At 33.9% G+C, this 72089-nt stretch overlaps 1 protein-coding gene across 2 annotated transcripts; it reads right to left on the bottom strand.

Annotated features, from left to right (window-relative positions):
• Window positions 1–17283: 17283 nt before the first annotated feature.
• Window positions 17284–45129, bottom strand: LOC133336758 (proton channel OtopLc). Of its 2 annotated transcripts, XM_061545041.1 has the most exons (7): window positions 44903–45129; window positions 44262–44824; window positions 35921–36038; window positions 25379–25475; window positions 25110–25310; window positions 21130–21290; window positions 17284–18571 (listed from the first exon to the last, which is right to left on the bottom strand). In XM_061545041.1, the coding sequence occupies exons 1-7, from the start codon at window positions 45065–45067 to the stop codon at window positions 17426–17428; spliced, it is 2451 nt and encodes an 816-aa protein (XP_061401025.1). In that variant the 5' UTR covers window positions 45068–45129; the 3' UTR covers window positions 17284–17425. The 2 variants fall into 2 exon arrangements, with proteins under 2 accessions (XP_061401025.1, XP_061401024.1); XM_061545040.1 differs by having other exon boundaries at window positions 44262–45129.
• Window positions 45130–72089: the final 26960 nt, after the last annotated feature.

The following is a 72089-nucleotide window of genomic DNA, read 5'->3' as shown; positions in this document are numbered from 1 at the left end:
ATATCTAAATCTGAACCGATTTTCAGGAAACTTAACACACATCATTCTAGACCTAATTCATTACGCTGTGCCAAATTGAGACCCATTTACCTTAAATCGGACGAAAATATATATTGAAGCTATATCTAGATCTCAATCGATTTTCTCGAAACTTGGCACACATCATTCTGGACATAATTCAGTACTCTACATAACATTTCATACAAATCGAATGATATATAGGGACTTTGGTGCACCATTTACCATTTTACGCCCCCCTGCGTACGTCCCTGATGGGAGATATATCTAAATCTGAACCGATTTTCTCGAAACTTGGCACACATCATTTTGGACCTAATTCTGAACTCTGTGTCTAATTTCGTGTAAATCGAATGATATATAGGGACTTTGGTGCACCATTTACTTTAAATCGGACGAAACTATACATGGGAGCTATATCTAAATCTGAACAGATATTCACGAAACTTGGCACACATCATTCTGGACCTAATTCAATACGTTATGCCGAATTTCGTGCAAATCGAATGTTATATAGGGACTGTGGTGCACCATTTACCTTAAATCGGACGAAACTATATATGGGAGCTATATCTAATTCTGAACCGATTTTCTCGAAACTTTGTATACATCATTTTGGACCCAATTCTGTACTCCGTGCCAAATTTGGTGCAAATCGAAAGATATATAGGGACATTGGTGTCCCATTTACCTTAAATCGGACGGAAATATATATGGGAGCTATATCTAAATCTGAACCGATTTTTCCCAATTTCAATAGGGTTCGTCCTTGGGCCAAATAAGTGACCTATGGCAAATTTCATCCAAATCGGATCATAAATGCGACCTGTACTTTGTTCACAAAAATACATGGACGGACGGACATGCGTAAATCGACTTAAAAAGTGATTCTGTTCATATTCTTAAAAGGAACCATGTGTCTATCTCGTTTCCTTTTGCCTGTTACAAACATATGCACAAATACATAATGCCCTGTACCACAGTGTGGTGAAGGATATAAAAAATTGCATTAATACTTAGTAATGCCGAAATTTTCCTGAACTTTAAATAAGGGCCAGATATAGCTAACAATAGCTACTTAATAGTATCAATATAACATCCAACCAGTTTAAATATCTTCTTGAAAATATATTTATTTATTGAGATCATAACCTAACCTACCATAAATTATCAACTCCATTAAAGGGCCTCACATAACTTCAAAGGCCTATCTCAATACCATTTTGTCACAATACACATTCAATCGTTTCCTATTTTTTGCCCCGCACAAACAACTTCTCAATACATTTTACGTCAAAACAATTTAGAGTAATTGCAAATGCGCAAGCGTTGTAAAAAATATACAAAAAATTTTAAGGAAAGGGCAATAACCTCTTCTTCAGGTAGTGACTTTAAAAAAAATAAACAATTGTTTATGTGCAAAAAATAAAAATATGAAATTTACAATATTTATACCATTACTATCAATTGCAATTTCCAAAATCTTCTAACGGGTTGGCAGTAGGTCCTAAACTTTGTTAGCGTTTTATGTTGTAAACAAAAATGCATTTTCTGCTCACGCGAAAAAATGGGTGTGAGCAGCCGCTGCTGCAGAACTATGTGCGAAAAACTGCGTCTCGTTGAGCATAGCAAAAATCAATAAAATGCGTCGTAGCCAACATAAAAATAAATAGTCGCTATGTTGTGGTCTCTCCTTAACTTCGTATTTGACTTTGGCAATAGAAAAGGTACACCGCATATGTCCATCGATGTTGAAGTTATATGAAAGCAACAGTCTTGAAAGCTTTTTTCGCATTAAGCTTTTAAAGGTATAACATAAAACAATAAACTGTTGAACAAAGATAACCATCTATGTTTGTTTTTGTGACCCCCTTCCTCAAATCGAGAAGGGGAAATTGCTCACTTTAGCTGTCTCTTTTTGGCTTGGCATCCACAAAAAGCTCTTGAAGCTTAGGGGGAGCTGTATAAAGCTTTTGAAAAGGGGTTTTGTAATTTTTTACATCGCTCTCTGTCTCTAATGACGACTCTCACGCCCCTATTGGCACCTATTACCCGAAGAGTATGTACAGCATCCCTAAAGTTATTTTAGCATAGCCTAAGCTTTCCCTTGTGGAAATTTAGATTTTATCCAATTTTTTTCAGAGCAACGACAACAGTTCTTGGCGCGCAGGCTATTGCCACACAAATGTGTATGCTTTGCTTCCTCTTTGTATTTTTTTTTTTATTATTCAGTATTCTTGGGTTGGTCCCATTAGTCTCCTTAACAAGTTGCAAAGGTACAAATATTTTATTTTTATGGCCACCATTATCATCACTATTCGCAACATTAGTAGTAGTGGTGGTGGAGGTGGCAGCTACACTGCAGGGTCCATAATCATCGTTCACCCATCATTATTATCAGCACAGCACCTTACCACTTCAACACCCATTTGCAGAAGCAATGTGTAAGCGGGTGTGGGTGTGTATGTGTGGGGCTACAGGAAGAAAATATACTCTACCTGTGCTTTTCGAGTTCCCCTGACACGATTGTGTCGCTCTCCGCACTACTACTCTAAATAATTTATGCAAGGATTTCTTCTTAGCTTTTTTTCTTTCATTATTCTCAGATTGTTTTTAGTTCAAGTAGTTTTTTGTTGTTGTCGTCGTTGTCCTTGTTGTTGGTACTGCTAACAAAGCCACTGCTTTGGATACTACTATGGCGATTTAACCCATTTCTTTTTTCTTGCTATTGTCTAACTCTTCGTTTCGGTTTTCTTCGTAGTCGTTGTAGTCATTCTTTGCTGCATAGTTGGAGTAGTTTTTTGTGAGGTTTTTTACTCCATTTTCTGGGTTTCTATTTTAATTGTGTAGCCTTTTGGAAGTTTTCGTTTTTTTTCGCTAGCCCTTAGTGTCCTTTTTGGTTAGTGGCCGAACTTTATTTTCATGTGACCACAATTGACAAATGTTGTTAAGAGTTTTACATTGCTTAAGGGACAAATGACCCTCTATGCTTTTTGTCCACACCGAAGATAAATAGAACAATTTTTCTTCATAGTGAAGACAGTTTAGAGTTAGTTAAAAAATGTGTATATTAGGATGGATCCAATGTTTGTTTGTTTATTTTTTAAGATTACTATTTAAATAGGTAACGGATGATAAATTCCAGGAAATATTAGAAAAATTAATTTGGAGTGAAAAGAAGTAAAAAAGTCGTTAAATTCGACCGGCCGAACTTTTAATAACTTCTACAATGAAGTGAACATTCTAAAACCTAAATACGATCGACACTATTATATGGGGGCTATGTTACGGTAAACTGCTGCTAGGAGTACAGGACTTACCAGCAGAAAATGCCAATTGAGAGGAATATACCGAAAGTGATACGTGACCTTTTTATGTGGACTATGGACATATATTCCAAATGTTCTGCAACGAAGTTGTTTATCCACCATGGTCCCGCAATGCCTAATTACATTCCCTTCGTGAATGAAGTGACTTCTGTTAAAAAATGCACCTTCACAAACCTATATATGGGACCCAAAATAAGGAAATTTGGAAGATACCGTCATATGTGGCTACACTAAACAGTGTACCTATATTTTTTCTAGTTGTTGTTGGTGTAGCAGCCCTATTGCTTTTACACAATGGGCTGAGGTGACGGACGTTGGCCGAGTAAGACTCGTATTGGGGTATAACATAACGTGGGTCTCTATTTTCCATTTTTAATACCAACTAACTAAATCTTTTGAAATCGAAATAGGTATCGCAATATTTAAGATATAATTTTGAAATTTTAAACTTACATTCTAGGTGTCGTAGGATGCAAATGGTATATAATACCCATACAACGTTACCTTTCCATTATTGGCATTTTGTTTATTTTAGCCTTAGCATTTTCTAATCGATATGGTTGTACATTGACGTACCAAGTCTATGGAGGTTCACATGTATCTAGACCATATTTATAAAGACCACGTATCATTGTCAGAGTTTTGAAGGTTTTGGTTGTATTTTTTGTTCTTGAAGGAGGAACAACATATTCTCCCGATACATTTTCGACATTCCAGGATATCGGAGGTTTTTTCATATTTTTGCATAGACCATAGAAAAGGACCAGTATTTTTAAGGATTTAACCGCATCAAAATGGCTGTAATTTGACAGTTCGGATTCTATGCAGAAAATCACCAATGTAAGCCTATGTTTTGACAAAGCCAACATATAAAGTCACTTAAATGACTTGAAAAAATCTACGCCTCGGATATGCCTTCAGAAAAATCCACGCCTCAAATAGGTCTTTAGATAAACTACGTTTCAGATAGGCCTTTGGAAAAATCAACGCTTTAGGAAGGCCTTCGGAAAAATCTACACTTTAGGAAGGCCTTCGGAAAAATCTACGCTTTAGGAAGGCCTTCGGAAAAATCAAGGCCTTAGGAAGGCCTTTAGAATCTACGCCTCAAATAGGTCTTTAAAAAATCTATCTATGCATTTAGATAGGTTTTAAGAAAAATCTATGCCTGAGATAGGGCTTTAGAAATATCTGCGCCTCAGATAATCATTTAGAAAAATCTACGCCTCTGATATGCGACTATATACCCTTCACCACTTTGGGTATATCCAACAGATGGAATCCATGAAATTAAACAGGTCAATCTGCAACATATACTAAATTTTTAGTCAGATCAACTCTATATCTGAGACAATGGGACAAAATTATGTAAATAAATTTAAAGCAAATTATCGAAATCTAAACCGATTTCATCGAAACTTGCCACATGTTATGTTACACTTATTTCAGTTTTTTTTGCATTCGTCATTTACTTATAAATCCAAATTTCGTGCAAATGGAAGGATATATAGGGGCTTTGGTGCACCATTTACATTATTTAATCGGGGGAAAATATATATGGGAGCTATATCTAAATCTGAACTGATTTTCACGAAATTTAAAACATATCTTTCTTGTCTTAATTCAGTACGCTATGCCAAATTTCGTGTAAATCGAAGGATATATAGGGACTTTGGTACACTATTTACCTAAAATCGGACGAAAATATATATGGGAGCTATATCTAAATCTGAACCGATTTTTACGAAATTTAACACACATCGTTCTAGGCTTAATTCACTACGCTGTGCCAAATTTCGTGCAAATCGAAGGATATAAAGAGACTTTGGTGCACTATTTACCAAAAACCGGACGAAAATTTATAGGGGAGCTATATCTAAATCTGAACCGATTTTCACGAAATTTAAAACATATCTTTCTAGTCTTAATTCATTACGCTATGCCAAATTTCGTGCAAATAGAAGGATATATAGGGACTTTGCTACACTATTTACCTAAAATCGGACGAAAATATATATGGGAGCAATATCTAAATCTGAACCGATTTTCAAGAAATTTAACACACATCGTTCTAGGCTTAATTCACTACGCTGTGCCAAATTTCGTGCAAATCGAAGGATATATAGGGACTTTGGTGCACTATTTACCCAAAATCGGACGAAAATATATATGGGAGGTATATGTAAATCTGAACCGATTTTCACGAAATTTAACACACATCGTTCTAGGCTTAATTCAGTACGCTGTGCCAAATTTCGTGCAAATCGAAGGATATATGGACTTTGGTGCACTATTTACCAAAAACCGGACCAAAATTTATATAGGAGCTATATCTAAATCTGAACCGATTTTTCCCAATTTCAATAGGGTTCGTCCTTGGGCCACATAAGTGAACTGTGGCAAATTTCAGCAAGATCGGATTACAAATGCGACCTGTACTTTGTTAACAAAAATGCATGGGCGGACGGACGGACGGTCGGACAGACGGACATGTATAAATCGACATAAAAAGTGATTCTATGCATATTCTCAAAAGGAACCATATGTCTATCTCGTTTTCTTTTGCCTGTTACAAACATATGCACAAAGACATAATACCCTGTACCACAGTGTGTTGAAGGGTATAATAATACCATCCAAAACCTAAGTACCAGGTTTTGAAAATAATTTTCATTTTTAAATCCTTACCTGTATTGATTCAATAAAATACACATGTATATATTTTCATATATTTCATCTTTATTTTTTCTTTCAATAATTTAATATTTTCCCAATTTAAATATTGTTTTTAACATTCTTGTTTTGTTTTTCTTTTTTGGATTCAAATGCATTGCCATACGACATAATGATGAACTACTAAATGGATTAATATTTTGTTTTCTTTTGTCAGATTTTTCTCTAGATCTGATCTGATGTATATATGATTCTAGATTACGATTATATGTCAACTAGAATACATGATTTTTGTTTTCTTTATTAGTAGTGTGATAGTATTTATTTTCGTTATTTTCCATTTATTTCTATATTTTTGGGGTTTCTTCTTTTTAAATAAGTTTTAAAAAATTAATTTAAATTTGAGTTATATTTTGATTTCATAATAATAATAAAATGGTTAATTATTAAAAATACTAATAAAATTTTTATGTTTATTTTTATATAGTAAATTATCTTATAAATACACTTAGAAAATACGACATTAGAATGAGTGTTAGACAAAATATGGTGGGTCTGGGACATGTGTGTGTGTGTTTTTTTTTTATTACAAAGCCATATTATGTCTTTGTAGTGTAATATAGTTAGTAATAAATATGTATATGAATTAAAATATCTACTCAAAAAAATTACACAATATTTAATTACATATTTAGTTTTAATAAAAATAATTTTATTATTTTTTTGTTTTGATTACATTACAACTGGAGGAGTAGCTCAATTATTTTACACAATCTAACAGAATAAATTATTTGTATAATTTATATTTATTTATAATAAATAATTAATACTACTACAAAAAGTAGGCAAACTATTTATTTTTTGGAAAACATAAATTATTAACTTATTATTCATAAATTGCTAATAACATCATAAGTAACTATTTATGTATTTGAAAATATTTCTTTTATTTGAGCAATAACTTAAATTTAATAATGCATTTACTTTTTTTTTTGGTAAACATTCAAAATGTATCACATAAAGTTAATAAAACACATACACACATATATGTAATTATAAAAAAAATTTATTAATTTACATATTAGTTTTAATTTAATACAAATTTATAATTTAATCAATAAGTTTCGAGGCATGAGTTTATTCACTTACATAAAATAATTTGAAAATAAAGTAAATAATAATCTATTGAACAAACAGGCTAAGGATATTCATATATGAACAAGAAAAATAGCAAGATAACACCAATCAAATCAATATAAATATGGGTCAACAGTAATAGGGAAACTTATTGTATTTTAAATATCGACAGAATAAAAAATCATCGATTCTGATAGTTGAACGTGCTATAACAATTTCGAATATACACGAATATATCCATTTGTACCCAAACGATTACTTATTGCTGAATTGCTAAAACGAGTACGATTTTTGATCAAAAAGCATGCGAGGCCGAAAGTTCGTATTTATATTTATACGGGCCAGAAGGTACCCTATTACTAAAAAATATATATGGGAGATATATGTAAATCCTAACCGATGTCAATAAAACTTGTCAGACGTTAAGGTATCCTAACTACCGTACGTTGTGCAACATTTTCTGCCAATCGGCAGTATATATATATATATATATATATATAAGTATGAACTGATTTTTACGAATTTCAATAGGTTTCGTCCTTGGGGCAAATAAATGATCTGTGCTAAATTGCATATCATTCAGATAATTAATGTGATCTGCACCTTTTAACATGAAGGACATCAGATGGTGATTCTATACATATTCTCAAAAGAAACCTTGGGTCTATCTCGTTCCATTTTGACTGTTACAAACATATTAACATAATACCCTGTACAACAGTGTGGTGAAGGGTATAAAAATGATTTCAAAATCACGCATTAGATGGTCATTGCAAAAAAATATTTAATAGATTCACGTCTAAAATAGTTGTTGAAAAAACTATCCACATCTTGGATAGTCGTTAAAAATATTATTTAAGAAATCCAGGCCTTTGATATTCGTTGAAAAAAACAAATATTTGCCAAATCGTTTGTCAGTTGGTGAAAATCCAGCACGATCCACATATAAAAAAAAACACACATAACTTCATGTGAATATATAGACCCCAATACAAATGACCTTCCACATCCATCCTCTTGCATTAGTAGATTTTATTTATTCTCCGCATAACATTTCGTTACGTTCTTGTCATAATTGTAGGACAGATAAATATATCTAATATGAAACTAATGAAGTATCTGATTCGATTCAAAATTTGTCCCTCTTAATATTTTTATGGATTTGGGTCACGATATTGGTAACTATCGATTTCCATTTTCTGGAACCTCCACAACAATTTGTCAACATTTGTATACCCTACGCAACTATGCTGTCAGGGTATTATAGCTTTGTGCAACCCCAAGAGTTTGTAACGCCGCGAAATATTGGTCCTTTACCCTATGCAGATCGTCATATCTCGGCTAGCTGAGCCGATCTAGTCATGTGTGTCCGTCCGTCCGTCTGTCCATTATAATTTGAAAACGCGATACAGGCCCTATTGTTTTTAGTACAGATCGATTTATATTTAGGGAATGACATGGACCAAAAACATTATTTTTTTCTGATTTTCTGGTTGCTCCAAAGGTCGCATTTATAACCCGAACATCGCGAACTTTTACATCGGTAAGGGGATCGGGCTAAATAATAAGCGTGCCTGTTTTGGTAAATATCGGTCAATATTTAACGGATAAAATGGACCCTGAAAAATTACAAAATTTGTATTCTATGGCGTATATATTTACCACTGAAGGACATAAACCCGATATGTTGATAGTATATCCATTGACCATTAAATTAATACCAATTATATTAACGTATGTACTCGGATGTGGGAGTTGCGCTTAAATATTTACCACACTAGAGAGCGGAAAAGTAGCCCTGATTGCTTTGAACTTCTCGTTGAGGGTTCAGTTATGGTCAAGGACAACACCTATATTTTTTGGTGATGATCAGATAATAATTTTGGCACCTCACACAGGTAGGTCGGTCGTCGAAAATGTCGGAGAAATGATCAAAGTTCGCCGGCATGATAGCAGTCGTAACGTCGCCCAGGAGCTAAAAATGGACCATATTACCGCTTTTAACCCCTTGTGGACCAATGTTGCCCACAGGCAACAAAATGTTTTAGAGCTTATATTTATTATGTAGCTTGTAGATATATATTCTTTGGAATTCATACGTCAAGGCCTGATTATGGACAACACATATCAGAACAAAAATCTTAAAAATTCAATTTTTTTGGTAAAGTTATGAGCTTTTCAATATAGAGAAGAGAGCAAAAATGTGTACAGTACTATTTTGTGTATACAGTCCAAAATATTTAAATCGCTTCGTATTCGAAATGTACGAATTCTGCCATCAGAATTATTTTTTATTCTTGTAAAACAGAATATAGAGAATAATTTAAAAATAAATCCGTCGATTTAGCATTTGGTTTTCTTGATATAGGACTTTTATTTTTCAGAAAGAATGTACTGTATCTTCCGAATGCAAGGATATAGCGATGTCAAATTTCGTTCATATCCTATTTAGGATAGTTGCATTACATCTGTGAATAGAAAATTGTTCTATGATTACGGAAAAATCCGGGGCACAAAGGGTTAAACCATTTACAATTGACCAGAACCCTAGGCCACTCACTTACAGTGACTAGCCAGAAACTTCGGGAGCTTGGTTGGGAAGTTTCAATGCATCCGCCATACAGTCCGAACTTGGCATAAAACGACTATCATATTTTTCTTGCATTGCAAAAATTGTTTAACGATGACAAATTGGTATCTCGGGAGGATTGTAAAAATCGACTACTAGAGTTTTTTTTCGCAAATAGAGAGCAGGACTTCTATGAGAGAGGCATTATGAAGTTACCTTTAAAATGGCAACAAATCATACAACAAAATGGTGCATATTTGGCCTAAATCGGACATTCCGAAGCATGATAAATAAAGTCCTATAGCTCATATAAAAATCTACAACTCAGATAGTCATGAAAAAATATTTTTAAAAATATACGCCTCAGATAGTCGTGAAAAATTTTTATAAATTAAAAAACGTGCCTATGATGGTCGTAGTAAAAAAAAATTATTTTATAGATCCATACCTAAAACACCTAAAACCACAACTTCAAAATTAAAAAAAAAAACATTACTTCATGTGAATTTATAGACCCCTTAACAAATTTCAGTATACCTCCCATAAACGCCGTCATGCAATTTTTAAAAATTTAATTGCAAGTCAGATATAATGTAGAGGACAAAAAAATATATTTAACAAACATTTATCAAAGGAATTCAATTTGAAACCAAAGTTTAAAATAGTTGGAATTATTTACGGAAAATAGTGTACAATAGAATTATGAAAATCCATATATTATAAACTTTAATGAACAATAATTATGATGTAAAGTACAATGTATTTAAATACATATGTTAATACTGTCATTTATTTTTGTCAATAAAAATAACAATGATTATATTCCGATAATCGTTCAAACAATAGTGTTTTATTATCTCATCTTCCACATGTTTCTGTGATTTTTTTTTTTAATTATTTCAAATTTAATTATTTAAGGGTTGTTACTTGCTTAAATATTTTACTTATTTTCAATTTCTGATGTTATAAATTTTGATTTTTTTTGTCTAAATTTCATTGCAAAATTTCTATATGAAATGGTAGTGACAATTTATATTTGGTTTTTCGTTATGGTTGTTTTGCAATGAGTACACAAATCAGTCTCTATACAAATATTGTTATTATTTGGTAGTAATTTGTATCTATGACATCAAATTTATGTATTTGGCCATAAACAATATTCCCTTCAATTTCTACGTCTATAATGATTTGTGATGAGCTAATGCTTAAATACGTTGTCATTGCTGTTGTTTTATTGTTTTTATTTATTTATTTTTTTTTTTTGTTAAGTACTTGTTAATTTGTTTGTATGTATATCTAATGTCGTTATCCGAAAATATGAAATTTTTAAAAACTGTTTTTTATCTGTTTTTGCTTAATTTTAATTTTTCACATTTTATGTTTCTTTTATTATTTTAATTTTGTGGTGGGTCATGATAATGATTTGTTGTTGTGGTTTGTTCGCTTCAGTATAAATCGGTAGTTTTAATTGTAGAATGTTGGTGACATTGAAGTAAAAAATGTGATATTTGTGAATAAAATATGATTTGTTCATATTAAGAAAATATTGTGAAAACAGAATATTCAATATTTAAAATTAAAGAAAATGGATTGATGACTTTGTTACGAAAAGAGGCAACTAAAAATATGCAAACGGAAAACCAAACAGGAAATTTTAACTGAATTTTGATTTATTGAGATTTTTTCCAACCCCCCAAAAAATAACGAAATTTGGGAGGTATTTTATATGAGGCTACTTTAAAATGTGGACCAATATCGATTTTCTCCAATATATTATCGATAACTCTAAACTAATGCTAACTCAATTAAAAATATGTCCAAAATAATAATAATAATAATATTCGGAGGTATCGTTATAGAGGCTATATTAAAACGAGAATCGATATAACCCATTTTCAATACAAAACATTATAGGAGTATAAGCAATGTATGTGTAAATTTGCAAAGCTCTATCTTAAATATTAGGATGGGGAAAAAGAAATCCATCATGCAGGTCGTCGAAAATTTCGATAAAATCGAAGAAATGATCGAAGTTGGCCGGCATGTTAGCAGTCGTAACATCGCCCAGGAGCTAAAAATCTACCATAAAACTGTTTTAAACAATTAACACAAAGCTGGCTTCAAAAAGAAGTTCGATTTTTTGGTGCAACACCAATTTACAGAAAAAATAGTATGGATCGAATTTCCATCTGCGAAGCCTTAGCAAACGATATGAGATAGACCCATTTCTTAAACGGATGGTAAATGAAGATGATAAATGGATCACATACGATAACCCTGTGAGATAACGAGTGTGTCAAAACAGCGGTGAAGCACCTCAAACGGTGGTCAAGCCAGGACTGAAGGCCAGGTAGGTTCTGTTATGCATTTGATGGGACTGGAAGGGGATTATTTATTATGAGTTGCTCCCATATGGCCAAACGGTAAATTCTGATCTGTCACCAACTGGACCGTTTGAAGATAACAATTGAACAGAATTGGCCAACAGGAGAGGAGGTGTCGTGTTCCACCAGGACAACAAGAGCACACACATCTACAGTAACTCGCCAGAAACTTCGGGAGTTTATTTGGGAAGTTTTAATGCAATCCGACATGCAGTCCGGACATGGCACTAAGCGATTATCATCTTTTTCTTGCAAAATTTCTATAAAGATAAAAAATTGATATCTAGGGAGGATTGTGAAAATCGACTACTAGAGTTTTTTTTGTAAATAGAGAGCAGGACTTCTATGAGAGAGGCATTTTGAAGTTACCTTTAAAATGGCAACAAATCATAGCATGTCCCAAATCGGACATTCGGAAGCATTTTAAATAAAGTCCTATAGTTCATATAAAAATAATGGATTTTTACCCAACCTATTATTTCGAGCTCTGCCGTTATTTCAACAAACATACAGATATGGGAAAAATCGACAAAGAATTTTATTATTTTGAGAAATATACTTATCTCCGGGGTATACTTCGAGGTGTTGCTAACGCCATATAATAATTTTGCAAATTTCTTCTCACAAATACCTAACTCGCCGAATAGAATTTCAAATTAGACAACTAACTCGTCAAAATAGAATTTTCAATTATAATCAAAATTACAAAATATTTAACAAAATAAAATTTTGAAAAATTATAATGGACATATGATTTGCGAAAATATATATTGATATATATGACTCTTCAATAACATGGTCCTTCTGTGTTGTATGAATGGTAGTATCATCGTATTTCTTAAGATTGAGTTCCAAAAAAAAAAAAAATAATAATAATGTATGTATTGTTTTATTTTTGTGTATAATTTATTTTATTTATTCAAAATGGAATTCCTTAATATTATATTTGTGTTTTACAAAAAAATTTGTATCAATTGCTTTTAAATGCTTTACTGGTTTACAACACTATAAAAAAAAAAACAGTTTCATATTTTATATTATTTTTTGGGTATGCACCTACAAATAGCATTTTTTCGTTTATAAAGAACAACACATTACTAATAGATTTCTGATTCATATTCTACATTTCATATATTTTGTTTCCATATTAATTTAATTTTTATTTTTCCTTCATATTCTCAATACATTTCCAATACTTTGAGTGTTACGTTAACTATATTTTTGAGTACAAAGATTCCGTTATTAATTTTTTTTTGTTTGTTTTTCTTCACAAATAATTTGAACATTTTTTCGTTTAGTAGTGAGATTTTAATCTGTGTGTGTTTTGGATTTTTGCAAAATGTTTTTATAACGATAATGGTAACAAAAGAACTTACATGTAAAAATGGATAAAAAATTTCTATGATATCAAAATATTCGATGAATCGTATCGAAGTCATAAATAGGAAATAAAACCATTAAGACTTTCACACTTCATAATACAAAAATTGACAACCATATTAACATACAGTCGACATTCCGTATAATGAGTATTCACTCGAATTCGGGATATAACGAGTGAGCAAAATATTAGCATTCCAAATACAAAACATAATAAGGACATTTTACCAACGAGTAAAAAACGAAACCGAAGGTTTCGGTGCTGGCACATCCTCCTGTAGAGATGAAGAAGGAAACCTGGTGACAGATACAGACAGCGTGTTGAGGATCTCGATGGAGCATTTTACAAAGTTTCCGGAACAAAATAGTAATGGAGAACAAGATAACCCAGAACCAATTAGAGATGACGGTATCAATTGTATATCACCTAGCCAAGATGAGGTCAGTATAGCAATTAGTCGGTGCTGATGGATCACCACTCGACCGGTGGTCAGACGTTGATCAGGAGCATGCACCAACTGATTAGTACAATTTGGATAGAGGAATGCTTTACTAATGATTAGAACCTCAGCATCCTGTGCCCCGTGCACAAAAAAGGAGATAAGACGATATGTGCCAACTATAGAGGAATTAGTCTCCTTCTCATCGCATATACAGTGTTATCAAGCATGCTGTGTGAACGAAGCCAGTTGTCAATGATATTCTTGCGCCATACTAATGCGGCTTCATGCCTGGCAAATACACCATTGACCAGATTTTCACTCAGCGCCAAATCCTGGAAAAGACCCTCGAAAAATACAAAAGCCACATTCGACAACCCAATTCGCTCAGAGGTGTTTAAAGTTCATGCAAAATTAATATGAATATGCAGGATAACTTTACTTGGCACAAGGTCAGCATTTAAAGTCGGAAAAGACCTCTCGGTTCCCTTCAATGCAAATCAAGGATTCAGGAAAGGTGACAGTTTGACGTGCGACATTTTTAAAATCCTGCTGGAAAAGGAAAAGGCAAAGGTGAACAGAGATGGCACTCTGTACACCAAACAGGATATGTTACTCGCCGACGACATTGATATAATGGGTCGAATATTGCGAGCGGTAACAGCCACCTTTGAACGAATTGAGAAGGAGTCTGCCAAAGTGGGTCTGGCAGTAAACGGCTAGAAGACCAAGCTGATTGTATCAACGTGCAAGATGTCCAATAGACTCTGACAAACTGTGGAACTTCAAAATTACAGCTTCGAGGTAGTCAAAGATTTTATATATCTTGATACCGCCATAAATAACAGATGTCTGAGTAAGCAATTCAAAAACATGGCCTGATCAAACTCACACTCTACACTACTTATATATGGATGTGTTATATGGATATAAAACTTGGCAGATTATGCAGTTCTTGGAGTGTTTGAGAGAAAAATTCTCTGAAAGATCTACGGCCCGATCTGTGTCGGCGGTGAATATCGGCGTCGAAAGAACCATGAGTTGTACCATCTATTCTCGGACATAGTCCGACATATCGAGCTGCTTCGACTACGGTGGCTAGGTCATGTTGTCTGTTTTAAGCTCGGCTTATGGAATAAATGTTCTGTCACAAGCCAGCCAAGTAAGTATCATACGAGGGCCTAGGGAAAATTGTCACGACAAGAGAGCATCGAAGAACACACATCTTTATATGACGATTAAACACCGTCCTATTGCACTGTGGACAACTGGTTCAGTGAATTCGATCATCTGATGTTCTCCCAAAAGGTAAATACCAAAAGGAACCATTGTACCGCAATACATTGATGTCGTCATATTCCGTTCAAGTTGACAATCGTTAAACAGACTCAAAAAGAGAAGTTCTTCGAAGACAACCCGCATCCAACGCAACTTTTTCGTGGGAAAATTATTTCGAATTAAATGGTAGCCTGTTTCTACGGCAATACAGATGAATAATTTGTATATTTGAAGTATTCAGAGAAATTCAATAAATTAACAAGAGAAGACGAATCATTGTGCAACATGACAATACGACCAAGGTAGAATTGATGGGTCATCTGTCGTACTGCCCTGACATAAGACCCAATAACTTATTTTTTATTCCCGCACATTGAATTGTAGTTAAAGACTTTCGACACCAGAACTTTCCGCCATGGCAAAGCTAGGCCACACACATCTACAGTGATTCGCCAGAAACATCGAGAGCTTGGTTGGGATGTTTGGCTGGTGCATTTACGCCATACAGTCCGGACTTGGCACCAAACGATTTTAATTTTTTTATTGCATTGCGAATTTTCTTTAACAAAAAAAAAAATTGGTATTGTGAAAACTAACTTCATAATGCCTCTTCTATAAGAGAGGCATTATGAAGTTACCTTTAAAATGGCAACAAATCATACAACAAAACGGTGCATGTCCAATGTTCCCAAAATATGTGTACGACAACATTAAAATAATTGATAGGGACCTTTCAAGCGGCCAGAACTCTCAACAGAACATTGAGATCTAATGGTGCCAAAACGGAATGGGCCCGTGAATGATCCGGTATTCGATGTAATATACGTAATGTTCGATTTTCAAAATTAAATAATGTTAAAATTTCATGTTTTTTTCCAATAGCAGGACATTAATTCACATTACATATACGTTTAAAAAATGAATATAGTAGAATAAAATAACAAGTTTGAGAAGTTTAGACAAAATGTCTAAAAACATTCAACTTAACTCCATGTGTCAAGTATTGAAAAATAAATAAAAAATACATACCAATAGTTTCTAAAAAATAACTCGAATATGCAAAAATAGTTAAATGAAACTAAATAAAAATTTCAAATTAAATAATGTCTTTTGTTTTATTTAAAAGTCAATTTAAAATTAATAAATTACATTAGAATACCATTTAAATAAATCTTTGCAATGTCTTCAATAAATAGAAAAACAATTATCTCAATTTTTTCTTACAAAAATTTTTGATTGCTTTGTTCACATTAATAGTTATAAATAATTAAATAAAATTTACAAACATATATATTTAGTTTTATTTTAATATTAATAATATATACAATAATATCAATTAATTTGGTTTTTTTAATTTTATCTTTTCAGTTTTTTTAAAATAATTATTGCCTAAACAAGATGAGTTTCATGAAGAAGGAGCTGGTGATGATTTTGACTTGATTTGATTTCTTACAAAAAAGAGAGCAACAAAATTGGTCAGTATTTATTTTTTTGTTTCCTTTCTCATAGTTTTTTTGTGTTTGTTGTGTGTATATTTGTTTGTAGATAGATATATATTTGTTTTATATTTCCTTTTTTTCGATTATTCCTTATGCCTACAAAGAAGATCAAAAGAATCCACCTTCGAAGTCATAACATCGGTGTTGTTGCCTTGTTCGTTTTCGTTTTGTTGTTGTGTGGTTTGTTTCTGCTTTTCTGCCTTTGTCTTTTGTTTCGAGCTTAAACAAAACTGAGTTCCTTTTGGGAATTGGCATCAATGTACTCCAGTTGCATATAAACTCATTGACCATTGATTATATAAACTGGACAAAATGCACGACCATTACCACCGCCTCCACCACCGGCACTTGATTTTCTCGATGATTGCTGCTGTTGTTTGGTTTCTACCACAGTTTCGTTATCGGTGGTCTCCAGATCCTCTTCCTCGGTGGCCTCAGTACCAGTACCCAGACCTTCCAGCACCACAGTTGTTGTTTCCGAACCATTACCACATTTCTCTGCCGGAGGTGCTGATGGTTCACAATTACCCACAGCATGGCCATTGGTGGTGGTACCATTAGCACCACCGCTACCACTGCCGCCACTACCACCATTACTGTCCGCCTCTTCAATGGTCTCTACGATCGTTGTCGAACAATAGCAATACGATAAGTTGGTCTTAAGTTCTTCACAAAATTGTTGTTGTTGCGCAATGCTAGCAATGCGCTCACGGGCTAATTCTCACATATACGTCGGTTTTAGTTTATATGCCCGCTTCCAGATTTCACACAAACACACGGTGGAATGGAAACGATAGAATATCGCCAGCGGCATGGAGACATGCGTAATAATGGTCCATGCCCATAGACCATAGAAATTCAGCTGTATAGGATGTGATTCGGCTCGTGACTTTTCCAGCGTGGATATGGCCCACATGGCCAAATTAACAACCAACATAAAGGTAACAATTTCCCTTCCGGGTTTTTTGCGAATGTGTTCCGGTGTGACAGCCTGTCGTCGACTAGCATCCAAGATGAACATCGTTTGGCAGGCGGTCTGAACAATGGAGGCCAAGGCGTTGAGTGGCACCAACCAATCATCACTGCGTAGCGAAAAGTGTCCTGCAATCACTGTGAAAATGTTATATAAAAATGATCCCGTCTGCGCGCCAACCAACAAAATATCATCCAAAGAGAAGCTACGATAGGCATCATACTGCAAATGCCTTATTTGAATCATTCCCACCAGGGTGGCTATTGTCGCTGTACCATAAATAAACAACTCACAAATTGTCACTTCCATAACAGCCAAGGCGACAAAATCCGGTCGTGAGATCAATACGAAAAATAGGATCAACGATATAATGGTCAATACCAATATCAAAATTCCCACAAACAGGCCTTTATGTGCCCTGGCACAATCCACTGAATAATGGTGAGGCGATCGCTTTATTGGTGAACTTATCATATCGGGACGTTGTGGTTTTGGTATTTGCGGTCTCGAAATACTCTTCCACATAACATATAGGATAGCGGCACATATCAACGAATATTCAATGGTACAGGGGAACAGGAATGGTGAGGCATCTTGCACTAATGTTCCCAATATATTTGTACGACGACATTCAAATATTTGATAGGGTCCTTTCAAGCCACGTGGAACTCTTAGCAAAACATTAGGATCTGATGGTGCCAAAACGGAATGTGCCCTTGAATGGCCCGGTATTCGATGTGATATACGTAATGTTCGATTTTCGGGATTATAAAATGTTAAAATTTCATGTTTTGTCTCCTGTATCAGGACATTCAACCACACGGCCAAATTGGTGCCAATCATATGCATTAGTCCGAAGCGGGCTATGATTTTGTAACGATACACTTTGATTTGCTGTAAAAATGTAAGAGAAAATAAAAATTAGAATACATTTTTGGAACAGTAAAAAAATTATCAAAACAGGGTATTCATATTGGGACAGCAATCTATATAAGACCTATATAAGTCCTTCTATCTATTTTTCTTTTCTTCATATATTCTCTTCTGAGTAGACCCCAGGGAGGTCTTTTATCCTCAGAAGACCTTCTAGACGATTTTTTGTCTATAGAAGTGATGTAAAAGACCTCCGTTAAAAGACCTATAAGATGTGCGATATCAGTAGAATGCCTTCCTTCTAGAGAAACCTTTTAAAACTACTGCCTCTAGAAGACCTGTTGAAACCCTCCTGTCTACAGAACACATGTTGAAAATCTTCTGTTTATAAAAGGGCTATAAAAGATCTCCTTAATTTTCGGTTTATAGAATATCTGGGGGGACACCTAATTTATCAGGCGATTTGTAGGATAATTTATGGCTTCAGGAGATTTGTGGTATAGAAATTTATTATGTCTGGAAGGCTTTTAAAAGATCCAAAACATCTAAAAGGCCTGTAGAAGATATTTTATCCATATGATAAGGTTTTTGGCTATGGAATACATGTTGAATGTCTTCAGGTTATAGAAGTCATGTAGAAGATTTTCTGTCGATATACGACCCTTGTAAGATGTTACCGAAGATTTTATTTTAGTTCCTCCTGCCTATAGACATTCTTTAAAAAGTTATACGGCCTTTCCGTCTACAAAAGTTATTCCAATGGTATTTGGCGTATAGAAGTATTTTGACTAAAAAATGTCTTCTACCTAAGGATAACCCATATAAGGTCTTCTATCGTAAGAAGGTATTGTTATCAACGTCATTAAAAGTTCTTCTAGTCCTAGCTCTGAAACTCCCTTATATAATTAGTACTTCAATTTTCACGTCTCTGAGAGTCCTTCAAAATGCACGTCTTTAGCTCTAAGAGTCCTTCAATAAGAAGTCCTTCAAAATTCACGTCAATAAAAAGTGCCTTCAAATCCAAATCCAGTCCTTCTAAGTGTAGTCCTTAAAAATCCACGCATATAGCTCTGAGAGTTTTTTAAAATAAAATTCCACGCCCGTAGCTCTGACAGACCTTCAAAGTGTAGTCCTTAAAAATCCACGCCTATTGCTCTGAGAGTCCTTCAAAGTGTAGTCCTTAAAATTCCAAGTCTATAACTCTGAGAGTCCTTAAAAATGTAATTCTTAAAAATCCAGGTCTATAGCCCTAAGAATCCTTCAAAGTGTAGTCCTCAAAAATCCACGGCTATAGTGAGGCTTCTGAGAGTCCTTCAAAATGTTGCCCTAAAAATTCCACGCATATTGCTCTGAGAATCCTTCAAAAATCCACTCCTATTGCTCTGAGAGTCCTTCAAAGTGTAGCATATAAGTGTAGCATATAATTCTAAAAGTCCCTCAAAGATAGCTCTTTAAAATCCGCTCATGTAGTTCTGAGAGTCCTTCAAAGTATAGTTCTTTAAAATCCACGCCTGTAGCTCTAAGAGTCCTTCAAAATGTAATTCGAAAAATCCATGTCTTTGGCTCTGAGAGTATTTTAAAGTATATTTCATAAAAATCCACGACTATGGCTCTGAAAGTTAATCAAAGTGTAGTCATTAAACATTCAAACCTATGGCTCTAAGAGTCCTGCAAAGTGTAGTCCAAAAAATACACGCCTATGTTCTGGTCCTTTAGTAATTGGTCTTTAACAGTCTACGTCTATGACTTGATAATCATACAAAGTTTTGCCCTTAAAAATCCATGCCTATAGCTCTGAAAGTCTTTCAAAAATCCACCCCATTGACCTGATAGTCCTTCAGTAATTAGTCTTTAAAAGTCTACGCCTATGACTTCAGAGTTCTTCAATAATTAGTCCTTAAAAATCCTCTATAGTCCTTCAATAGTGAATTAATTATAATTAGTCCTCAAAACCACGCGAATATAATTAGTCCTTAACAATCCGCGCAATACATTGTCCTTAACAAACCATGCCTATTTATGATGATAGTCCTTCAAAAAATAGTGCTTAAGATATCACGCTTATAGTTGATGATAGTCCTTCGAAAAATATGCCCTTTAGAAATCTGGCCTATATTTGATTATAGTCCTTTAAATATTTGTCCTTAAGAAACCACACCTAGTCCTTCCATATTAGTCCTTAAGAAACTGCGCGTATATTTGATGATAGTCCTTCACAAATTATTCCCTAAGAAACCGCACATATATACGATGATAGTCCTTCACAAATTAGTCCATAAGAAACCACGCCTATATTTGATGATAGTCTTTTATAAAATAGTAATCAAAACTACGTCTAGGGCTTTGATTGCCCTTGAAAATTATCATTTCTATGTCTATGGCTTAGGTTGTCCTTGAAAACTAGTCCTTGCAAATCTACGGCTATAACTTTGATTATCCTTGAAAAATAGCCCTTTAAAATCAACACTTATAGTCTTGATATTCCTTAAAAAATTCCAAAATTAGGCCTTCAAAAATTACAACTTTGTTTTCTATAGACACCCTGCAAACAACTGAAATATTTGTATACCAATACTTACCTCATTATTCAAAAATATAAAATACATTTGAATAAAAATGAATGCCATCCTTGTAGCTGGTGTCAAAGCCAACAAAACATTGTGACACTTCGTGTCCGGATTTAATTCAAAATATTGACCAAATTCTAGACCAGAATATATCATGCTACCAATACCAAAGGCTGTAAAGAGAAAGCAAAAAACACACAACATAAACAAATAAAAATGGATGAGTAAATATTTTCTTTAAAAAATAAGAAACAACAACTAACATTAAAGTCATTAAAAGCAAACACGATAAATAAACGACAACAACAATCCGCAACCTCATACCCCAAACTACAACCAAAAGTCCCTTAATTTCCTGCAAAAACAAAAACAAAGCAACCAACATAACGACAAAGAACATAAAGCGGCGACGGATATAAAAGCGACAACAAATTTAATTCCCGATTGTTGTCTGACAGTCAGTTGTATTTCCTGCTGCTGCCGCTGTTCGGCGTTGTAAATAAGCAGACTTTAAGAAAAACTTAAAGATAATTCGCACACACACATACACAATTGAATTATGAAGGTTTACCAAAGGATTTTCTTTGTGTCTTCACTTAAGCGTGTTTTCTTCTTTTTTTTTGCTTTGTTTTGTTTTTGCAATCTGGGGGTTTCAACAACAACAGCATAAAAAAGCTACCCAACAATATAAAACCATTAGGCCCTAAAGTATAACCATTACATGTAGCATAAATTAAATGTGTAAATTGTACAAGTCGAAGTGTAATCCTGTAGGAATGGAGAACAAATCTGGGGTGGTGGGAGAATTTAAGTGCTGTACATAAAAATAAATTATTTTCTTAGCCAACAGTGACAAGGAAAATGTGCTGTTATTTAAGAGACGAAATGTCTACACATATATTATGTTATTTGCAAATGAAATTAGTTGTATTTAGAGCTTTCATAGGCCTTCAATAATTAGTCCTTAATAATCTATGACAATATCCTTGATTCTTATTTTATATTGCTTTAAAACTTAGTCCTTAACAGTCCATGCCAATATCTTCGATTTTCTCTTTTCATTAACAATTAATCCTTAATAATTCGCGCCTTGATTTCCCTTGAAACATTAGTCCTCAATGATCCACGCCTATAGCCTTGATTTCCCTTGAAACATTAGTCCTCAATGATCCACGCCTATAGCCTTGATTTCCCTTGAAAAATTAGTATTTAATAATCCACGCCTATAGCCTTGATTTCCCTTGAAAAATTAGTCCTTAATAATTCACGCCTATAGCCTTGATTTCCCTTGAAAAATTAGTCCTTAATAATTCACGCCTATAGCCTTGATTTCCCTTGTAAAATTAGTTCTCAATGATCCACGCCTATAGCCTTGATTTCCCTTGAAAAATTAGTCCTTAATAACCCACGCCTATAGCTTTGATTTCCCTTGAAAAATTAGTCCTTAATAATCCACACCTATAGCCTTGATTTCCCTTGAAAAATTAGTCCTTAATAATCCACACCTATAGCCATGATTTCCCTTGAAAAATTAGTCCTTAATAAACCACCCCTATAGCCTTGATTTCCCTTGAAAACTTAGTCCTTAATAATCCACGCCAATAGCTTTGATTTCCCTTGAAAAACTAGTCCTAAATAATCCATGCCTATAGCCTTGATTTCCCTTGAAAAATTAGTCCTTAATAATCCACGCCTATAGCCTTGATTTCCCTTGAAAACTTAGTCCTTAATAATCCACGCCTATAGCCTTGATTTCCCTTGAAAAATTAGTCCTTAATAATCGACACCTCTAGCCATGATTTCCCTTGAAAAATTAGTCCTTAATAATCCACGCATATAGCCTTGATTTCCCTTGAAAAATGAGTCCTTAATAATTCACGCCTATAGCCTTGATTTCCCTTGAAAAATTAGTTCTCAATGATCCACGCCTGTATCCTTGATTTCCCTTGAAAAATGAGTCCTTAATAACCCACGCCTATAGCTTTGATTTCCCTTGAAAAATTAGTCCTTAATAATCCACACCTATAGCTCTGATTTCCTTGAAAAATTAGTCCTTAATAATCCACACCTATAGCCATGATTTCCCTTGAAAAATTAGTCCTTAATAAACCACCCCTATAGCCCTGATATCCCTTGAAAAACTATTTCTTAATAATCCACGCCTATTGCTTTGATTTCCCTTGAAAATTTAGTTTCTAATAATCCAGACCTATTAATAATCCACGCCTACAGCCTTGATTTCCCTTGAAAATTTTAATTTTTAATAATCCACGCCTACAGCCTTGATTTCCCTTGAAAAATTTAATTTTTAATAATCCACGCCTACAGCCTTGATTTCCCTTGAAAAATTTAATTTTTAATAATCCACGCCTACAGCCTTGATTTCCCTTGAAAAATTTAATTTTTAATAATCCACGCCTACAGCCTTGATTTCCCTTGAAAAATTTAATTTTTAATAATCCACGCCTACAGCCTTGATTTCCCTTGAAAAATTTAATTCTTAATAATCCACGCCTACAGCCTTGATTTCCCTTGAAAAATTAGTCCTTAATAATTCACGCCTATAGCCTTGATTTCCCTTGAAAAATTAGTCCTTAATAATTCACGCCTATAGCCTTGATTTCCCTTGTAAAATTAGTTCTCAATGATCCACGCCTATAGCCTTGATTTCCCTTGAAAAATTAGTCCTTAATAACCCACGCCTATAGCTTTGATTTCCCTTGAAAAATTAGTCCTTAATAATCCACACCTATAGCCTTGATTTCCCTTGAAAAATTAGTCCTTAATAATCCACACCTATAGCCATGATTTCCCTTGAAAAATTAGTCCTTAATAAACCACCCCTATAGCCTTGATTTCCCTTGAAAACTTAGTCCTTAATAATCCACGCCAATAGCTTTGATTTCCCTTGAAAAACTAGTCCTAAATAATCCATGCCTATAGCCTTGATTTCCCTTGAAAAATTAGTCCTTAATAATCCACGCCTACAGCCTTGATTTCCCTTGAAAAGTTAGTCATTAACAATCCACGCCAATAGCATAGATTGTCCTTGAAAAATTAGTCATTAACAATCCACGCCAATAGCATAGATTGTCCTTGAAAAATTAGTCCTTAATAACCCACGCCTATAGCCTTAACTTCCCTTGAAAAAATAGTTCTTAATAATCCACACCTATAGCCTTGATTTACTTTGAAAAATAAGTCCTTAATAAACCACGCCTATAGCCTTGATTTCCCTTGAAAAATTAGTCCTTAATACCACGCCTATAGCCTTGATTTCCCTTGAAAAATTAGTCCTTAATAATCCACGCCTATAGCCTTGATATCCCTTGAAAATATTAGTCCTTAATAATCCACGCGTATAGCCTTGATTTCCCTTGAAAATATTAGTCCTTAATAATCCACGCCTATAGCCTTGATTTCCCTTGAAAATATTAGTCCTTAATAATCCACGCCTATAGCCTTGATTTCCTTTGAAAAATTAGTCCTAAGATTCCACACCTACAGCCTTGATTTCCCTTGAAAAATTAAAAAAAATTGAAAAATTAGTGCTCAATAATCCTTGATCTTTCTCGATTTTCTTCGTCTCGATTTCCCTCGAATAAATAGCCCTAAACTCCCTTCCTATAGCTATGACGGACCTCTATAAATTCTTCCTTATGACCCAACTTTATACAAGGAAATATAACTCACTCTCATTTAATATATCATTCCTTTTTGTTCGAATATACAAATAATATTTGTATGTATGTGAAACCCATTAAAACCCACATTACAAGAAAAAAAACATATCCATTACAAAACTATTTTTCTATGCCATTTAAAAGCATCCCGCATCCCACACCACAAAACAATTGAAAACTTTGTGTTTTACCATAAAATTTATTACTACAGCATTCATAAATCTTTTGTCAACTCCCGAACAATAGTTGCAGAAAGGAAAAAAATACAAAAACAAAAAAACACACTCGCTGAACATTTACTTCACTTACCTACGGCACCCATACGCAAATAGAAGCTACCGTAATGATGTTGTCGCCCCAATGGCGATAATATAGAAGGTCGTCTCGCCGATGATATAGCCGGTGGCATACGTTTATTACGATCTGTTGAGGTGCTATCCGTATCTGATTCATCCATAGTTTCTGATGCACTTGTTGACCGAGTCTTGGCTGAGAGTTTTGTGGGTGAAGCTGGAATTTAAGGAGGGGAAATATTAATTTTAAACAGGACTTATATTTTTGTAGGTATGTGTTTTTACCTATATTGGTTGGAATTTTTGGTCTTCCCCATAGCAGTGTTGCGTACATAAAGAGTAGGAATATCATACTACCAATGTAAAGATATAAATAATACACCTGGAAACAAAGAGCGAGAGATGGAAAATAATTATGACATCTTTATTATGTAGGAGAATGATACTCATATATGGGTATGTATGTATTGAGTTTATGGAGTTAGATATGGAATTGGAATTGGAATGTTAATTTTTCATCACGTGTCAGGATGGTTTTTGGTTGTACGTAGATATATTGTAATGTGTTGGCGCTTTAGAAGAGTCCTTTGAAAATGCCACCCACTTATTTTGCTGGTATTTTTTGCCTTGTTGGTTCATTCGAAAAATTATTTAAAAACCCAAGCCTCTGACTTGTTGGTTCATTCGAAAAAATCCTCAAAAACCCACGCCTCTGTCTTGAAAGTCCTCAATAAATTTTCTTTACACATTCACACCTTTTGTCTTGAAAGTCCTCAATAAATTTTCTTTACACATTCACGCCTTTTGTCTTATAGGTCCTTGAGAAAAATTTTTTACAGAGCCACGCCTCTTGTCTTGAAAGTCCACGAGAAACGTTCTGTAAAAATTCACATTGGGAAAAATTCTTTAAAAATCCACGCATCTTGCCATGTTAGTCCTTGAGAAAATTTATTTAAAATCCACGCCTTTTGCCTTGTAGGTCCTTTAGAAAAATTCACGCCTCTTGTCTTGCAGATCCTTCAGAAAAAACCTTTCTTTAAAAATCATCTCATAAAGAAAAATTATTTAAAATCCTCTCATCTTGTCTTGTAGGTCCTTAAGAAAAAGTATTTAAAAATCATCTCTTGTCTTTTAGGTCCTTGAGAAAAATTTTTCAAAAATCCACGCCTTTGACATTTTCGATCCTTCAGAAAAATTTTTTAAAAATCCACGTCTTTGGCATTTTTGATCCTTCAGAAAAATTATTTAAAAATCCACGCCTTTGGCATTTTTGATCCTTCAGAAAAATTATTTAAAAATTCACGCCTTTGGCATTTTTGATCCTTCAGAAAAATTATTTAAAAATCCACGCCTTTGGCATTTTTGATCCTTCAGAAAAATTATTTAAAAATCCACGCAGAAAATTTTTTTAAAATTCGCGCATTTGGCATTTTCGATCCTTCTGAACATTTTTTAAAATTCCTCGCCTTTGGCATTTTCGATCTTTCAGAAAAATATTTTAAAAATCCACGCCTTTGCCATTTTCGATCCCTCAGAAAAAATATTTAAAAGTCCACGCCTTTGCCATTTTCGATCCTTCAGAAAAAATATTTAAAAATCCACGCCTTTGGTATTTCGATCCTTCAGAAAAATTATTAAAAAAATATATTATAGGACCTTCAGAAAAATTGCCTTGTAAAACCCGCAGACGTAAATGTTTTTAGAACAGCAGGGATGCAGATGAGGATATTTAAGAATTTTCTAATCTTTAGAGCAAGACTTCTGAATATGTTAAAACATTTTTTCTGAAGGACCAACCGAAATGGAGGCTTCGATTTTTTAAGATTTTTTTTGAATCACCAACGTGGAGTTTTTGGTGGATTTTTCAAAGATTTTTTAGGATCAATGGATATTTGTGTAAACTTTAAAATAATTTTAACGCAGGACCAACGTGAATATTAGGGTGGATTTAAAAAAAAATAAGGACCAAAGTGCCTATAGTCATATGTGCTCCTTTTAAGAAAATCCACGGTTATCGTCCTATTTGGTCCTTCGGAAAAAACTCCAAGTCTTTAGCCGCGTTATTAGTATTATTTTTGAGAACCCCTCAAGTTCGACGAATATGTAAGTAATCATATTGCGTTTCTACAAGTGACTAGGGGTTTCCATACCATATCTCAAATAAGGCATATTAAGGCCAAACAAAATAACAACAGCCCGAAACAAAATTGTTGTTAATTTTTTGGCGACAAATGGAAAATAACATCATCAGCAGTAGCAGACGATATCACAAGGCAACACCGTTCGTCAATCTGATAGACAGAATGAATGAACAAACGAACGAACGAATAAACGGCGGCAACAAGACAGACAGTTTGGGGACACACTTTGTAATATGTTGCTGAACGAAAAGTTAATGTTGTAAGCAATTGAACATGACATTTGCCTGTAGCAGAGCGAACAACATTTGGCTGGCTGGTTGATACGAGGAAACAATCCTTGTTGAACAGACAAAAACACATAGTGGAACTCCCACCCAAAAATTGAGGTAGCACCGAAAGAGTGTTGTTACATCAACAGCGGCAGCAGCAAAAAGCCAACTTTAAAATACAACATCATCTCATCATTGATTATAGTGGTGGTGGTATTGGTGTTGTCGTTGCTGCCTTGATTATCATTCGCCGAGTGTGTCTACCTACTTAACGTTGTGTTAATGTTGTTCATTTCGTTCGTTTGTTTCCATTTTTTCTGGAGTATTTCATGTATGACAGGCATACACACATTTTTGACATTGTCGTCTGCTGCCATTTTCGAAAATTGATTTTACGGTTTTTTGGTTCATTAATTTCCGGTGCCAAGGAATAAAACAAACATCCTCCGTGCAGTACTCATTCCACCCCCACTCCATTAAGATATTATCGAGGAGAGTAATGCACTGTATCTATATTGTATTGAAAAATAAAACAGTTTTTTTTTAATTTTCCCTTAAAAATTTTACTAATTATATTCATATTTTTTTTCATTTTATTTTCCCCTCAAAAAATGTTAATTTTATTTGAAAAATATTATTTATGATTTTCTACCAAAATTGTTTTTCTTTGGGTCATTTATGCAAATGCTAAATAATCAATTTATCTGATTTACATTTATCATCTGGTAATGTCTTATTTAATATTCATTTAACACACCACCACCATCACTGAACATAAGTATGAATGAATATAGTTGTATTGCTCGGACTGTATAAATTAGCAACTAAACATTTGCAATGAATTGTTATACCACATGACGATGTACAAAGCATTTATTTAATATTTGGAAATATACATACAAATATTAGAAGTTACTCATACATTTATTGGCCTGCTTATGAATAACAAATTATTTGGTCAAGATGTTACCAATATGTTACCAATTTGGTCAAGATGTTACCAACATGTTTATCCCTAATACATGGATATATCATGATATTACATATAATTCATAAAAACAGACATACAATGAAATAAATTCGTTAGCGGATGTGGGAATTATTTAAACATTTCTAAATATTTTATTTTGTTTTCACAGAGAACTACATATTTTAGAAGAGCTAATCAACGTAAATACCAATATTGGCCATAATTAAACTTTTAGTACCATTTAGTTTCTTTATTACCTTATAATGCGTATTTCCAAAACTACCTCCATATCTCAACACTACACACCAATTCTGATCGCAACGCAAATCTAGATCTATACTTATTTTTTTACCATTTATTACCTCTCGTATTCTTGTAGTATTTATTTCCAAAACTAATTCATGATTTAGTACCATTTAGTACACATTAATATATAATATATATCATATTTCCCAATTTCAGGATTCTAGCCCGATCGCTTCACTAAAATATAATTGAATTAATTTTAGTATCATTTAGAACACAGTGGTATTTTCATTTTCAAAACCTCCTACATTGCCCAATCCTACACCCCAACTGTGAGCCTAACTTCAAATTTAAATATTCCTTCTCTATCGGTTCACCCAAATCCCCGTTTGGTACTATTTAGTACACAATAGTACAAATTTCGAAACTTTTTGCACATCGCAATCCTACACCCCAACACCCCTATCGTTTCACCCAAAATTCAAATTGTACCAAATTTAGTACACATAATTACGATTTTTCTAATCTACCTATTCCGATTTCAGGATTTCAAAATTATAATTGTACCAAGTTTAGTGCCCATTTCCCAAACGTTCTACTTAGCTCAATCTATCGGCGGTAGCATTTATTAAAAATTTCCAAAACTTCCTCCATATCCCAATCGTACAACCCAACAATGATCCTAGCTCCAGCTGTGATCTAAACTTCAATTTTAAAGATTACAACTCTATCAGTTCACCCAAAATCCAAATTGTACCAGATATAATACCATTTAGTATATTTCGTACACATAAATACAAATTTCTAGAACAATAATGTTAATTTTAAATTTTAGGATTCCAGATTCATCCGTTTCCCAAAATTCAAATTGTACAAAATTTAGTACTTTTCGTATACATGAGTACACACTTCCAAAACCACCTCCTTATATCGACCATATTTCTTAGCCTTAATTCGTATTTCAAATTTCATGTTTTTAGATCAATCCATTCACATTCTACGAAATTGTACCAAATTTAGTACATTTTTGTCCTCTGCGGATACTTATAGTTTGAATTTCCAAATAAAAACCATTTACTACATCTATTCCAGATTCCATCTGTGACCCTCATTTCAAAATTAAAAGTTCTTGTCGTGTCGTTCAAGAACGAATTTCCTTGATATTTTTAGAATTTGCATAAAGTAGAAAAATAAAAAAAATCAACCCACTCAAATGTCGACAAATAAATGCCGAACTGTAGCTATTCCGCCACAGTTTAAAATTTGTTCAGCCAATATTATTTAAATGTTTTTTAAAATTAAAACATTTTTTATAAAAAAAAAATATATATATTTTTAATTTATTTTTCATTCCAGATTATTGGGTATTGTATATGCTCGGATTTCCGTATGATGACAATCGAAACTTATCGATCTACAACTAAGTTGAAAATATGGCAGGCCCCCGCCCATAACTAAAATTATACCTTTGGGATTCATCCTGTTTCCTCAATCATAAAATTCTACAAGGATTGCAATACAGAGAGCAAATAAGTCGGTTTAGTTTTTAAGAAAATTAATATTTATTTAAAATAATATTTAATATATTTTTAAATGTATAAGTATATGTTTCTACAAAGAATATTTAATAAAAATGTAAATATAAATGAATTTACTAAAAATATCGTTTGTTTTTATTTACGGATTCAAATATGGTAAGTATACATGCCCCTACGCTTGCGTCATAAATTTATGTTATGACGTCACGATTTTTCATTCACCTGGCGCCCAGAATCAAATAGAAAGTAACCCGCCAGAAAAATAAAAAACAAAAAATCCAAAAATTGTAGCATGCTTTTAGGCGCTCGAATTTTTGGCGGGCATGCTACTGACAGAGAAAAAATTTTTGAGTTTTATTTTTTATCGGGCAACTTGCTATTTGATTCTGGGCGCCTGGTATTTTTGTGAAATTTGCCAAAAATGCACAGATTTGGGACTTTTCTTAATTCATTGGGAGTCAGGATAGACATTTGACCTTAGTGTTATTACTAAGTAACTAATATTGACAACCCCCACTACCGGATTTCTTAGACGTCCTCAAATAAAAAAATCATGTTTAGTATTTGTTTTTTAAATCTGTTTATTTGTTTTACTTCAATAAACAATCAATTCGGCACATAATAAAAAAATGAACTCTATACACTACTTCTTACTTAATAGTATTTAATATAATAATAGTATACAGGGAAGAGTTATGAATGAAGACAGGCTTGACATTTGGATGGGCTACTTTATTTCGGAAATTGCTCAAACATAAAAGACATCCAGAACAGATAGTTAGAAAAATTGACTAATTGACATACTGCGGGCTTTCATTTCCTAATTTCCATATATTCCACGTTATGTCCAAACATAGACCAATATTGAAAAATTTCGGTAAGGATGTATTTTAACCTCTGAGAACCCGAAAAGCTAAATTTTCAGCCACTGGGGTTCGAATTTTCAAAAAACCTTTAACCCATGTGTCAAGTCATTAGCCTACATCGTAAAATTTCTGCTAGTGGGGTTTTCATCTCTAGAAAATACTTAGGAATAAAATGAGGCAGATCCATTGTTATATAATTATATTTATTTTTGTTAAAAAAATATATATTCTGACCGAAATATATTTTATACTCTGGTAAACCGAAATGTTAATAGACTGAAGCCTCGGTTCGATAATGCGGCTATAACCTTAAATATGCCTAAAAGAGGGCAGCTATGTAAAAACATGGACAAATATTGAAAATATTTTTCCAGGTTTTTGAACTCAGGGCGAGGAGCATCAAGTTTATTACAAAAGGGGGAGGGTGGATATTCTTCCAGCCTTTAACATTGAAACATTTAGATATAACTCTCAAAATACCAAAAATGAGACGTTACCATTATATAGAAGCTAGATAAAAACATCGACCCCTGTAGCTCATTTATACTTTGAAAACCCGAAATACCCAATTATAACTACTTTGGTTAGGAAACTACGGTGAGGACCTTCAAAATATCGAAAATCATTCGGGACACTTATTTATATAGGAACAATTCGTCAAAACATATACTCCTATACTATTAAATATCTGCCAAGAGGTGGTATTTTATCCCCTGAAATCCTAAATATCAAATTTTAACCATTTTGATTCGAAAATGCGAATGTGAACAGCATTTTGCCGATATAAATGATGTCCATTTGATAAAATTGCACCACAACATGGTTTCTTTATTACCTCGATTTTTCCGACAATCGTTATTGTTTTTCACAAAATGAATTATTTTCCATTGATAACCAACATTCAGCAACAATCTAATATCAAAATTTTCTCAAATACACCAATTTCCCGCCATTCAAAGCTAATTTTACGTTTTTTGCAAACGATCATGATTTTCATAGTTCTCCGTTGTGAAAATACTTGTTTATCGATACACATACAAACTGCACAATCTCCCCTAACCAACGGTACAAGTTTGATGTCATTACGTTCATTCATTACTGAGTTATAGCCATTTCAAGTAGACCTTGTGTGAAAGTATAGCGGCTACACGATTCTGTTGGCCTGGTACCTCAAAATGGAAAAATGAAGAAATCGCAAATGGGCAAAAACATAAAATACTGCAATGTTACCAGATCGCAACCATAGTGTTTTAATGTTAGTTTATAAATTCTGAGCATACTTTTAGGCGTTACATTAAAATAACGAGCCAGATAACTTTCACATTGATATCATTTTAAATGATGCGCCTGAAAGTATACCCAGAATTTGTAAGCCAACCATCAAATCAAATAAAAATCGAACAATGTGGCAATGATGCTGCTGTGTTGTGCTTTTTCGCTTTTGTGAAAATGTCATTTTTCCAATTTGAGATAACAGGCCAACAGAATCCTGTAGCCGCTATATTTTGACACAAGGTTAACTTTAAATGGCTATAACTCAGTAATGAATGAACGTATTGACATCAAACTTGTACCATTGTTTAGGGGAGATTATGTAGTTTGTATGTGTATCGATAAACAAGTATTTTTCACAACGGAGAACTATGAAAATCATTATCGTTTGCAAAGACGTTATGTTAGCTTTGAATGGCTGCACATTGGTGTATTTGAGAAAATGTTGATATTATATTGTTGTTGAATGCTTGTTGTCATTGGGAAATTAATTCATGTGTAGAAAAAATAGGGATATTAAGGAAATTTGTTGGAAACAAAGAAAACATGTTGTGATGCCAGTTTAGTAATTTGACATCATTCCAATGGGAAAAATCCTGTTCCCATTCACCGATTTTCCAATCAAAGTGGTTGTAATTTAATATTACAGACTTCGGAGGATAAAATACCACCTCTTGGCAGATGTTTATTAATATATGGGGTATATGTTTTGACGTGTAGTCCCTATATTCCCGAATGATTTAAGATAACCGTATATTCTAACCAAAGTGGCTGTGTTTTGGTATTTCACTTTCTCATAGAATAAAAAAAAAGAAAACAACTTCTTGGGATATGGGACAATGATTTTTTTCTAGCTTCCGTATAAAAGAACCGCTTCATTGTCTTTTTATAGTCGTATCTACATTTCTCTATATAGAGCAATAGATTGCCCAACTCTACTACCTACGTTAACAAAAACATTTAAAACTTCCCACATAACCCAATCTTAATTCCAAATTTAAGGATTTTATCGGTTCACCAAAATCCAATTTGTATATTATTTCCTACCATTTAGTACACATACTACCTACCTCATGGAACCAAATGGAAATCTGATTACCCAATTTAAGGATTCTAGCTCTATCGGTTTACTCTGAATCCCAATTGTACCAAATTTAGTGTCATTTAGTACACATTTCCAAAGCTTCCTACATACCACATTCCAACACCCCAAAAGTGATCCTAACTCCACATATTAAGATTCCAGTTCTAGCACACATTAGTACGAATTTTCAACATTTCTACATACCCCAATCCTACACTCCAACAATGATCCTAACTCCAAATTTCAGGATCCCAGCTCTATCAGTTTAACCAAAATTTGTACCAAATTTAGTACAATTTAGTGTCCATAAGTATCTTATACTCCAACAGTAACCTTATTTCCAAATTTCAGGGATCCAGCACTATCGGTAAACCCAAATACACATTTGGTACCATTTAGTACACATTAGTACGAATTTCCAAAACTTTCTACATATCCCAATTCCAAAACATTCTACATATCCCAATCCTACATCCCATAAATGATCCTAACTCCAACTTTCAGGATTCCAACTCTATCGGTTCACACCCACAATTCAAATTGTACCAAATTTAGTGCACAGTAGTACGAATTTTCCAAATTTCCTACTTGACCCAAACCTACACCTCCACAGTGATCCTAAGTTCAAGTTTCAGTATTAAAACTCTACACAATTCAAATTGTACCATATTTAGTACATAGTAGTACCAAAAAAATGCGTAAAAACTAGTAATAAGTACGATTTCAACTCTAAAACGAGTTTATGTTATACCCTTCACCACTCTGTGGTACAAGGTATTATGTCTTTGTGCATATATTTGTAACAGGCAAAAGGAAACGAGATAGACACATAGTTCCTTTTGAGAATATGTATAGACTCACTTTTTAAGTCGTCTGTTTGGATGAAATTTGGCCCAAGGACGAACATTTATTGAAATTGGGAAAAATTGGTTCGGATTTAGATATAGCTCCCATGTATAGTTTCGTCCGATTTAAGGTAAATGTTGCAACATATCTTTCGATTTGCACCAATTTAGCATATCGTACTAAATTAAGTCTAGAGTGATGTGTGTTAAGTTTCCAGAAAATCGGTTCAGATTTAGATATACCTCACATATATATTTTCGACCGATTTTAGGTAAATAGTGCACCAGATCGGTCCAGATTTATATATAGCTCCCATATATATTTTCGTCCGATTTAAGGTAAATGTTGTACCAAAGTACTTATATATCATTCGATTTGTACCAATTTAGCATGTCGTACTAAATTAAGTCTAGAGTGATCTGTATAGCTCCCATATATATTTTCGTCCGATTTTGGGTAAATAGTGCACCAACGTCCCTATATATACTTCGATTTGCACGAAATTTGGCATAGCGTACTGAATTAACTCTAGAATAATGCGTGTTAAATTTCGTGAAGATCGGTTCAGATTTAGATATAGCTCCCTTATATATTTTTGTCTGATTTTAGGTATATAGTTCACCAAAGTCCCGATATATACTTCGTTTCCACGAAATTTGGCATAGCGTACTGAATTGAGTCTAAAATGATGAGTATAAGTTTCGGGAAAATCGGTTCATATTTCTATATAGCTCCCATATATATTTGCATCCGATTTTATGTAAATGGTGCACCAAAGTATCTATATATACTTGGCACGAAATTTGGCATAGTGTACTGAATGAAGTCTATAGTGATGTGTGTTAAGTTTCGAGAAAATCGGTTCAGATATAGATATAGCTCCCATATATATATTCGTCCGATTTTAGGTAAATAGTGCACCAAAGTCCTTAAATGTGACACAGCGTACTGAATGAAGTCTATAGTGATGTGTGTTAAGTTTCGGGAAAATCGGTTCAGATTTCTATATAGATCCCATATATATTTTCGTCCGATTTTATAAAAATAGTGCACCAAAGGTAGTGTATCCTTCGATTTGCACGAAATTTGGCATACCGCACTGAATCGGGTCTAGAATGATGTGTGGTAAGTTTCAGGAAAATCGATTTAGATTTCCATATAGCTCCAACATATGCATATGTATTCGTCCGATTTTACATAAATGGTTCACCAAACTCCTAATGTTTGTTCGATTAACACGAAATTTTGTACAACGTATCCAATTGAGACTTTAATGGCGTTATTGCGTTTTGTTGAAATTAGTGCAGATGCACCAATCTGCCCAATCTGAGGGAACAGTGACATGCAATTGTAAGGATACATATGTACAACATACCCAAAGTTGTGAAGGGTATCATATAGTCGGCCCAGTCCGACTTTACTACTTTCCTCACAGTTTTTTTATTATAACTGATTTTAGACAAAAAAAAAACTAATTACTAAATATAGGAAGTTACAAAGAGGCTGATGGTCCAATGGTCCACCTATTTGTTATAATTTTATATATAGTTGTAAAGTGGATTTGGGAAATTTCATTACAAGTTATTTGTACTTACCTCGTAGAATGAAGGTGGTATATATGTTGAGATAACTTCAGCCATTGGGAATGCAATACCCATAACAACCAATAATTTGCCATATAGTGCTGAGAATAAGGTTGCCAAAGCATCGCTCCTGCAAATACAAACATAAAACCAATGAAATAAATGTCTCGATTGATTTCCGGTTCTTTGGGAAGTCATAAATAATGCACGTATGTATATATAAATTCCCAAAACTATTCGATGATTTAATATATTTTAAACCAACCAACAAAAAACAATGTGTTTACATTTTATCTCAGCAAGCCAATCAGTACTGGAGTGTTTTTACAAAAATCCACAGACATGTTGTCATTAGGGAAGAGATAAAAACTCAACAATACAAATCAACAATCATTGCCTGTAGACAAAGTTGTAATGCAATGGTAGTGAGCTGCAGCAGACAAAGATGCACCCAGAGTGCCAACCCCAGGGTAGGAAGAGAGAGAGAGACACACACACTGAGGGTTACAAAACCAGAGTTAAATAAAACAGTTAAAAGGATTCCTTTCTTGCTACATATGACAACATGGACACACATACACATGTATTGTAACTATGTATGAATGGTTGTAGCAAAAACACCTACAACAACAATCAAACAATCATGTCACGCAATCAACAAAGTAAAGCAACAAATATCACACATTGTACCCACTCACTGCAAATGACAAAAAAATGTGGCAACAACAGCAAAAAGGACAACAAAAGCTAAATAGAAGTAATAACAAATTGAGAAATAAAATGTAGGAAGCAAAAAGAAAGAAGTAAATGAAAAAAATTATTTTTTTGTTTGTTTCTATTAAGTTCGTGACTATGCTCAACAATAGCCAGCAATTATGATAGTGGCATGCATGCATTTTTACTCAATAACAAAGGACCACCAGGACGACTATTCTATGTTTGCAGGACTTCAGGTAGTAATACAACTACAATAGTTTTATTGTAATTTTAATATGTACGAATGTGTGTGCATACATACATATATTTATATTTAAGAACCAGAAATAAAGGAGTGCCATCAAATCATATTCAAATTTATTAAGAGTATATAAAAATGCCTTGCATTCACGCACACTGCCACCTATACTCAGTCGGTGAGCCAGTCAGTAAGTCTGTGTTTCATTCACGCCACATAACTTAAATTGCATATTCATCACTTTTTGTTTGTAGTTAATTTTATACCAGGACAAGGATAGAATGGAAATGAGTAGTAAGTAGAAGGTGGATATCCAGCAAGTGTTGTTTTAATTATCACCAAAGTTATAAATTTTAGGAAAAACATTGTTGTTGTAAGCTTACATTGTTGTTAAGCAAACTATATATATCATTTGTGATTTCCTTAGACGAGGGTGAGCTGATAATTTAGGGAATTCCAAGCAGATGAAGTGCTCACCACGCCAAGAGTGAATAAAGAGTATGAAACGGAAAACAATTATAAGTAGACAACTTCTTTAACCTTCTTTTTTGAATAGCAGGTATAAATTCGGAGTGTAGAGGACATATTTAGGAAATGTACTTTTTGTAATATTGGTCTATATGAACTGAGGCCTGAATTTTTTATGAATATTTTTTAAGGCGCATAGAAGCCGTATACGTGGATTTTTATGAATATTTTCCAAAGGGCAAGAGTAGCCCTTAGCTTCAATTTGATTAGGTTGGTGCGTATGAAATGTCGGATTTTCTTTACATGCGGACGTCTTCCTGTTTTCGTTATACTTGTCTTTGGCATAACCTCATTCATAGTCGTATTGTCCATTGGGACTCATTTTAGCAAAATAGGTTTTCTCGAAGGTCTTCCCTTTTGTTATTTCTTTTGAGTTTATTGCCGATATGAATTCTGCCGACATTTGCGTCATTTTTTTATATGAGTACAAACTTGGTAATAGTGCTGCAAAAGCTGCACGAAACATAAACCAAGCTTTTGGGGAGAATACGGTCAACGATCGGAAAGTGCAGCGTTGGTTGGAAAAATTTCGGACTGGCGATTTTTCACTGCAAAATGAGCCGCGCGGAAGACCCAAAACGTCTGTGAAGAATGATGACCTGAAGGCTCTAGTGGAAGCGGATCCAGCCGTATCCACGAGGGAACTTGCTATCAGGATGAAAGTTGACCATACAACGATATTGAAACACCTTTCTAAGATTGGCAAGGTTAAAAAGATGGACCAATGGGTACCGCACGCACTGACAGCGCGAAATAAGCTGGATCGGTTAAACGTATGCCATCATTGCTAACCCGATTTCACCGAAAGCCAATTTTTTCCACAACATTCACCATCCACCATATTCATCGGATCTCTTGCCGACCGATTTCAATTTTTTCAATCATTTAGAGCTGGTTTTAAGGGGCAAGCACTATGAAAATGAAGACAGTTTAAAAAACTTGATATCAGAGTTTATTAATTCTAAAGACCAAAATTTTTTTAAGACAGGCATCTACGCTTTAAAATCTCGTTGGGAGAAGTGTATTGAAGCGAATGGAGCATACTTTTTTTGAATAAACAGCTTTTGAAGAAATATATGCAGTTTAGGCATCTTTAAGTTAAAATTGTGTACTAACATTTTTGGCGGGACCATAATATCCTTAAACGAGCATTTTAAATAAACATAAGAGCTTTAAGCGAGGATAAGAGCCTTATGAGCTGGATTTTTTATTTTTTAAAGGACCATAAGAGCATTAGATGAATTTTGTATTGTAAGAGGCCTAGGTGTTGATTTTGTAATAAATTTGCTATAAAGACCATAAAGCTTTAGATGGCTTTTTATGAGCATTTGTTTATGGAGAAGACTAGACGAGGAGTCTAAATAAATATTTGTTAATGAATATTTTAAAAGATCTTAGGGACCTTATGCGAGTATTTGTTATATATTTTTAATAACAGCCATAGCAGCCTTAGGCGAGGATGAACCTTAAATAAATAAAGGTATATATATTTTTCTGACATCAAGGACACTGATTGTAGGTGAATCTAAGCTACAATACTTAACATCAACCTTTTCCCGTCTTTTCTTTTGTCATACCATTTAAGAGTATCAATGATAAACACAATGTACTATATGACTAGGAGTAGCTTGCCATCTGACATTATTCCAGCAGGCGTGCATCCTTTAATCCATATGGTATATTTCTAAAATACAGGCATCACCGATTTTCGGCATTTTGAAGGTTCATGAAAAATGCCCTATGGAATTATGCAAATTTCGTATTACATGGGTAAGGTATTGTATAAATTCACACCTGTGAATTACAATTATTTTTGCTACTCTTGGACTTAAGGATCTATATGACCAAATATTTATTAATCTAAAATTTGGTTAAAAAGTCTATTAGAACTAATTTTAACGATATAAAATCTTAGAAATATATCTCAGTAGCATTTTAATAGTAGAAAATATATATATATATATATATATACTAAATATATATTCAGTATTTAGCTAGGTTCAAGTACTCCTTTATAGCTCTTTGTTTATCAAAAACTCACTCTCATGCTGTGTTTTATTGGTATACATAAGAACCCTTCCCTAAACACAGTCATGTCAAAAGAACACATTTTATCTCACCCTGCCAACAAATTTGTTTTACGATAATAATTGTCATAGAGTCAATCATCAACAACTGACTCTGACTACTTGAAAATCACATTTACTCAGGAAACACACACACACACCATTAAACATATGAAGAAAAAATCCATAAATCATTGGCTTATTTGTCTTTTTATTGCCTTAGATTGCTTTTACAGACATGCCATCGCCGTTTTTTGCTTTATTTTCTTATTGTTTTGCATATTCACACGTCTCCCACATTCATTTATTATCCAAATAGTACATTCACACACACATAAACATACTCATTCATATTTGATTAGTGAATGGAAAGTAGAAGATTTATGACTTTTTCTTCTTTGTGTAAATGTAACAAAATTAAGAATGGGAAGCTTCTTCATTCAGAAATTACGATGACACTCCCCATTTTAAGGAGGTGAGGGAAGATGGCAAAACAAAAAACGGAAAGAAAATGTGTAATCCCTGTGGGAAAAATGAGAGTAATTAATATGAATTATGAATTCTTATTGCGGGAGGAATAATAACCTTTCTACGTAAACTTGTGAAGTGAAAAATTATTCCTATCAAAATCTGAACCAAATTGAACAATTCCAAATGTGCCTGGTCCTGGTGGTTCAGTACGAACTCAGTACCATGTATAAAAATTAATTCTTGCACAAAAGTTCAGGAACCTATTTCATGGGACAACTTAAGTTAGTTGTCAATCCCAGCCGGGAAGGGAGTAAGGAGCGCTTAAGGCTACAAAACTAGTACTATTTTTGTAGCCTAGAGGGCGGCTGGTAACTTTGCAAAACATAAGAAAAGCTAGAATCTTGGGGTCGTTATTAAGGTGAAGAAAAGTGTACGAAAAGTTCTAAATTGTACTAAATTTAGTACACATGGTATTAGGTTTGAAATTCAAATTTTAGCACAAGAAAATTTATATTTCGGTTCAAATTTTGCAATTAAAATCTTAGCCGATTACATTTATTCTAGTTTATACAATAACTATGTAGGTCCGAACTAACATATTAAAATTTGAACCGTTTTTTATTTATCATGTCCCCCATCCGTAAAAACATTGTCTTGAGAATAACGCGTTTGAGAATAACTCTTGCCATCACTTGCTGCTGACAAAATAATTCCGGTATATCTTCAAGAATAATTGAGATTTTCATTTGAAATTTGAAAGATACATTCTTGAGAAGTAATAGGTTCAAATGAAATAAAAACCAGTGTGCCGAGTAGTAAAATCGGACGGGGCCGACCATATGATACCCTACACAACTAGCACCGAACTCTAATTTTCTGCTTATCTACATATATTCCGTGCCTGGCGAACTTCGCGGTATTTGCACCCTCTAATTCAAGTAGAGGTCAAGAGCTCCACTTTCTTACACTGGCATATTTTACGCATCATATTCTCCCGGAATAAACATTTACGCCGCACAATTAAAATTTGTCTATTTTACATACAAAATTCTTGGTTTACTTGACCCTAAATAAATTGTTGAACAGATACTATCCCCGTGTAATTTTTTTTTTTTTTTTTTTTTTTTTGATGTTCGGCTTACATTAGTGGCCTCTAGAGGGACTAGGAAACCATGCAGAAAAAGTTTTTGACCCATTTCATATCCTAAATATCAGCTAATCATCACCAAAATGTGTATGTGTCGTTCCACAACATAACCGGAACTGTATGTATCATTTCATAACCAAATCAAATTACATAGACATCTATAATTATTTTTGTATAACTCCCACATCCGAGTACATACAACAATATTACTCGTATCAACCGCTCCTCTTGGATACATGTTCTAAAGGTGTAAATATATACGCCATAGAATATAAATTTTGTAATTTATCACACAAAAGTCTAGGTCCATATTGACCGATCTCCATCAAAACAGTCATGCTTATTCCATGGTCATATCCCTTCCTCTATGTAAAATTTCGTGATGTTCAGGTAAAAATTGTGGCCTCTAGAGCGACCAGGAAAACGAAAACAATAAAATATTTAGCCCATTTCATGCCCTAAATATTAACCGATCGCTATCAAAAATAATGGAGGTTTTCTTTGACCGTCCTACATGAAAAATTTCTCGTCAATTGTAACTGTGGCCTGTAACGTGTTTATAATGGGCAGACGGACGGACAAACATGTCTAGATCGAATATGCTAGTTGTGATGAGAAGGTGGGTCTAGGATCAATATATATATACAGTGGTGGCCACAGAATTAAAACATTTACTGTGGTAAACATTTTTTGATCAGCCCTCGATTCGTTTGAAGTATTTTTGAAATTTTTTTAATTCAGAACACTTCGATATACTGCACTTAAGAGATTTAGTGTGGAAATGGAAAATTATTTCATGCAATTTTTCCATAAATAACGGTTTTTATGAAAATACATCGACTTTGAAGTGGCCATATAATTAAAACATTGTGTAATTTTTTACTTTACTGCATTTTTTTTTTAATATTTTTTAAAAAAGCTCTTTAATTTAGTTAAATTATGTAAACTAAGCACCGATAAAATCATTTACTGATAAAAATTTTTGAAAAAAATCTGTAAAATCTATCAAATTGCCAAAAATTTGTACAGTACACCTTACATTCAGAAAATAACCCTTATTATAGAAAATAAAGGTCCGAATGCACCAGAAATTGCTAGAATTAGTAAAAAACAATAAATAATTCTCAAAATAAATAAATATTTGAAATAAAAACTTAAAAAATGGGAATTAACCTAAAGGAACGATTCAATTTCAATAGCCTTTATTGAAGAAGGCCGGAATATTTTTGCAGTATGTGAGGAAATATCGATTGATATTGGCATTTATTACATCAAATCGATTGTTCGAGTAGTACAGAATATATTTTATCAAAAAATATACCAGTCACAACAGAAAGAACAGAGATCAATGCCTATGTTGACGAGTAAAAGATTCCGCCACACAGCAGCATTTTTGATGCTCAACACAAGACTTTAAATATTTGTCAAATTGTAAAATTTTTCTTTCTTTTAGGCTAAAATAGATTAAATGGGCATTATTCTCTCCAAAAAATATTATTTTGGAAAAATATTGTCATGTTCAATAGATTTGAAGGGTCAAGAGTTAACCATCAAACATGCTGCTGTGTACCAGAAACGTTTTCTCGTCAACATAGGTGTTGATCTCTGTTCGTTCTGTTGTGACTGATAAATTTTTTGATTAAATATATTCTGTACTACTCGAACAATCGATTTGATATAATAAATACCAATATCAATCGATATTTTCTCACATACTGCAAAAATATTCCGGCCTTCTTCAGTAAAGGCTATTGAAATTGAATCGTTCCTTTAGGTTAATTCCCATTTTTTAAGTTTTTATTTCAAATATTTATTTATTTTGAGAATTATTTATTGTTTTTTACTAATTCTAGCAATTTCTGGTGCATTCGGACCTTTATTTTCTATAATAAGGGTTATTTTCTGAATGTAAGGTGTACTGTACAAATTTTTGGCAATTTGATAGATTTTACAGATTTTTTTCAAAAATTTTTATCAGTAAATGATTTTATCGGTGCTTAGTTTACATAATTTAACTAAATTAAAGAGCTTTTTTAAAAAATATTAAAAAAAAAATGCAGTAAAGTAAAAAATTACACAATGTTTTAATTATATGGCCACTTCAAAGTCGATGTATTTTCATAAAAACCGTTATTTATGGAAAAATTGCATGAAATAATTTTCCATTTCCACACTAAATCTCTTAAGTGCAGTATATCGAAGTGTTCTGAATTAAAAAATTTTCAAAAATACTTCAAACGAATCGAGGGCTGATCAAAAAATGTTTACCACAGTAAATGTTTTAATTCTGTGGCCACCACTGTATATATATAAAAATCGGTTTTTGAAACCGAGAAAGTGGATAGTCCCCTTAATTTAAATGCGGTTTGTTTTTGGTGCGGAAACACTGAATCGAACCAAATCTTATCACATATGAATGATAAATGGGACGTGCACGTTGTTTACCATAAAACATGGTCAGACGGACATTATGTACTTTTTATCCTCTAAACAACTTTTATCCTCTAAACAAAATACCGACGTTCGAAATTTGGCTAATTCGGTTCATTTAGATACCGAAAATATGCGGCATCTGGAAAAAGTTTTTTACACTTCAAGAAGCCAAAATGGTAAACGACAATGGGCGGAACCTTTATGTGGGGTGGTAATGGCGAAAAATGGAGTTATATCGTCAATTTTTTTTTTCGAACTAAATTTTTTACGTTCAAGAAGAAAGGTCGATACCGATTGGTAGGAAGACAATACCGTTGAAATCGTGCCGATAAAACCGAGTATTAGCAGAACCGTAATATGATGTCTACATCTGGTGACATCACTTTGGCAACAACAAATATCGTAGAAATATACAGTTTATACACATCTATTTCGGTCTTAGCAAACGGAATGACACATTTAATACACTCCAGCGTATTTTTCACTTCGTATACGTGAGGATATCAACATTTTAATTGAGAGATATTCTTCAAATTCAGTCGAAACATCCAATTTTCCGCAATCTCACGAAAATAATACCACATATCATATTACCAAGAGAATTTTTTTAAACACTAAAATACTCTATTCGACTCCCTTGATTTTCCACGATTATCGGGAAATATTCAATTCACAAAATATGTTCACTTTTCTAAACATTTAACTTTCAAGTTTTCACAACACCGACAAATAAACTATAAAATATATACTCACTTTTTAACTCTCGGCATCGGTGGATAGATAAACGAAGGACGATGTGTTCTCTTGATGGCTGGCAACACTGGATAACTGGACAGCTGACTAGAGTGATACATTAACGCTAAATGACCAGTCTGTCGTTCGTCGCCTGTCAGCTGCTGGTGTGAAGACATACCCGGCGATGGAGGACCCGAACCACCGTTACCGCCCTCACCACCACCGTCGCCGCCACCATCATCACCGCCACAAGTCAATTGCGAGGCCACGGGCAAATTGGATTCATCGATAGTTACACGATGCTGTGAACCCGATTCACGTATACGTGCCGATAATTTGGCAGGCGATACTGACGATGTGTGAGATACTGTTTCCGGTGATACCAAGAGATTCGTCGAAGGTGTTACCGTGGTGGCCGGTGAGGTAAGTGCGGTTCGTATTGCCTCATCGCCACTGCTGCTGGCCGCTCGAATATGCCGAGATTCGTGTAACAGACTTGAACTGGTGTAAGAAGCTGGCACCGTCGGAGTGGGCACCGCTACCCCATGCGAATGGGGATGATGATTCTGATGGTGGGGATGCTGAAATTGGTGGGGCAGATGATAGTGATGATGACTACTCATTTGACGACCTGTCGGTAATTTTTGAGCTGTGCTTACAATTGCCTGCGGCTGTTCATCACGATACGACAGGGATGTCGTGGTTGCTGCTGCTGTTGTCAGTGCCGAAGATGCTGTGGCACGAGTATCGCTGGTCGAGGCCGATGAAGATGTTGATGGCAATGAGTCCGTGGCAGTACTGCAAGTTGAATTTGAACGAGACATTAGTGAGGCTAATTGAGCTTGATTACAATATGCTAATGAATGTTTGAAATGTATAATTGTTATAGGAAAATTAAAAACTACAGAAAAAACGACAACAACAAACGTAGACAGTGATTATCACTACACTACACTGTACTTCCCGAAAGTAGTAGTGCTACGTTGTTGAAATGTTTTTTTCGGATTCTTTTCAGATTTTTTATTTTTAAATTCGAAATTTTGCACGTCCGGACATAATGATAAATGGATAATAAATGATTTGGGTTTTTTACTTTTGTTCATACTCAACTAAAAAGTATTCTCCATGGACCATGAATGTGAGTCTGTGTGACCACTCTCTCTCTTTTTCTCCCTACCGTTCTTTTTTGTAAATTGAATAATTGAATTGAAACCAAACACACACATACATTGACACACACAGTAAAAAAGAATTGCGGTTGCTGCTGTCCGGTCAATGATAATAATGCTACTGATTATAATGATGTCTGGTCGGTGCTAGAGAAGATGAAATGTCATTGGTTTGAATGCTGTTTGGTCAGTCCAGCTCAACACCGTGTTGATGTGGTGTCAATGATATTATTTATGTGTGTGTGTGCAAGCTTTTTGTCTCACCACGATTCATTCACATGTTCATTCATATCTTTTAATGTATCCGAAGTAAACCACTGTCCATCATTCATAAATCTGATTTGAGGGTTTAGTGTGCACAATTCCCTCCACTAAAGCTCAGAACACTCACTGGTTGCCTGTGACTTTTGACAATCAATTTTTTTATTTTTTAAATATAAATGGGAATATACGAAAAGATAAACTGTAGAAGGGATAGAGTAGGCAATGACGGCTATTTCGCGCTCTAATCTGCATTAGCTGAATTATTCAGGGATATTATATTTTCGAAATTATGCGAAAGGAATAAGATATATTTTGGATCTCCCTCTAATGGTCCAGTATAAATAATATTACTGTTACATATGAATTCAATTTTGGAAATGGGGTAGGATAGTGACATAAAGAACAAAATGCTCGTTTGAAAGATGGTATGGAGGAGGCATCATCCGCAGGTTCAGATTGAGGTATAGCTTCTAATGATGCCACGTTTATCCAATAGACTCTATATTCGGAAAACTATTCGAATGGATTCTTAAATACCCGGTGCCAAGCTTAGTTAAAATATGTACCGTATTAAATTAATTGAAATTTCAAAAAATCTAAAGGTATGGTTAGATGTTTTGTAAAGCGTCAGGTGGTACCAAGGACGCTTTTCAAAGTAGAAAATGTTTCTGTCATTTGGTTTTTATGTTTCTGTTCAAAATGTGGAAACAATGTTATGTTAGAACGGACCGATTTTTTTATATCCTACGCAATACTGTGCGCATACCAAAATATACCAAGAATCGGTCGAAATCTTATATGTAGGTTATGTTGTCGGACTAGATAATTTTTATCCGATTTATATATAATTAGTTTGGTTAGAAAATTCTGTACACCTTCCACCATAAGATCGTGTATATATTAATCGTCGGATACCCCAAAAATTATATATTTTCTAGATTATAATACAATTTTATGTCGATGTAGCCGTCTGCATACTGGAATCAGGATAGAGATGAAAATATTTATTTTGCCACTGCTTCTAGGTTGTGTTGTATAGCAAATAGGGTATATCGGTCCACGTTTTAATAAAGCTCCCATATATGGGAACAAACTTTTTAGGTATTTTGAAGGTTTCAGCTGCATGTTTCGACCGAAAAGGCTCTAATGTGGCCTTTCGGACCTTTGGAGGCTGTCATATATGTGCACAGAAAAAGATTCCTTTAAATCACAGATCCCTTCCAATTTTCAGGATTTTAGGCGAATTTTTAACCGAAAAGGCAATACTCTGGCATTTCGAGGTTTTTGAGGCTGGTATACATTTTAAAAGTAAATGGTGTAACAAGTATGTAAAACAACCATCCAAATGTCGGTTACTTGAGGGTTTTATTCGCATTTCCAAGGCTGTAATTTAGTTTGCCTGGTTCTTGGTAAAAAAACATGTTCAAAATAAGTCCCGCTTAATTTTTGTCGCCATCTCACCATAATTCAAAATGCCAAATTACAACTACATCGGTAGGGAAAATTCGTGTAGGTTCGTAAAAATTTTCAAAGCCAATATTGGGCATTTCCTTCAAAGAAATTCATCATCCTCCACATTACACCGTAGTGGCTTGGAAACTCTTAAATATATAAAAAATGGAGTGATCTATGTCAAAGCATATAAACATATTGGAAATGTTCTACAAAGAGGTTTATTATCCGCCAAGAACTCAAAATTAATTACATCCATATCGTTATAAAATGCAGCTATAATATTCGATAATACCAAAACCTGGTATTATCGAAACTGTTTAAAACAAAGCTTTGTTTTAAACAGTTAGCTGAGCAGTATAGTCGGACGGGGCCGACCATATGATATCATACAGAAATATCACTAAAATCTAACTTTCTGCGGTTCTATATTTAGATCCTGGGCAATATTTCGCGATATGTACCGCGAAGACCGATTATAGTTCAACAGTTCCACTTTCTAACCCTGGCATATTTTATAAATTTGGTTTTTCCAAGGCGAATATTTAATCCATAAAATAACAACTTTGCCACTTTAAGTTTTTGTTGATTTGATCCTCGGAATATTGACCGATCATCATCAAAACAGGCGTTCTAACTATTTAGTTAGATCCCCTTCAACGTGAAAAATATATGTGAAGTTCTAGCCATCTAGAGCGACTAGAAAATATGACAAAAAAGTTTTCGGTTCATTGCACCCCCTAAATATCATTTCCTCATCACCGAAAATTATAGGCGCCGTCCTTGACTATAATCGAAACTTGAGGTGAAATTTCAAAGCGATCAACGCGACATTTGCGGCTTCTAGTGGGGTAATAGTAATACTAAAAAATATCATAACACATAGACACCTTTAAATACGCACGTATAACTCCTTATCCGAGTACATACAACAATATAATTGATATCAATTTAAAGGCCAAACACTACTGTATGTCCGATGTCCTTCAGGAGTAAATATATACGCCACAGAATACAAATTTTGGCAATTTTCACATAAAATTCTGAGTTCATTTGACCCGCTAAATATTGACCGATCTTCATCAAAACAGTCATGCTTATTATTTCGCCAGATTCCATGACTGGAGTAAAATTTCGTGGTTTTGGGTCATAATTGTGGCCTCTACAGCGACCAGAATAGGGGTCTTCTTTGTGCAGAACCTATCCTATATGCAAAATTTCTTAAAAGAATATTCCTTGGAATTTTTTTTACGTTACCATTGACATATAGGTATATTTTTAGCAGAAGGTAGGTATATTTTAGCAGATATTAACGAGTGACGTTCTCATTAAATCGGGTACTTTATCAATAAGTGAGCATGTACTACATATTCTACCCATCCCATAACATACCGTCGAGTTTTGTACTTTCTAAGAATAGCAAGAATATAAATTTAATATAATCTATTGATTATTCTTTATCATTAATCTTACAATGTTTACAGAAAAACATTAATATGTATTTCTTCAAGAATGCTTGATATTTGAAATGGGTCATTATAGTCCAAGATATATGTCTATCCCGTCCTGAATGTCACAAACGGACGAACATTTCTAAATCGACACATAAGTATTCCAAGATCAAGAAAATATATAGATTTTATAATGATTATTTTGAGTATTTAAAATCTTAATGTACTCTCCATTAGGTCTTGGAGGGTATAACATTGCTTGCAAGCCTCTGTGTAGCGCAGAATATAGAAACAAATACCTATTTTTTACAACTGACACAACTAGTCATTTCGATTATTTGCTCAGTTGAGCACCAAATAACAGACCTCTTATTTCCAATTCAATTAAAATCAAATCTCTCAGTGTTTCAATAAAAATGTGCATCACATACCAACATATGCACTCGTATGCACTAAAAAGCTCAACTACGACCATGAACATAAACTAGAAAAACAACAACTACTACTACACCAACAACATTCTGCAATCAATCTGAATGTTTAACCTGGTAATAATGACGCTGATGATGATGAAAAACGGCATAAAATTTGCTAAAGCAGGTCATCAGTTAAAGTTCAAGTACCGTTGAATTTTTTTATCATTAAATCTACATGTTTTCTTGCTTGGTTGGTTTATTTCAATTCTGAAATCAGGAAATAACTAAATGTACATAAAACAAAAAAAATGGAGGAGGAAATTTAAATGAAAAAAGAGTTGTTGTTTCTGTAATACTAGTGCTTCTGTCAAGTGGCAAAGGGTACTTGCTTTTACCCGTTTTAATGCTAATTTAATTAACATAACTACAAAATGGCGTTCTGAAATGTTGGTCATTTCATATTTTCAAAGTATTCGTCATTGGTCACTAAAAACACGTTGCTACTACGCGGATAACTATTTGTGTATATATTATTATGTACATATTGGATTATATCCGCAACAAAAATTGAAAATATACAAGCAGAGCTTCTTTAGGATATTCGTTTCTCCTGGAAAATAGGTTTCGCTCCAAAATGGAGGTCGATCACAAACGGTCATGTCTCCTCACCATGTTATCTACCATGAGAAATAGGTATCCTTAGGCATTTATTCCACCTGCATATATTTGGTATTGCGTAAACTACTAGCCGTAAGTTGGTGTAAAAACATTTTTAAAAAAATTCAATAGCGGTACTTTAAAAGATGTTTATGAGATTTTCACAGGTGACGGATCATGGATATATACGTATGAGTCCGAAACAAAACCACAGTTGACCGTGTGGATCTTCAAAGATGAGACAAATCCAACAAACGTTTTGTCAAGAAAATAGAAGATCGAACAAATTGGCTTAATTTCCTTTGACATGTATCATTGTGCACCTTGACACTGTGAGCTCTGTTTAAACCAGTGCCCTTTTGAGCGACCAATATGTGGAATTGATGGATTATCTGCCATATAGTACCGCTGTTGAAGCGTTCCAAACCCACAAGAGATCATGTACTCTTTCGCAGGACCATGTCTTTTCGGAGTAAATATTTATACCCTACACAACTATGTTGTCAGGGTATTATAGCTTTGTGCAGTCCCAAGAGTTTGTACAGCCGCGAAATATTGGTCCTAGACCACCTTTAAGTATCGACTAGCTGAGTCGTCCTATCTGGTTCTGGCCAAAGAACCCATTTCATGGTAATAATGGACCAACGACTTTATTTTTTTGTCTGTTTTTCTGGTCGCGAAATTTTACACCAGGAAGGAAATCTGCCCATAGAAGAAAAATATTGACTGATGAAAATCTGTCAATATTTAGCGGGTCAAATGGACCCAGGCTTTTGTGTCAAAAATGATAAAATTTGTATTCTATGTACTCCTGAAGGATATGGAACGGAGATGTTGATAGTATATCCAAGAGGTATGGTTGACGTTTAAATTGATACCAATTCTATTGTTGTATGTACTCAGATGTGGGAGTTATACGTAAATATTTAGAGGTGTACTCGTATATGTGTTACGATACTGTTTAGTATTATTACTACCTCACTAGAAGTCGCAAATCTCGCGCTGATCCCTTTGAAATTTTTAATGAAGTTCCGATTATGGTCAAGGACGACGCCTATACTTTTCAGTGATGTTGAGATACAATTTAGAGGCCGTTATTAATTGCAGAACATCACATATTTTACACGGTGAAGGCGATCTGACCAAATACTTAGAACGGCTGTTTAGGTGATTATCGGTCAATATTCCGAGCGGCAATCAATTAAAACCTAAAGTGACCAAATTTGTATTTTATGGCGTAAATACTCATCTCGAGAAAACATGATTTGGAAAATATGCCAGCAGGGTTAGAAAGTGGAGCTGTTGGTCTATACTCGGTCAAGAAGGTGCAAATATCGCAAAATATTGCCCAAGCTCAGAATATAGAATCGCAGAAAGTTAAATTTTCGTGATAGTTGTGTAGGGTATCATATGGTCGGCCCCGTCCGACTATACTGCTCCGATCAATGATTTTTATTTTGATTGGAGTAAAATTATATTTCAATTTAGCCACGTACATTTGTCTGCATGTTCAGATTCTTCCTTGGTTAATACTTTCTACATCGTCGCCATTTGGTGGTTTCATGTTCATATCATATCTCAGAAAAATTGCATATAGGACCCTATTATGACATTAATCCCATATAAGGTTCGCGATCGATTTAAAGTATTTTGATTGTCGACCTCATGGTAGGCGAGATAAAAACGTCGGTATTACAAAAATGTGAAGCGAAGACCTATATTTCATCAGGTTGGTCAAGGTAGGCATAAGAGTATATATGGGGTTAAAGTGAACACACTTGCCTATTTTCCGAAAACAAATTACAGTCACTTCCAATAGATTACACAGATAAGATCCCATAAAATGGATGTCTCCGAAAAATATTTTGAGGAGTTGCATATGGATGGACAAATTTAATATGGAACTATATGGAACTTTTTTAACGAGTATGTATTAGAAACAATCTGATAAAAAATCTAAAAAAAATATGGCTAGTAAAATCATACTTTTAACAATTCCGTCCTATGTTCCATATGTCAATAAAATATGCCTCCTGACTTTTCGGTAGTTTCCGTATTGTAAGTCTTTTTCATAGTGTAGGGTATACCTAGATCATGCAAACCGTACATAATACAACTCTTATTTTTTAAGATAGACTCAAAAGATTGATTTAATCGTAACTACTTAACTCAAAATTTTATTAGTCTATATATAAATTATTTTAAAACAGTAGTTATTTATCATGCATAAAATAATATCTCACTAAAATCCGATCATTCCCTAAAAAAAACACCATCTCAACTTAGCAACAGTAAACTATACGCTATAATGAAATTGAATTTAATAATAATTCGCACTTCTACACACGTACACCACTATACACCATTCACTAGCACACACACATAACTTATAATGATATTCTTGGCACAACTTTTATATCAGTTCACCAAATGCATTTACTTAAAGTTAGTTGTTTGGGTTGTTGTTTTTTTGTTTTCATTATACTATCAGAATTACTTATTCTCTTGAAAACACACATGCACACAGACACTTTCTCTGTCTCTTTCACTCGGTGTCGCTCAATGACTTTATTTCCTGTTTTTTTTTTTTTTTTTTTTTTGTACTTTCTAGTTAATGTTGTTATATATGCATATAAGTGTCGCTACTCTATGTACACACATAAATATGTATATAATTGTATAAACAAACACATACACATTTGATATACACGAACATGAATAGGAACCATAATAATGGGTGTTGATGAGTAGAAGTGTGTATGTGTTTGTGTGATTGCGTTTCGTTTAGTCCAAACTCTTTAGCAGTAAATCTCTTGGGCGAGAAGAGTCTCAACCAGACATTAAATATTCGAAATGATTATCGTGTATTAAAAGTGTGATAATAGAGTTTTATAAAGCATTGGCGTTGTTGTTGTGTAGTATATGGGACGTGGTCGGTAAAGGGTACAGTGGTGTAGTTTGACAAAATATAGAAAATAAATCGAAATACCGAAAAAGGGAGTTAACTTTTCGCATTAAAATTAGTTTAAAGGGTGTATCTTCATTTATTCCACCGATGTGGCCGTAATTTCAAGATTGGGCTCTCAAGGGATAAAAAACCATCGTGGCATAATATTTTAAATATCGAGCCATATTCGCCAAAAAACGTAACCCTCAATTTAAAATTTTACAGGAGAAGGATTTGTTTTAATAAATTCAGATTTAATAAAGCTATTATTTTGAAATTTAGAACTATAGTTTTGTTACAAACTAGTTTCGTTTTAAACTATAATTCTAAATTTCAAAATAAAAGCTTTATTAAATCTGAATTTATTAAAACTAAACCTTCTCCTGTAAATTTTCAAATTGAGGGTTACGTTTTTTTGGCGAATATGGCTCGATATATTCACATATTTTCACATAGTCGCCATAAGAATGTCATGACGGATTCTTGAATATCCTTGCCCTATTTTCCAACCTAAGTGGGTGTAATTTCGCATATAAATTTCTTGGGGAATTAATAGTCTCTTATCTTATTTCAGTGTTCCATGTTTTAATATTGGCCGACCAATTTTAAGTATTTTAAAATTCGTTTGGTTGAATAAGGAGGTTAATTCAACCGAAGTGTTTGAACTTCAGCGATTCTGTTTCTCATAGTACAAAGGACAACTTTACAGAAAATATTTAACACAGTTCAATGTTCATAACAATTTGAAGTTCTCAGGGGATAAAATGCCTCCTCTCTGCAATGATCGATTGAAAACGGTATATATTATATATCTGCCATTATTTTTTCGGCAGAGGGTTGTACTGATAGATTTCTCGTGAATTATCGATCAAACAATTTCAGACTTATGCTCATTGGAAGGGTGGCATTTCGCAGTAAAAAACCAGTGAGCGGAGCAGTATAGTCGAACGGGGCAGAACATATGATACCGTACACAACTTTCTGCGGTTCTAACTTTTTGCTGTTCTATATTCTGAGCTTGGGAAATATTTCGCGATATTTGCACTCTTGACCCACTAGAGGTCAACAAATATTACTAATATTCAATACAGTCCTTCTAATTAGATGTCCAGATTCCCTTCAACGTGGGTTGTTATGTGATGTTCGGCTTTTAATTGTGGTTAAGTTTTCGGTCCACTTCATCCCAATATTACTATGTGATCATCCTGGATACTAATGGAAAATTTCAAAGCGATGAGCGCTATATTTCCGTCTCCTAGTTTGGTAATGGGTTACTAAATAATATCTGAGTACGTAAGCACCAGTAAATATTTAAGTGTAACTCCCACATCCGAGTACATACGACAACAAAATTGGTATCAATTTAAAGGTCAACCTCTCCTCTTGGGTATACTTTCAACACAAAAGTCAGGGCCGTTAAATATTGACCTATCTTTACCAAAACAGGCATGCTTATTCTTTAGCCAGATCCTCTTCTCCATGCAAAAATTCGCGGTGTTTGGGGAATAATTGCGGCCTTTGGAGCGACAAGAAAAACCGACACAAATAAAGGTTTTGGTCCATATTTTCCAAAAAGGGGTCTTCATTGGCCAGAACCCATCCTACATGCAAAATTTCGTGAAGATTGGTGGACGGTTATAATGGACGGACGGACGGACACACATGTCTAGATCGACTCAGTTAGTCGAGAAATGACGATCGGTATACTTAAAGGTGGGTCTAGACCCAATATTTCGCTGCGTTACAAACTTTTGGGGCTGCACAAAGCTATAATACCCTGACAACATAGTTGTGTAGGGTATAATTAATTTGTTGTTTTTTGTTTGGTGCATTTAAATACTAAACAACAAAGAGAAAATTCGATACATTTAACAGTTCTACTTTGACAAATGCGAAAATGCAAGCCAAATAACAGCCAATTATGTACAATTTTGGTTTTGTAGACTCCGTTCAGGAATTTTTGATGTTAAAGACGCACCACGCACAGGCCGGTTATCGAAAATGTCGATAAAATCGGAGAAATGATCGAAGTTGATCGGTATGATAGCAGTCGAAACATCGCATAGGAGCTAAAAATCGACCACAAAACTTTTTTAAACCATTTACTATTGGCCAACAGGAGAGGTGTCGTATTCCACCAGGACAACGCTAGGTCACACACATCTACAGTGTGTGATCCGGCAGTGCAACCGGCATACAGTCCGGACTTAACACCAAGCGATTATCATCTTTGTCAAATTTCTTTAATGATAAACAAGTGAAAAAGCGTTAAGTTCGGCCGGGCTGAACTTTACATACCCTCCACCATAAAAATATAGGGAACATACCAAAAAGTGTACCTATACCGACATTTCTACAAACCGGTTATGGTTCTAAATATTAATCCTAGACCCCATGTTTCTTTGGACCAAATTTGTTTCAAAAATTTTTGATTTCGGTCCAGTTCTTCTGGTACCTCCCACCCAGGGGCTAGGCCTAAATGCGGGTTACAGTTCATATATATGAATATATAAGGTTAATTATCGAACCTTATGTTCTAGTTTTTTTTCGTATCTTCCGCAGATGAAATGATTACAACAGTGTCTTAGAACCAAACCCAAACACGGAACAAATCATATAACTATTTTAATATAAAAAAGGGAGTTATATGGGGACGACCCCAAAAAGGGGGCGAATATTAAAAAATTTTGGTAAGGAGATTTGTTACCACAAAGTACCAAATTTGAGCGAACTCGGTTGAAAAACGCGCTCAAGAACCCCAAAATACCGATAATTGGGGGTACCCTTATATGAGGGCTATCCGAAAAAATGGACCTTTATTTATAATTTTTTGTGGAGAGATTTGGTACCTATTAAGAATTCAAATTCGGTGGACAAAATACGATCAAAACCCCCAAAATACTGAGAATGAGGAGGTACCGTTATATGTGGGCTACCAGAAAAAGTGGACCTATATTTATAATTTTGGAGACATTTAGTACCCAATAAGAACTCAATGTACCAATTTTCAGCGTACTCGGTTGAAAAACGCGCTCAAAAACCCCAAAATACCGAAAATTGGGAGGTACTGTTATATGGGAGCTATGCCTAAACGTGGACCGATATATCCCATCTTCGAACTTGACCTGCCTGCAGACAAACCTTTGCAAAATTTCAGCACCCTATCTCAATTCCTTCAGAAGATAGCGTGATTACAACAGACGGACGGACAGACGGACGGACATGGCTAGATCGTCTTAGAATTTTACCCTGATCAAGATGAGTTACAAACGGTTACCCTCCATTATTATACCCTCGACTACTAGAGTTTTTTTTTTTTGCAAATAGAGAACAGGACTTCTATGAGAGAGGCATTATGAAGTTACCTTTAAAATGACAACAAATCATACAACAAAACGGCGCATATTTGGCCCAAATCGGACATTCCGAAGCATGTTAAATAAAGTCCTATAATTCATATAAAAATAATGGATTTATTTTTCCTCAAAAGCTAAATGTTTGATTTCAAAACTTATAACATCAGGTGGACAGTGATTGGAACCTAAAAAATTATAACATTTTCGAGAAGGTGTAAGCCAATATATGAAAGAGGTGATGTGTTTCCAAAAATTATAAATCATGTTGTCACTTTAATAATGAAGAATGTTTTTTAATGTTAGGGTTCATTTCAAAATCGAAGTATAATTGTTCCAATTTTCTCTACATATCCAAAGTTCTTCACAGCGGGGTCTATTGCAAATTTCATTTCAATTGGCTCCCATCATATTATTTTATTTTGCCACTCTCCTCGGACTCTGTTTCATATATGAGAATTTAATGATAGTGTGTATAGTATCCGTCCGTGTGTGTGTGTGAATCATACAACAGCACCAAAAACTTTACTAGTCACGGAGTCTGCGGCCATTTTGTGCCATCACTATGAGATTGCGGAAGTGTTTTTCCTAAAGTATAGAGTTCTAATCGACAATTAGTATCGCATTTAGTCGTTGTTTTTTGGAGAAAAGGAGTAAATGGACGAACATTTGAGTGTGTGCGTGCATACATACATTTCCTCTATAAATACTCTCATTCATAGATAGTATCCTTTTTAATTCCCCATATGGCGTGTGTGTGCGCACGTTTTTGGGTCCATAGTCCCACACTGCCAAAGTTATTTTAATAGAAATTTGCGGCTACATCTGTGGCAAACTAAATATACTTTGGTGCGGGAAGAAAAGTTAAGTGCCAGACAATTTTTAAAACCCGCTAATAAATATTTAATGTAAATAAGGGTACAATATTTTCAAATTTAATCGTTAAAGTTAAATTAAAATGAGGAATTTCTTAAGCAGAGCTATTTTTAATAATATACTTTATTTGGTAAAATTAAAAAAAAAAACTTTCAATTACCCAAAAGAGAACTATTATAAAAATAATAAATTTGGATTTAGAAAAGGAAATTAAAATATTTTAGAATTTTGCAGAATTAAATTATATGTCGATTTATAACCATCTTTTCGTCCATCCGCTTGTTGACATTACGAATAAATCTCTCCACTTTTTAACGGCAACTCCCAAATTTCGGTATTTTGGGGAAATTGGACACATTTTATTTTTAATTTTCAATACCAAAAATTATCAATATTGGTCCCCTTTTAAGCTTAGACCCAAATAACCGTTCCCTCCAAATATTCGGAATTTTTGGGATTTTTGCACATTTTCCAGTCGAATAGACTGTAATTTGGAACATTGAATTTTAACTGGGTAGCATTTTTCCCTATCTAAAATCATGAATATTGTTTCCTTTTTAGGATAGTCTCCATATAAAGGTACCTCCCAAATTTCGGTATTAAATTGCGGTTGTAATTTAGAATTTTAAATTCTTATTGAGTGTCAAATCACACTACCAAAAATTCGTATAAAAGTACCTCCCAAATTTCAGAATTTTGGGAAATATTATAAAAATAATAAATTTGGATTTAGAAAAGGAAGTTAAAATATTTTAGAATTTTACAGTACTCTTATGCAGAATAAAATTATATGACGATTTATAACATACTTTCCGACCATCAGCTTGTTGACATTACGAATAAATCTCTCCACTTTTTAACGGCAACTCCACAAATTTCGGTATTTTGGGGAGATTAGACACTTTTTATTTTTAATTTTCAATACCAAAAATTATCAATATTGGTCCCCTTTTCAGCTTAGACGCAAATAAGGGTTCCCCCAAATATTCGGAATTTTTGGGATTTTTGCACATCTTCCAATCGAATAGACTGTAATTTGGAACATTGAATTCTAATTGGGTAGCATTTCTCCCTATCAAAAATCATGAATATTCTTTTCTTTTTAGGATAGTCTCCATATAAAGATAACTTCCCAAATTTCGGTATTAAATTGCGGTTGTAGTTTAGAATTTTAAATTCTTATTGAGTGTCAAACCACACTAACAAAAATTCGTATAAGGGTACCTCTCAAATTTAAGAATTTTGGGAAGGATGGTCACATTTCAGTTCTGTACGGCCTTAAACCCATCAATTCCATATTTTGGACGATCAAAAAGCTGCTGTTCTCAGCCGAATTTAGAATTGTTCGAATGGAACAATTGCCACATGAACATTGCTTCTGAAGAAAAAAACAACCATTGGCTCCGAAGTGATTCTTTCACGAACATCCGTCGTTGTATGACTTCGAAGACCCAAAAACTAATCGATACATAAATCGCCGCGTAATGTATTTTTCCAAATTTCTTTGTCCAATTGTGCCGGTCGAGAGCAAACTAATTGATACATAAATCGTCTTTTTCGGCCTAGTGGAAGATATACCTTGCCCTTATTTCAGGGCAATTCCACTATGGAAATGCAAAAAATAAAAAAAAAACTTGTGCGCGGAGCTGTATAGTCGGATAGAACCGACCATATGATACAGGGATGCAAAAGTTGGTACAATTGTACTAATTTTAGCACTATTTGGAAGTCAAAAATACAATAGCACCCCAATGACATATTTAGCACTATTTCTAAATTGTATCAAATTATTCTCACTTAAAAGTATTATAAGTGGAATGAATCGCCATCTCCCGCTGTCGTTACGAATGGATGAATTTGCCATCGTTTAAACGTAGTGTCCTATGCCGATTCAAATTCAGTATTCCCGATTGATAAATTCAGTGAAGATATTAATATTAATTAATTATTATTTCTGTAACTGTTCTATGAGAGAGATGATTTTTCAATGTTTCAGGAATAATTCGGTACAGATATTCATGTTGTTTTTAATCACTCAACAATTCGATGGCTTTCACGTCAAGAAGTTGTTGGAACAATTTTGGCGCAGTGGGAATCACTTTCGAAGCTGATTCCCAAAAGTTAAGGTTCTCTTTTATTATTTCAGAATTTTCAAACCCTTTTTATATCCTCCACCATAGTGTGGAGGATATATTAATTTTGTCATTCCATTTTTTAACTCATCGAAATTTTCAATAAGTATTGATCAGGGTAAAATTCTAAGACGATCTAGCCCGTCCGTCTGTTGTAATCACGCTATCTTCTGAAGGAATTGAGATAGATCCTTAAAATTTTCGAAAATGGGTTATATCGGTCCACGTTTAGGCATAGCCCCCACATAAGGGTACAGCCCAATATGGTACACTGGGTTCTTTTTGGGTACCAAATGTCGCCACTAAAAATTATAAATATCGGTCCACTTTTTCGGGTAGCCCCAATATAAGAGCATCCCCAATTTCGGTATTTTGGGGTTTTTGAGCGCGTTTTTCAACCGAATTCGCTGAAATTTGGTTTTTTGTATTCGTCCCCTATTAGGGGTAGTCCCCATATAACCCCCTTTTTATATTAAAATAGTTATCCGATTTGTTCCGCGTTTTGGGTCGTGTTCTAAGACTTTGTTGTAAATTGAAATTTGTATTTCATGTATGTCGGTAGGATTCCGGCATCTTCTCCATAAAATTATAATTCCTGAAGGGAAGAATTGAGATACATACATAACTAAAATATTGGGTTTCAATAATATATGTATAACCCCAAATATTCGCTAATTCCTACACTATGTTATCTAAATTGCAGTAGTTTGAGGATTGTATATTCCATGCGTTATTAGTATAAGTCCACGCTTTGCGGTTTTCATTACAAATTGCTGAAATTTGTATTTGGTGTACACAATTGTTTACATAAACCGGTTTGTAGAATTATCGGTATAGGTTCACTTTTTGGTATGATCCCTATATTTTCATTTCAAGTATCTGTCAGTATACTTATGGAGGTGTTTTTAAGTTTTCATTTATTTTATGTATATATAAAAATGATTTCTTAATGTGTGTTTTTATTAATTGTTAATAACAATAAGAATTTTATTAAAAATATATATAAAAAGTACAATCGAACTGAAAAAAGTACACTTTTTATTGAAAGCCAGTACAATTTTAATAATTTCATTTCGCATCCCTGATATGATACCCTACCACGAAACTCTAACTTTCTGCGGATTTACCTTCAGAGCCTGGACAATATTTCTTGACTGATTAGAAGTCAACGGATCATCTTTCTTAACCCGGCATATTTTCCGAATCTTGTTTTCCCATCTTGAATTTCTACGAAATGATATGTAAACAATGGCCGAACATTATCTTCTAATTTGTTGGCCAGGTTCCCGTCCCCGTGTGATGTGATGTAAAATTATAAGCGTCGTCCTTGACTATACCCGGAACTTCACATAAAACTGAAAAGCGATCTGTGCGAAAGTGATGGCCTCTAGTGTGGTAATGGTAATATTAAAAATATCAGAATATCAGAATGTAAATATTATCGTATAACTCCCACGTCCTAGTACGTACATTAATGTAATTGGCTTTAAGTTAAACTCGAACCACTCCTCTTGGATATACTGTTAACTTCTACCGTCTATGTCCTTCAGGAGTTAATATACACGCCATAGAATGAAAAATTTTTAATTTATCCTTGGTCAGATCACTTTCTTCGTGTAAAATGTTTATCCTCTAAATATTATTCGATCATCTCCACAACTGGACAGAGATATCGCTCATTTGCTGCAAGAGAGGCATATAACAGAACTCATGTTGTTTAAAAAAATTCGTATGAATATCTCTTACACACTCTAATTGAGAACTGTTCCTCTGTCCCATATAAAGTGTGAGTAAATTGAAAACATAAAACGAATTTTCTGCAAAGCCTTTTTTTTTTTTTTTTTTTGTTTTGAGCAAATGAGCGATATGACGATCGGTATACTAAAATGTTGGTCTAGGACCAATATTTCGCGGCGTAACAAAGTCTTGGGATAACTATAACACCCTGACACCCTTGTGTAGGGTATAAAAGTCTGGTGATACCATTTCATTGAAGGTATGCGGTGGTATAGATTCATACTTTTGCTGGAGGTCCTATGGATATATGTTTATGCCAATTACAGCCATTATACTTGGATAATACATCTAGGAACTTTACAATAACAGCATTAATACACATTCCACCTTATAACAAAGATTTTAACTCTTAACCAATCGTCAACAATAAATGTGACAATTTCCCGGAATTGTGAATGAACGACCATGTGTTACAAATTCCCCGATTTTCCATTCTAAATGTTTAGTAAATTGAGCCCAAAACTGGTCGATTCAATTTTGGTTCATATTTTCTTTTATGTGCCAAAATTTCTAAACAAAATTTGACCATGTCGCCTTGGTGATCACAGTTCGCAACTAACCAGATATACTTCAAAGGGTCATGAAAGGTTTCATAACAGCTATGCTCTGGTACCATTCCCAGAAAATGTGGCCATTTTCAAAATCGTTCATAGTTCATAGGCTCAACGTATATAATCTTATATGTAAACAAACCAATATATAAATTTAATATAACCGCTTTTAATTACTTCACTTTTCTTTCTTATTATTTTCTTTATGTTTTGGGTTCACTTTCTTTCCCTTGTTGTTCTGCCTAATTTTTTTACATAAATCCCAGTAATTAACACTCAAAATCCAAATTTTAAATTTTAATTAAATTCATTGCATTTATTTTTCTTTCTCCTCTCCCCCCAAACACAAACAAAACCATTATCCTAAATCACATTCCACACCACTTACCCAAATCCTCAGCCATTGCTCATTAGCAAACAAATTTTTATTAGATTTATGGTAATGTGCTTTTAAAAACCATTTTCGACAAAATTAAAATTCAATTTTCTTTTTGGCGAAGCAAATAGAGAGAGAGACTTGCTTTTTCATTAAAGTTAATTGGGCAAGAAATATGGGTCAAATATTATGGGCCTTGAGTGGCATTTTGTCTGTGTTTAAGTGCATGTAAATCAGCAACATTTGTACGAGTACTTCTAACTTCGAATTAAATTGAATGGAGAGAGCGAAAAAGAAAAAAATAAACGAAGAGAAAATTGTTCATAATATGTTCACAATGTTTTCCCATTTCATTTTCAAACTTCTTCTTCAAAATGGTAACAACAATAAACCCTACACGTTAAAAGAACATTAAAGTTTTCATTTGTTCCGGTAAACAAGGCGCTGCACAACACAACTACTAACATTGGCAGCAACAAAAGCATCGTCACCAGATTTAAGAACAACAACATCAACATCACCACCACCACTACTACCACTAAAACCCTCCTAACATCTTTGAAGGCATCTTCGGTTTTACATGGCAGCTCAACGCTTCTATGCGGTTTTTGCGGTTAGTTGTGCTGGGAGTTACTCTTTTTTGTTTTTGTTGTTGTGCTTCCTTTGTACAACACATTTGTGTGTTAATACTCCGAATGGCGGCGCCATCCTAAATTGTTTCTACTCCTACAACATCATCGTCGTCATCATACGTTTCACTGCAAAATTGTTCATTTCTGTGGAAAATCAGACAAGCAATTTTAGTGCTGATGCCTTTGTCGATGTTACTCGGCGGAAGAAGTCTAATGAGAACCACAAAAATGGAGCCTAAGACATGATGTGTGTGTGCGTGCGTGTTTGAGATACATATGGGATTTGGCGATAAAGTGGAACAGGTTGGGATAATAACGAAATGATTATTGAATGAAGTTTCTTTTGGAGATATCATTCCAGCAAATTGCCGTATGTGGTGCAGAACTTTGAAATTGTTGAAAACCTGTCAGTCTATAAAAATGAAAGGCAAGTAGAAAACATTCTGAGAGATGATCAAGATGACTTCAGACCAAATAGAAGATGTATGGGCCAGGCCAATACCTACGGATCATAATAGAACATAGAAAAGCATAATCCCTGTATCTACTGTTCATCGACTTCAAGAAAGGTTTCGATGCCACCTTTCTTCAAGTTTAGTTAAGACTTTCACTTGACATTTTGAGAAAACGTTCTTTAGAAGTTATAGGTTCAAATTAAATTAAAACCAGTAAGGATAGTCCAAAAGTCGGACGGGCCGACTATATGATAACCTTCACCACTTTGGGTACATGCAGGACATGTTAATATATATAATATTCTGTAGATACAAAAAAAAAACATTGTATCTGTGGAGGACAATTGAGATGGAATCGAGCGAAATTAAATGTGTGATCTGCATAGATATCTGAACCAATTAAAAAACCCATACTCATACCATTCTTAAATCAATAAAAAATTGCACGTCATACGGACAGTCTTGGTTCTTTGTATGAAATAGAGAAAAATTATATATGAGAGATATATACAACGGTTGCGGTTTATCTAAAATCGGACAAATATTGGGAGTTTGGTGCATCATACACATAAAATCGCACGAAACTATATATGAGAGCTATATCAAAATCTGAACCTATTTCCACAAAACTTTACAGACCTCAGTCTGAACATAATTTAGTACGCTGTGCAAAATGTTGTCCCAATCGGACAAATATTGGGAGTTTATTCACATAAAATTGGACGAAAATATATATGGGAGCTATATCTAAATCTGAACCGATTTTCTCCAATTTCAATAGGATTCAATAGGGTCCTTGGGCCAAAAACTGGTAGTAATCCTAAAAAGTCGACCAAATTTGATAATTTTTGTCTGTTCCATTGAAAACGTGCACAAACTTCACAAATAATACCGAAATTTTGAAGCTACCGTCATATGGAGACACTCTTTAAAAGTGAATGAAAATTGATAATTTTTGGTGGTTCGGTTCTGTTACCTCATGAGAAACCAAAGTACCAAATAACAAAAAATGAATAATTTTTGGCGGAAGGATGTCTTACCACATAAGAGCCTAAAATACCAACTAACAGCCAATTCGATTGAAAAACGTGCACATACTCCTTAAAATACCACAATTGGGGAGATGCCGTTATATGGGGGCTATCTTAAAACGTGGACCAATATTTAAAAATGTTCATTGGACAATTTTGTAAAAAGACCAAATTACGAGCCCAAACACCACAAAAAATATCGAAATTTTAAAGGTACCGTCATATGGGGGCAATCTTAAAAAGTGGACCAAAATTTATCATTTTTGGTGGGAGGATGAGTTACCTCATGAGAACCTAAAATATCAAATAACAATAAATTCGACTGAGAAACGTGCACAAACTCCCCAAAAATACCAACATGTTTAGGATACCGTTATATCGGCGCTATCCTAAAAATTGGACCAAAATTACAGCTGAATCGGTTGAAAAACGTGCCAAAAAACCAAATATTTTGGGAACCGTTATATGAGGGTTATATCAAAACATGGGCCTATTCATTCCATTTTCAATATCAAACATCCTAGGAGTAATATTAATGTATGTGTAAGATTTCAAAGCTCTACTGTGATTTCAACAGATTCAGTCCGTCCGAGATGGACGGACACGCATAAATCGACATAGTATTTCAAGAATATATCGCTCATTTGCTGCAAGACAGGCATTACTCAAAAACACGGTTCTGCAGGAAAAGCGTTTTAAGTTTTCAATTCACTCACACTTTATATGGGACAGAAGAACTTCTACAGCTTCTCAATTAGAGTGTGTAAGAGATATTCACATGCATTTTTTACACCACATGAGTGTTATTATAGCGAACAATCGCGCATCATTAATTCGAAAATCACGTTTTTTGAGTTATGCCTCTCTTGCAGAAAATGAGCGGTGTCTTCGATGTTGCCTTGTGGTGGAGGGTGTAATGAAAATAGTGGACATTTTATACTCTCACCATACGGCGTACATCTAAGCTACATAATATCGGTCATAACCCTTATTTGGTGTTTATGTGGAAATGGACCTACATTGTAAAAGGCATTAGAAAGTGAGAAAACAAATTTGTAAAATTTTAAAACACTTCAAATGGAGAAGGAAATTTATTTATTTATTCTTCATCCTTCAAGAGCCCGGAATTCAAAATTGTAGTCATTTTGGTTGTCAAATGCTGTTAGAACCTTCTAATATCGAAACCATCGGAACCGTTTTATGAAGCTTATTCCAGCGTGTGGTCGCATAAATCATATTTGCGAGTTCTATGCTACGGTAACGTAACAATATTTAAATTTTCCATAAAAGCGGATAATGGAATGGATTGGATCCTTTATTTTTAAAACAATATAGATTTTTTATTTTCTTTTTTTTTTTTTTTGAGGACGTTTTGGAGGACTTACTCTTAGATTTGACACTTCAAGATCTAAATGGTTGTAAATAGACTTCAAATTTTCCAAAATATACATATATGGACACTTCATGAAATATACAGAGTCTGTAGAAAAGTAAATCCCAAAAATATAAAAAAAAAAACTTCATATTGCAACCACCTCCTAACATCCGACTTATATACACATCTTCCCCATTTTTAAAACCATCGCTGCCTTAAAATTTATAGTAAAAATTATAATTTTAAATTTGCTCCCTTTTTATCTAACTTCTTCCATTCAAATGCACATTTGTTCATTGTGAATCAAACTTTAACAGCTAGAACAACAACTACAACAAGACAAAACCAAATGCTTTGAGATATTTGTATTGCCGCATATACGTTCGTTCATTCATTCATTTGCTTGTCTCTATCAAAACCACTCACCAACAAAAACGAAAACCAAAAAATAGAAAAAAACAGATTCACACAGATTTCAAATAGTTGGCTGTTGTTGTTGAATGAAGAACATATTTAGAGATATCCTATTTATATGACGACCAGAACGTCGTCGTCGGTATAATACAAAATTTCGTGAAGTTGGAGTTATTTTTTTCTAAATGCCAGAAGAGAGGCAGAAAAAAGTTGTGGTATTTTTTTGTATATAAAACTCCATTCAATAGAAAATACAAAAAAAACTATAATACGTGTATATATTAAAAATACAGTAGGACAAGAATAAAATGACCGATGTAATGAATTTAATGTGCAAATTATAACCAATAAGTGTTGATATTTTGATATTCCAAAAATATGTCTAAGAAATTCAGATCTGCCAAATGACCACCATGATCTATCTTTTGATGGCGGGCATGATAACTCCTCACTGGAACATCGGAATCCGAAAACTCCAACGGTGTTAGAAAGAGTACATGTCTGGCTCTCGTATGAACTAGGATTATTGACTTCGCACAAATGTTTTGGAAAATCGCCTATTTTTGAATACAAACTTAGTTAACAAATAAGGAAGATCTTCACCGATTGGCTTTATCCTATTTCATACGAGAGCTATACACTCCCAGAGAAACGTGTCAAAATTTGGATTATTAGTTTTTGAGTTATCGTGCCCGCCATTCGTAAAACAATGTTTCGAGAAAAATGCGTTTTAAGTTTGAGAATCACTCTTGCCGTCACTTGATCCTGACACAATAAATCGGCTACACCTTCAAGAGTTCTTGAGTTTTTCACTTGAAATTTTGTAGGGAAATTCTAGAATAAGGATTCTAGATAGTTTCGAATTAAATAAAAAAAAAATTTTTTTTGGACACCGAGAATGGGGGGTCCCTTTAAGAACCAAAACATTTTTATCAAATTTTGCATAAGCAAAACCCAGAATGAATGCTTTATGTTCTCGATAACCTAAGAAGGTACTGAATCGACCGTTTCTTTCATGTGACCCTAAAAATAAATTTCTAGGTATTATATTGCGATTTCTCGATGGCCAATTGTGACCTTCTCATTGAGAGGTAATACGGTCCGAACATTTCCCTTAAAATAGTAATGGTTTCGTTGCTTGGGTGACACGATGACTTGATCAGTACCATACAAATCTGACCATTAAAAATATTTAAAAATTTACCGTTTACATTTACAATGTTGATCCAATCTCATTGAAAAGTAAGGCCCAATGACCTTGCCGTAGTATATACCGGGCTAATTTTAATAATAGAGAGGCTTCTAAACAATAACTTAATGGTTTTCTAAACACTACATGCAACAGACTTCCTTTGCCATGGGAGTAGAAATGGACCTCATATGACAAGGCGGACTTTCGATGGAATTCTGGATCATGAAAATAATAGAGGGTATACTTTCTGAGTTCAAGCAGACCTAACTTTTTATAACTTTCAGCATAGAGAGTGGCTTCAAAAATTTCTTTGTTTCGTTTTTTGCTTGCTGGGCAAACGTTTTTTTTTTTATAAATTACAACCACTATAACGTTTAATATGCAGGTAATGGGTCGGGACGATTCTGGGTTATGACCAAATTTCTCGCCCTCCTCGAGAACAGAATGCCGAATTACAGTTACTTTAACTGACGAATGGGAATATAAATTAAAAAATACAGAATTATGGAAATTATTTCAAATTATATCGACATCAAACGTATTCCATAAATATGTTTTTTTGCCCCTTCACTTGGAAAATGCAGAAAATCGTGCTGGTCTATTATTACAATATTACAGACACTTCGGCTGGGAAATGCGTCTAATGTATGGAAAATGGTAAGGTATCTATATATGAAATAGGGACTTATATAAAAAAATCAGCAAAAACTTTATTCAATAACATTCAAAATATCGAACATTGATCGGGACTTTTATATTGGAGCTATGTCGAAACATTGAATCACATAACAAAATTACTGCCAAATTACTGCCACTTTTCTGGAAAGATAGTTCGAACCCTTCAAGAAGCCAGATGCCAAATTTCAGCCACTTCGGTGGATAATATGCTACTAAAACCTTCAAAATACCGAAAAAGGGCGAGACACTTATATGGGGGCTTTTTCATAACATCGACATATATCCAAAATTTCTTTCAAATGCGTTTTCAGCCTCCCCAAGACCGGAATGCTATATTACAGCCACTTCTTATGAATAATACAGCTAAAACCTTTAAATTATTAAAAGTGGGTGGACATTTATTCGTCTATAACATTCAAAATACCGAACATTAATTGGGACTTTTATATGGGGCTATGTAAAAATCAAAACCAGTGAGCGGAGTAGTATAGTTGAACGGAGTCGATCATATGATACCCTACACAACTTCCACGAAAATCTAACTTTATGTGGTTGTATATTCTGAGCTTTGGCAATATTTCGCGATATTTGCACCCTCTTGACAGACTAGATGTCAACAAATATTTCTAATATTCAATAGACGAGGGCTGCACTTGTCTAGATTCTCTTTACCGTGGGTTATGTTGTGATGTTGGGCTTTCAATTGTGGCCTATAGATCGACTCGAAAAAAAACACGAACAAATTAAGTTTTCGGTCCATTTCATCCCAAAATTATTATCGGATCTTCACTGAAAATTATAGGCGATGTACTTGAGCATAACTGGGATCTCATGGAAAATTTCAAAGCGATCAGCGCTATATTTCCGCCCTCTAGTGTGGTAATGGTTTATTAAATAATATCTGTATACGTAAGCACCTGTAAATATTTACGTGTAACTCCCACATCCGAGTATATACGACAATATAATTGATATCAATTTAAAGGCCAACCACTCCTCTTGGATATACTATCAACTTCTCGGTTCTTTGTCCTTCAGGAGTAAATATATACGCTATAGAATACAAATTTTGTAATTTTTCACACAAAATTCAGTGTCCATTTAAGCCGCTAAATATTGACCGATATTTATCAAAACAGGTATGCTTTTTCTTTGGTCCAATCCCCTTCTCCATGTAAAAATTCGAGATGTTTGGGCCATAACTGCGGCCTCTGGAGCGACCAGAAAAAACGACAAAAAGTAGGTATTTGGTCCATTTCATCCCCTAAATATTAACCGATCTTTTCCAAAAACAATAGGGGTCTTCATTGGCCAGAACCCATCCTACATGCAAAATTTCGTGAAGATTGGTCCATAACTGTGTCCTGTATCGTGTTTACAAATTATAATGGACAAACGGACGGACGGACACACATTTCTAGATCAACTCAGCTAGTCGAGATACGACGTTCGGTATACTTAAAGGTGGGTCTAGGACCAATATTTCGCGGCGTTACAAACTTTTGGGGTTGAACAAAGCTATAATACCCTGACAACATAGTTGTGTAGGGTATAAATATTCTGCAAATATCTTTCTAACGCTACATGAACCGGGAGTGTAAAATTGTTGCAATTCAGAATGGATAATACGGCTAAAACAATTAAAAAAACGAAATGGGTGCTATATCAAATATTTGGGACTGTAAACCAAATTTCCTAGAAATAATAACAATGTTCGAGGAAAATATCAAAACACTATCCTAAATTTTGTGATCTCAATCGTAATTTCAACAGACGGACCTAACTAAATCGACATAGAATTTTTTCCCGACTCCGACGAATAATTCTATGTGAAGTCTTTTGAAGCAGTCAGACATATTTATGGTAGTGTACAAAAAAAAAACTTAAAACCACAGTAAAATATTTATGTATATAAACCCAATTGTTAACGCTGCTGCTGTTAACAACACACCAACAAACAACCCGCAACTCTATATACCTAGAGAATAGATGAAAAGAAATTTCAGATTTTTTTTTGTGCAACGATGCAAATGTAGGCGACTGGGCAAAAAGTTTAATGAACTGATGTTGGTGGCACTGCAATTGGAGTACCACGCCCGTCGACTGTTTCCCCACAGAGAAGAAAAAGCTGGAGTTGTGATAAATGCAGGCAGGCAGGCAAGCAAACAGAACAGCAAAACAAACGAAAATAAAAAATAGTGTGTTTTTAATATGAAAAACAAACAAAACAGTGAACACGAACAACAGCAACCGTAAAATATATGTCAACGTATTTCTTGTTGAATGTTGTCCTATCCTTGGGGCGTATGATTAATACGACAACGGATATTGCTCATACGTCATGGTTGTCTTAATTGTTGAACGCACACATACACAGTCGATTTTTTTCATTTTCTCCTTAACACACAACTGCTACTTCGTTTGTAGAGAATATAACACCAACAAAAAATGCCGGAATCCTTTGTTCAAAGTTCACTAGAACTTCTATATACTATGGCTTCTTTTGTTTCAAAGCGAGAAAAAGTTTGAAATCAAAAGAGAGGTGTTGTGTGTGTGTGAATAATGAATAAATAGTTTCCTCTTTTGTAATGGCTGATTGGTTTTGAACTTGTTGTTCACACATATCCAACAGATTAATTAAAAAGTTCAATGATCTAACAAATATGTTGTTTGAATATTTTTTTATTGCTCTGTTATATTAACTATTTCAAGGGTTTGTTATTGTTGTTTAATTCAGCACAGAATGATATATTTTTTTATATTTGTTTGAGTTGTAGCTTCGATTATTTATTTTGCTCTGGATAAAATACATCACAATTTTTAAAAACTTTACTTTACAAACAATAATGTCAATATCATAGAGATAATACCACTTGAATAATATTATTGGAGTAAATGTATGCTAAAACCAGATTACAATTCGATTTAGTACGCACACAGATTTACATAAACATATATGAAACGATGTGCGTGAAGATAAAATCGATTTTAACTAGCAAAGACTCAATCCACCAAATTTAGCAAAGACACGTATAACAGATTTCAGTTCAGTATAACAGATGTTAAAATCGTTTTTATAACAATTCAATGACCAATTGAGCAATAAATATAAATAAAACAGGCAAAATATTGGTACTCCCGGAAAGGCAAATCCAAAAGCTATTTAAAACCGCTTTAACTGAAAAAATAAATCTTGGTTTTATTGAATAAAAATAGATATTACTAAAATTTGAAAAGTTATCATCGATGCCCATTGTGCGAAATCTAAAAATGTTACCGCACTATGGAACCCGGCATTTGAAAGCCCACTAGGTGTACTTTCAGAAAATGCATAATTCATAAAAATCCATTTTGGAAATTTTTTTAAATTAATTTTTTTTAAAAAATTGAATAATTTTAAGGGATCAAAATTCAATGACCCACTGTGCGAAAACTAAAAATGTTACCGCTATATGGAACCCGGCATTGGAAAGCCCACTAGGTGTACTTTCAGAAAATGCATATTTTATAAAAATCCATTTTGGATTTTTTTAAAAAAATTCATATTAGTAAAATTTGAAAAGTTATCATCGATGCCCATTGTGCGAAATCTAAAAATGTTACCGCACTATGGAACCCGGCATTTGAAAGTCCACTAGCTGTACTTTCAGAAAATGCATAATTCATAAAAATCCATTTTGGAAATTTTTTTAAATTAATTTTTTTTAAAAAATTGAATAATTTTAAGGGATCAAAATTCAATGACCCACTGTGCGAAAACTAAAAATGTTACCGCTATATGGAACCCGGCATTGGAAAGCCCACTAGGTGTACTTTCAGAAAATGCATATTTTATAAAAATCCATTTTGGATTTTTTAAAAAAAAAATCATATTAGTAAAATTTGAAAAATTTTCATCAATGCCCATTGTGCGAAATCTAAAAATGTTACCGCACTATGGAACCCGGCATTTGAAAGCCCACTAGGTGTACTGGAAATTCATAAAAATCCATTTTGGAAATTTTTTTAAATTATTTTTTTTTAAAAATTGAATAATTTTAAGGGATCAAAATTCAATGACCCACTGTGCGAAAACTAAAAATGTTACCGCTATATGGAACCCGGCATTGGAAAGCCCACTAGGTGTACTTTCAGAAAATGCATATTTTATAAAAATCCATTTTGGATTTTTTTAAAAAAATTCATATTAGTAAAATTTGAAAAGTTATCATCGATGCCCATTGTGCGAAATCTAAAAATGTTACCGCACTATGGAACCCGGCATTTGAAAGCCCACTAGGTGTACTTTCAGAAAATGCATATTTTATAAAAATCCATTTTGGATTTTTTTAAAAAAAATCATATTAGTAAAATTTGAAAAGTTATCATCGATGCCCATTGTGCGAAATCTAAAAATGTTACCGCACTATGGAACCCGGCATTTGAAAGCCCACTAGGTGTACTTTCAGAAAATGCATAATTCATAAAAATCCATTTTGGAAATTTTTTTAAATTATTTTTTTTTTAAAAAATTGAATAATTTTAAGGGATCAAAATTCAATGACCCACTGTGCGAAAACTAAAAATGTTACCGCTATATGGAACCCGGCATTGGAAAGCCCACTAGGTGTACTTTCAGAAAATGCATA

This window comes from Musca vetustissima, unplaced genomic scaffold, assembly GCF_032173495.1.
Source record: "Musca vetustissima isolate MV318-11 ecotype Yass unplaced genomic scaffold, APGP_CSIRO_Mvet_v1 utg21748, whole genome shotgun sequence".
NCBI classification, from domain to species: domain Eukaryota; kingdom Metazoa; phylum Arthropoda; class Insecta; order Diptera; family Muscidae; genus Musca; species Musca vetustissima.
Note: the sequence above shows the minus strand (reverse complement) of the source record. Positions and strands in the feature narration are given on the sequence as shown.

Excerpts from the sequence above, each read along its gene's own strand:
- LOC133336758 (XM_061545040.1), bottom strand. The coding sequence starts at position 45,067 with ATGTCTCGTTCAAATTCAACTTGCAGTACTGCCACGGACTCATTGCCA. Across the intron at positions 36,039-44,261 it reads CCGATGCCGAGAGTTAAAAA|GAGCGATGCTTTGGCAACCT; the intron begins GTGAGTATATAT and ends TTGTATTTGCAG. Across the intron at positions 25,476-35,920 it reads TACCACCTTCATTCTACGAG|GTGTATTATTTATATCTTTA; the intron begins GTAAGTACAAAT and ends CTTTGTTTCCAG.